The 71,031-nt window shown below is 46.2% G+C and overlaps 2 protein-coding genes across 7 annotated transcripts in view; one reads left to right on the top strand and one right to left on the bottom strand.

The window, feature by feature from the left end:
• Positions 1–7,073, bottom strand: part of Myo1e (myosin IE) — a 140,958-nt gene extending 133,885 nt beyond the window's left edge. Inside the window, exon 1 of the mRNA XM_069995289.1 lies at positions 6,940–7,073. Coding sequence (XP_069851390.1) covers positions 6,940–6,942 — 3 coding nt within the window. The 5' untranslated portion in view covers positions 6,943–7,073. The remainder of the gene's footprint in view (positions 1–6,939) is intronic.
• A 23,165-nt stretch (positions 7,074–30,238) lies between these two features.
• On the top strand, positions 30,239–69,838 carry Fam81a (family with sequence similarity 81 member A). 6 transcript variants are annotated; one of them, XM_069995283.1, is made up of 9 exons: positions 30,239–30,320; positions 46,560–46,627; positions 49,070–49,343; positions 58,421–58,539; positions 61,344–61,473; positions 63,756–63,862; positions 65,982–66,117; positions 66,683–66,878; positions 67,479–69,838. In XM_069995283.1, exons 2-9 carry the CDS (start codon positions 46,581–46,583, stop codon positions 67,601–67,603), a joined length of 1,134 nt encoding a protein of 377 aa, XP_069851384.1. In that variant the 5' UTR covers positions 30,239–30,320; positions 46,560–46,580; the 3' UTR covers positions 67,604–69,838. The 6 variants fall into 6 exon arrangements, with proteins under 6 accessions (XP_069851384.1, XP_069851388.1, XP_069851385.1 ...); XM_069995287.1 differs by having other exon boundaries at positions 30,304–30,320; positions 46,560–46,656; XM_069995284.1 differs by lacking the exon at positions 30,239–30,320 and adding an exon at positions 30,334–30,443.
• The last annotated feature ends 1,193 nt before the right edge of the window (positions 69,839–71,031 follow it).

Here is a 71,031-nt window from a genome sequence, read left to right as displayed (position 1 = left end):
CCTTGCACAAAAGAGCTCAAAGACAGCACCCAGGCCTTGAGTTCAAGTCCCAGGTATTACCAATGTGTATTAACACATACCAGATATGTCTCTTAAGTATGGCTGTCATAAAGATATATTTAAACACACACACACACACACACACACACACACACACACACACACACACACACACAAAATGGGCAATGGTGGCTCATGCCTGTAATCCTAGCTATTCAACAGACTGAGATCTGAGGATCATGATTCAAAGCCAACCCAGGCAGGAACATCCGTGAGACTCTTATCACCAATAAACCAACAGAAAACTGGAAGTGGCACTGTGGCTCAAGTGGTAGAATGCCAGCCTTGATCTGAAGAACTCAGGGATAGTACCCAGGCCCAGAGTTCAAGCCCCAAGACCTGGGGTTGGTGAGGTGGGGACCACCTTTGCTAGGATGCCCCAAAATCTTTTCTCTGCCAAAATAAATTCTGACATTGAAATTCAAAACACACTTTGCACACCATTACTATAGAATGTGCTTACAAAGCTGAGATGTTTATTTTTAATACTTTTGGCATTTAACCTTTAACCCCCATTTTGTTCTGAATATATCCAACACAAGCAAGGTTAAAAAAATTTTTAATTAGCAAGAGTTCAGGGACAGTGTCCAGGCCCTGATGAGTTCAAGCCGCACAACTGATAAATACATACATACATACATATTAGGGGCTGAAGATGACCTGAACAATAAAGTACTTGTGTAGCCTACATAATGCCTCCAGTCTGATCCTCAACACCACAAAATTAGATTAAAATTGCTGGATTCTGATGATTTACACCTGTAATCCTGGCTACTTAGAAGGCTGAGCTATGAGTACAGTTTGAAGCCAATCTGGGCAGGAAAGTCCATAAGACTCATCCCTAATTAACCACCCAAAACCCAAAAACCTGGAAGTAGAGCTGCGGCTCAAGTGGTAGAATGCCAGCCTTGAGTGGAAAAGCTAAGTGAGAACATAAGATCCAGAGTCCATGCAAAAGGTATACACACATACATACATACACACATATATACACATACACATACACACAAATAATGAGAGCAAACACTGTCCAAAAAGAATTGTACTCTTTACCTGACTTATATAACTGTAACCCCTCCGTACAACACGTACATATGAATAAAAAAATGCTTTTAAACTACCACTGAGAAACTTTGCATCACATCAAAGTAAAAAATACAAGTTGTTGCTTGTATTATAATTATATATGTAATATATACTATATAGTGAATACTATACATTATATAATATTAGTTATGTCACCTGTGATATATAATTATATATAGTACATTATAGATTATATCTTTTAATTATGTACTTTATTGATATCTAATATGTAGTATTTATTTTATTTTTGTCAGTCATGGGGCTTGAACTCTGGGCCTGGGTGTAGTCAGCTCTTCAGCTCATGGCTAGAGCTCTACCACTTGAGCCACAGCGCCCTTTCCATAATATGTAGCACATTGTATATTATATTTATTTAGTACATGACTCAGCTTAAAAATCATGGCTGTGCATATTTATACATTCCCCTATGAAATGCATAATACCTTGTAATTGTGTGAGGCTTCCAATATATTTCAGTATGTTAAGTGGATGCTGATGGCTGGGATTCCAACTGTAATCCCAGCTACTCAAGAGGCTGAGATCTGAGAATTGCCATTTGAAGCCAACCAGGCAGGCAAGTCCGTGAGACTCTCCAATTAACCACCAAAAAAAGCTAGTAAGTGGAACTGTGGCTCGAGTGGTAGAGTGTTAGCCTTGAGCATAAATGCTCAGGGTCAGAGCCTAGGCTTTGAGTTTAAGCCCCAGAACTGATACAAAACAATTTTTCTGAATGCTTTGTCTTTTTAAATTTTGTTTGGTTGGATTGTATTTGCTTTTGGCTAGGAGACTTCCTAGCAATGGGATAAGCAAATCAGGAGAAATGAACTAGGTTACCTTCTCAGAAAACATATTTGAAATGGATTTCCACACTCCCTAAATACATGCCAGCAATCACCTCCAAGGAACTTGCTTAGCTAGAATCAGCACTCCATCAGATTTCTATTTTTCCAAGCCTTTTGTGTGTGTGTGTGTGCATAATAACTGTAACTTATTCTCAGTAATACTCAAATAAGGACAAAAAAAATCTTAGATATGTTCTGAAGCAGTGGCCAGTATATATATATATATTTTTTTTTTTAATTTATTTATTTAGTCAGTGGTAGGGCTTGAACTCTGGACTTGGGCACTGTCCCTCAGCTCTTCAGCCCAAGGTGAGCACTCTACCACTTGAGCTACAGCACCACTTCCCTTTTTCTAGTGGTTTATTGGAGATAAAGAGTCTCATGGAGTTTCCTGCCCAGGGTGGTTTTGAACCATGATCCTCAGATCTCAGCCTCCTGAGTAGCTAGGATTACAGACGTGAGCCACCAGCACCCAGCACCAGCTCATATTTATTCAAATATTTCTACACATTTAACTCACAGAAACCAAATGAATTTGACTTTATTTCCGAGGCCAAAAGCATTCAGCAGAACTGCAGACATAAACTTTCTATCAGTCAAATCTCCACTGCTCATGCCCACAAAAAGTTCCTTTATGTGCTATTAAAAAAAAAAAAAAGCTGGCTAGGAAGGTGGCTCAGTGGTAGAGTGTTTGCCTTGCATGCATGAGGCCCTGGGTTCAATTCCTCAGCACCACATAAGCAGAAAAAGCCAGAAGCAGCACTGTGGCTCAAGGGGTAGAGCGCTAGCCTTGAGCTGAAGAGCTGAGGGACAGCGCCCAGGCCCAGAGTTCAAGCCCCACGACTGACCAAAAGAAGAAAAAAAAAAAGTCACAATCATCTGGGAACTGGTGGCTCACACCTATAATCCAAGCTACTCAGGAGGCTAAGATCTGAGGATGGCAGTTTGAAGCCAGCCAGTCAGGAAAGTCAGGGGGAGACACCTCTAATAAACTACGAAAAAGTCGGAAGTGGTGCTGTGGTTCAAATGGTAGAGCACTAGCAAAAAAAAAAAAAAAAAAAAAAAAGCTCCAGGGGACAGCATCTAGCCCTCCATTCAAGCCCCAGGACTGGCACCAAATAAAGAGGAAGAAATGAAGAAAATGATGCCAGTAACTACTGTCTGGCAGTGTTCTTGGGTTGACCAAGGTAGCCAGGACCCACAGTGAGTTTTCCAGGAGATAAGGAAAGAACTGGGAACTGGGCCTGGTGTTCATGAATCAGAATGTCTTCCTTATGAGTCACCACAGAACGACTTTCGGCAGAGCCTTGGGCACAGGTGGAGAAGCTTTCTAATAGGCTACTAAGCTTCCTAAAATGTGTGTGTATGTGTGTGTGAGAGAGGGGGGGGGGCGGAGTGAGGGAGGAGAGAGAGGACAATACAATACAGGTGCTCCACTAAGGGCCTGTTTGTTCTCCACGCTAATTTCTGGCCACACCCACTGACCTAATGTCCCTTCCCTTCCGGTTCTAAGTTAGGCAGCTGAGGACATTTACCAGCTAGGCAGGCCCAGACAACCACTGGAAAAACAAATGAAGCTACCTGTGGCTTGACTTCATCTTAAAGAAACATCATATTCTAACAGGGACTGCTAATCACTGATGATACTGTCTTTTAAAGGCAATGTCACATTATTCTAATGAACAATCTTAAACTTTTTTTTCCCCTCCAAATCAGGGACAAAATGATTCATTTCACTTGGGCCAAATGACTCTATGGATATCCAGGAGACTCACCAATGGTACTTCTCCCATTTCAGGCCACCTAGCTGTTTCCTTTTTTTTTTTCTCCCACCAGTGAATAGTGGCTTCAGAAAGTATATCCGATACACAGCACACACATGCCCATCTGCACTGATGGCTGGGAGCCCAGACACAGGTAAGTCACACCCTGCCCCGTCATCTTCCCACAATGCTTCCTTTACATACACTTTACCAATCATCACTCTACCTCAACAGCAATCAACCAAACTAAACCAAGGTATTCCCAGATCTCAATTTAAAAAATGAGGGAGGGAGGGGGGAGGCGAGGTACTGGTGGAGGACTCTTTTAATCCTAGCTACTCTGGAGGCTGAGATCTGAAGATCTATTCAAAGCCAGCCTGGCAGGAAAGTCTGAGAGAAACTTATCTTTAATTAAACACCCAAAGGCTGGAAGTGGAGCCATGGTTTAAGTGGTAGAACTCTAGCCTTGAGTTAAAAAAAAAAAAATCTCAGAGACAGAGCCCAGGCCCTGAGTTCAAGGCCCAGAACCTGCATCAAAAACAAAAGTAAGAAGCCAGGCACTGGTGCCTCATGCCTGTAATCCTAGCTACTCAGGAGGCTGAGATCTGAGGATCTCAGTTCAAAGCCAGCCCGGGCAGGAAAGGCCGGGAGACTCTTATCTCCAATTAACCACCAGAAAACCTGAGCTGTGGCTCAAGTGGTAGAGCACTAGCCTTGAGCTGAGGAGCTGAGGGACAGCGCCCAGGCCCAGAGTTCAAGCCTCACAACCGACAAAAAAAAAAATAAAAGGGAGGGGGAAATGTAGGACCACTTTGTCTGTCCTGAAAAAAGACTTCAATGAGAGAAATTTGGTCTTGTCATGGTTATTATCTAAGTAATAAATTCTGTAAGATTCTTTAAGCTCTTCACATAAGCACATTGATTTTTATTTATTTATTTTAGAAATATCGAGCTATGGAAAATAATTACAACCCTTCTAAAGTGCCAGAAGCATCACGAATCACATTGCTCAAGTTTAAGTGGTCAGATGCCCAATTTAGTAAGTTCCACCCAAATGCATGCTTGGTATAAATGATTTTCTTCTTTTTGGTAGGGATTCCAAAAATACTAGATGGCAGTCTGACTTTTTAACCACCGGAGGTGGAAGTTTATTTATAGTTCAAGTATTCTCTTAGGGGCAAAGGTGACACATTTGGACTTTGTAAAATATGTAAAAGCTTCAGTCAAAGATACCATTTAAAGATTTTGTTGTTGTTGAAGCTTGATATATACATTTTATCTCATCTTTAAGTACTAGTACAAAGGATTTTTTTTTTCTCGGTCTTTGAGCTTGAACTCTGGGCCTAGGCACTGTCCCTCAGCTCTTCAGCTCAAGGCTAGCACTCTACCACTTGAGCCACAGTGCCACTTCCAGCTTTTTCTTTTTCTTTTTTCAATTGTGAAAATACAGAGGCATTACAATTACATGGGCAAGGTAATGAATACATTTCTTATCAAGCATTGTTGCCTCCTCCTTTGTTTCCCCTTCCCATCCCTTTCCCATCTCCCCCCCCACCTCCAAGCTTTTTCTGTTTATGTGGTGCTGAGGACTCGAACCCAGGACCTCATGCATGCAAGGCAAGTGCTCTACCACTGAGCCACCTTCCCAGCCCTGGATTTTTTTAATCACTCTTTTGAATTAACAGAAGGGAGGTCAGGGGCTGCATGTGAACACTGTGGATCTTTCCAGCATGTGAGGCTGGAGAATTTTTTTATATAATTGCTGGGGGAGGGGGGGGTAAGGGAGGGAAGTGTCACTGTGACTTAGTTTCCCCCTTAAAACCATTAAACCACAAGGAATCAGAGGATGCCCCATCATATAATAATAATAATCAGGATTCCTTTTTAAGGAAGGAAGTGTGCAAAGTACAAAATCTTGTAGAACTTTTTTCTATCTTTCTGCGAGACTGCAACTCTCGCAAAAATAGCATCCTTACTTTCAGAAGGAAAGCTACACCGCGGCACCAAAGCCCAAGGGATGGAAAGAAGGTTATTGAGGAGGCAGGCGGCCAGCTCCATAGATTCCCAAAGTGCCAGAGTTAAAAGAGCAACGGGCCCGTGGGGGCTCGTCCTAACTACTCAGGAGGCTGAGATCTGAGGATCAACGTTCAAAGCTGGACTAGACAGGAAAGTCTACAAGAGTTATCTCCAACGAACCCTCAAAAAGCCAGAAGTGGAGCTGGAGCTCAAGAGGTAGAGAAGGAGAGAGAGAGAAAGAGAGGAGGGAGAAGGGGAGAGAAAGAAAACTCAGGGACAGCTCGTGGTCCTGAGTTCAAGTTCCAGGATTGGCACACACACAACACCCATCCCAGCAACAACAACATCTTGAGTCCTTCTCGCATACAATCCAGAGTGGTGGCAATCACCTCGCCAGGCCGGGGCGGTTCCAGGCTGCACCCAGGTCACTTGCTCGCTGCCCGCCACCAGATCCTCGCCCTACCTGCCTCCCTGCCTGGCCTTTGTGCGGCTGCGCATGGCTCCGAGGCAGGGCGATGCCAGGAGGAGCAGCTGAGGCCTCTGCCCGGCCTCCGACCCCGGACAGGGCAGGGAGGCCATGCCAAGCGCTAGGAGTGGGGGGGGGGCCAGCCTGACCAGGCTGGGCCTTCCCAGCCCGGGTGTGTGTGGGGGGGCAGCCGGGGGCTAAGGGGGGGACCACACAGCGGGCCCCCTGCCCCCTCAAACTTCCCAGCAGGAGTAAAGGTTCCCCCTGGCAGGGCTGTACCCCCCCCCCTGCAAACACATGTGCCCACACTGGGGCTCCCCGCGGCTGGCAGCCATAGCAACCCGGCCACAAAAAGTTAAGCGACTTGAAAAAGTTTTCCTTGCCTCCTCCCTCTCCTTCCCCTCTTCCCCTCCCCGCCACACACACACACATGCACCCCCCCAACTCCCCCAAAACTGCCTTCCTCCCCCCCACACCCCTTCATTGAAGACCAGCAGCAGGCAATGAGAGCCCAAAGACGTGCAGACTCCCGCGTCCACCGTTCTCCACCCCTGGCCTGGGCAGCGTGCCCAAGGTGGGTGCCCCCCGCCCCCCCAACACTGGGGCTTCCTGTCCCCCCCCCCACACACACACACACTCCCTTTCCCGATTCTCGTTCCCCGGCTGGGATCAGGCGTCCCGGGACGCGGCGGCGCGGCCAACTCACCATGGTGACTCGCGGGGCCGGGCCCGGCTGGCTGGGAGCTGGCACTGGAACGCAGACTCCGGGGTGAACTTCCAAAGTTGGTTCCCAGGGTCAAAAAATTAAAAAAAAAATCCAAAACACCCCCCCCCCCAAGAAAAAACAACCCACTCGCACCGGGCTCCGGACAGCCAAGCGCTCACAGGAGCCAATGGGAGCCGAGGGGTGACTCCATCCAGGCGGGATCCGCCGCCGCCCCGCGCGCTAGGTGAGGGCGAAGCCCAGGGCGCTGCGGCCGGCGGAGCGCGCTCGGTGCGCGCGCGGGGAACTGGAGACCGCCCGGGGATCTGCTAGGATCGCAGGATCGAGGGATCGTCTAGAAGCGACCGGTTCCCCAGGTGCTCGGGATCGGCCCCGAGCCCTCGCTTCTAAACGCTTTTGCACAAGCTACTGAAGTTAACTCGGTGAAGTCCGCTCAGGCTCAGCCTGCGCTCGGGCCGGGCAATCTGTCCATAAATGGAGAATTCAGCTCCGGCCTGGCCAATCAGGATCTGTGTTCGCAGCGTCACTCCTGGGGGAAACCGCGGCTGGCCAACCAGACGGCTGCGGGGGGGAGTTTCCAAAGGCCTCTGGATCCTGTAGTCCGGCCTGCCGGCCTCGCCCACCCGCTGCTCGGGAGGCCGGACCTGAGCCGGGCGCCCCTAGACTCACAGGTGAGGCCGGGTCACCTCCATCCACCACTTCGTTGGTGGAAACGAATAGATCCAAGCGGAGCGCTGGTGACTTACGCCTGTCATCGTCCTGGATCGCGGTTCGAAGTCAGCCCGGGCAAGGAAGTCCAAGAGACTCTTATCTCCAATGACCACCACAAAGAAAAAGCCAGAAGTAGACGTGTGGCTCCAGTGGTAGAGGCCAGCTTTGGGGGTGGGGGGAGGGGGGAGATCTAGCTTCGAAGCTGAAGTCCCATGATTTTCCTAGAAGGTTAAAAAAAAAGGGGGGGGTATTTTATCAGCATAGATCAGAGTGGTGGCAAGCACCCAAAGGAAATCCTTTTTCTTTCCTATGTCTGGATTGTAAGGAAAGTCAAAAAATGTCAATGTCCTTCCCCCTTTACCTGATTTCCTTTAGAAAAACAAAGGGAAACTTTTTTTCCCTGCTAGGAGCTAGGTGCATTGAGTACCAGAGGGGAGGGAGGAGGGAGGAGGAAGGAGGAAAGAGAAGAGAGTGGGGAGTGGAGGGAGGGAGGTGAGGAGGGAGGAGAGAAGAGAGGAAAGCAAAAAATGGAGGGAGCAAAAGCCTGGAGCTGGCGGCTAGCCTGAAATGCGAGCTGAGATCTGAAGATCAAGGTTCCAAGCCAGTAAGAAAAATCCGTGAAACTCTGCTCTCCAGAAAACCAGAAGTGGGCCAGGCGCAGGTGGCTCATGCTTGTAATCCTAGCTACTCAGGAGGCTGAGATCTGAGGATCAGCCGTTCAAATCAGCCCGGCTTTGAAAACCAGAAGTGGTGCTGTGGCTCAGATTGGTTGACTGTTAGCCTTCAACAGAAAAAAGCTCAGAGGCAGCCTTCAGGCCCTGAGTTCAAACTCCTTGACACAAACGAGGAGAAAAAGAAGGGAGAAGAGGAGGGAGGGGGGGGAAGGGAGGGGAGAGGAGGGAGGCTAGGAGGAAAATGTGTGGGAAGACTCTCCAGCCTCGGGCCACACACCTGTGGAAAGCAATCAGGAGTGCAGGCAGAGCTGTGAATGGACTGATTTCTGCTTTCTGGAACTCAAGTGGGGAAAGGGGAAGGGAGAGAGAAGAAGAAGGGAGAGGGAGATGAAAGGGAAGGAAAGGGGGAGATTAGTTTAGGGACCCTAATCATCTAGGGGGCTGAAGGAGATCACTCCAGGATCTCTGCAGGTGAGATCTGAACATAGCACTTCAAAAGACTTGCAAGCATTTACTTGAAATTCTGCAGGATGGGCTGTGAATAGGGGTCATAGTTAAGAAGGATGTTCAATCTCAACTAGAAAAGGGGGTTCAGTGGTGAAGTTTTACAATCATCAAAATACATTATATGAATATGATGCATATGCACATATGATGAAACCCAATGAATTTGTGTGGATAAAATGTGGTATTGGTTTTTTTAAAAAGATGAACCACAACAACAAAAAAATGCTCCAGCCAAGCACCGGTGGCTCACACCTATAATCCTAGCTACTCAGGAGGCTGAGATCTGAGGATCTCGGTTCAAAGCCAGCCCAGGCAGGAAAGTCCATGAGACTCTTATCTCCAATTAACCACCAGAAAACTGAAGTGACATTGTGGCTCAAGTGGTAGAGCCTTGAGCTGAAGAGCTGAGGGACAGTGCCCAGGCTCAGAGTTCAGACCCCATGACCGGACCCCCCCCAAAAAAAGCTCCAGACATGCTTAGTTTCTTTGCCCAAAGAGGTTGCCAAAGGAAAGCTGAGTGCTGGTGGCTCAAACTTGTTAATCTGAGCTACTCAGAAGGGTCCAGATCCAGAGGATCACAGTGCAAAGCCAAACCCAGCAGAAAAGCCCATGAGATGCCAGCTCTAATTAACCAGCAAAAAAAAAAAAAGCAGTGTGGGGGAATGTGGCTTATTGGTAGAATGCTTGCCTAGCGTGCACGAAGTCCTGTGTGTGATTCCTTAGGACCACATAAATAGAAAAAGCCAGAAATGCTGTGTTTGGATCTCACCTGCAGAGATCCTGTAGCGATCTAGTTGTGACCCACCAATCTTATTTCCTTAGCTCCTGAGATGATAAGGGCCCCTAAACTAATCTCCCCTTTTCTCTCCCTTTCATCTTCCTCCCTCTCCTTCTTCTCTCTCCCTTCCCCTTTCCCCACTTGAGATCCTGAAATCAGAAATTGGTCTATTCACAGCCCTCACGTGGTAGAGCACTAGCCTTGAGCAAAAGAAGCTCAGGGACAGTGTCCAGGCCCTGAGTTCAAGCCCCAGGACTGGTAAATTTTAAAAAAGCAGAGCTGGAGTAGTTGTTCAAGAAGTGGAGCACCAGCCAGGCAAGCAAGCCAAGCACACAAGAAGCCCTGAATTCAAACCCCAATACTGCCACAAAGTAAGAGAATGACAGAGACAGAGATGGGGGAAGGATGTTTTGAAAGTGCATTGATATAGGAGCTTGTCCCTATTGGCTCCTGTTTCAGTTGCTAACATTTAGAAAACAGGTAAGTTCACCTTCAAAGCATTGTGGTACATGTACAAAGTGAAATATCACTCAACCATAAAAAGTAAGTACAACTCCATATATATGGAAGTCATAAGTAGGGTTGTCTATCTGGAAACCAAGCAGATTGGTGATGAGCAGAGAGACAGAGGCTGGAAATGCATTGTTTTTCTTTGAAGCGATGAAAACATTCTGCAATTAGAGTTGATGATTTAAAAACTGTATGAACACATTATAAAGCCACTGAGCCTGGCACCAGTGGCTCATACCTGTAATCCTAGCTGAGATCTGAGGACCCCAGTTCAAAGCCCAGGCAGAAGAGTCCCTATGAGACTCTTACTGCGAATAAATTACTCAAAGCCAGAAGTGGTGCTATGGTTCAAGTGGTAGAGTACTAGTCTTGATCACAAAGAGGCTCAGGGACAGCACCCAGGCCCTGAGTTCAAGCCCCAGGACCAGAGTGGGAGGGGGGAAGCACTGAGTTGGACAAATTAAAAGGGAGAATTATATTGTAATTTTATTTAATTAAAAGAAAACCATATTGTCCTGATTCTTATATACAGGGAAACAAATATAATTGAATACCTTCCTGAGGACATAGGTTAGACACTAGAAATGCAACTGTTTCCTGCCTTTGCTGGGGTTTTTTTGTTTGTTTTTTTTTGTTTTGTTTTGTTTTGTCAGTCATGGGGCTTATACTGACCACTGTCCCTGAGCTCTTCAGCTCAAGGTTAGCCCTCTACCACTTGAGCCACAGCGCCACTTCCAGTTTTCTGTTGGTTATTTGGAGATCAGAGTCTCACGGACATTCCTGCCTGGGCTGGAATTGAACTGCAATCCTCAGATCTCAGCCTCCTGAGTAGCTAGATTTACAGGCATGAGCCCAGCTTTGAGTTTAGGATTTTTTTTTTTTTTTTTTGTCATGGGGCCTGAACTCTTGGCCTGGGCACTGTCCCTCAGCTCTTCAGCTCAAGGCGAGTGCCCTACCACTTGAGCCACAGCACCACGTCCTGCATTTTCTGCTTATGTGGTGCTGAGGAATCGAACCCAGGGCCTCATGCATGCAAGGCAAGCACTCTACCACTGAGCTACTTTGTCAGCCCCGAGTTCATGTTTTTTTTAGTGCCAATATTATGGCTTGAATTTAGTCCTAGACATTGCCCTGAGCTTTTTTGCTCAAGGCTGGTGTTCTACCACTTGAACCACAGCTCCACTCCTGGTTTTCGTTGATTTTTTTTATGGTTAATTGGAAATATGACTGACTTTTCTGCCCAGGCTGGCTTTGAACCATGATCTTCTCTTCAGCCTTCACACTCCCCTCCTGAGTAGCTAAGATTACAGGCATGAGCCACTGGTGTCCCAGCAAGGGTTTATGATTTTAAAACTGGGGATACAGATGACAAAATTAAAAAGACAATAGCTGGGCATAGCAATGTGTCCCTGTAATCCAGCCTTCTCAGGAGGTGCCGGCAGGATAGTTTACTCCCAGGAATTCAAGGCCAACCTGGTCAATGGTAAAATCCCCAACAATTACAGCAAAGACATACAATGAGAAGCATCAGCAGTTTTGCACAAGGAACTACCCTCTCAGAGCTGCAGGTCAGATTAGAAAAGTCATCCAACCCAGTGCTGGTGGTGCTGGTGGCTCACACCTATAATCCTAGCTACTCAGGAGGCTGAGATCTGAGGGCTGTGGTCTGAAGCCTGCCTGGGCAGAAAAGTCCATGAGACTCTATCTCCAATGAATCACAGAAAAAATCTGGAAGTAGAGCTGTGGCTCAAGTGGTGGAGCACTAAAAGCTGAGAGTCATTGCCCAAGCTCTGAGTTCAAGCACCAGGACTGGTACCAAAAAAAAAAAAAAATCATACATAGAACATGTAAAAAGGACAGAGCTTGGGGCTGGGAAGGTGGCTCCATGGTAGAGTGCTTGCTTCGTATGCATGAGGCACTGGGTTCGATTCCTTAGCACCACATAAACAGAAAAGGCTGGAAGTAGCACTGTGGCTCAAGTGGTAGAGCACTCACCTTGAGCTGAAAAGCTGTGGGACAGCGCCCAGGCCCAGAGTTCAAGCCCCATGACCACCAAAAAGAAAAAGAAAAGGACAGAGCATCTCTATGCGGTGAGCACACATGGGTAACATTTTGTATGTTCTCACAAAAGCCTGGCCTTTCTCTTGCAGATATGCTAGCTTCAAAACAACAGGTTGGGGGCCGGGAAGGTGGCTCAGTGGTAGAGCGCTTGCCTTGCATACCTGAGGCCCTGGGTTCGATTCCTCAGTACCACATAAGCAAAAAGAAAAAAGCCAGAAGTGGTGCTGTGGCTCAAGTGGTAGAGCGCTAGCCTTGAGCTGAAGAGCTGAGGGACAGCACCCAGGCCCAGGGTTCAGGCCCCATGACCAGACCCAAAAAACAAAAAAACAGGTTGCTGTTGATTTGAAAAAATAAACAAAAAAGGGCACTGAAGAGAATTTCCATAGATGGATAATGAAATATGATTCTGCTTCTAATGGCTATAAATTTTCCCCTGATAATTATTTGATTGAAGTAAATGAACAGAAATTACTTCAATGTGTGCTTAAATTGTGTATTAAAAGCAGATCTCTACAGATCTGTTATTGTAGTCTTCTTACTTGAATCAATAGTTTCTTTTCTTTCATCTAGTTTAAATTTGATTTGACCTTTTTTTTAAGAATGAATTCTAAGGGGCTGGGAAGGTGGCTCAGTGGTAGAGCGCTTGCCTTGCATGCATGAGGCCCTGGGTTCGATTCCTCAGCACCACATAAGCAAAAAGAAAAAAGCCGGAAGTGGCGCTGTGGCTCAAGTGGTAGAGCGCTAGCCTTGAGCTGAAGAGCTGAGGGACAGTGCCCAGGCCCAGAGTTCAGGCCCCATGACCAGACCCTCCCCCCCCCAAAAAAAGAATGAATTCTAAGCCAGGTGCTGGTGGCCTGTAATCCTAGCTATTCAGGAGACTGAGATCTGAGCCTCGAGGTTGAGACCAGCCTGGGAAGAAAAGACTGTGAGACTCTTACATCCAATTAACCACCAAAATGGCAGAAATGGAGCTGTGGCTCATGCAGCAGAGCACAAGCCTTGACCAAAAAAAAACCCCTCAGGGATGGCACCCAAGACTGGCACCAAATAAATAAGTAAATAAATAAAAAACCTCACAATCAAAATAAAAACACAAAACAAAATGTTGTCATGCAGACTTTGCTTGCAAACTCAGGTCATACCATAGTAAATACACTAATTTCCTGCATAGGGTTGCATACAGAAGCCTGGCACCATCCAGTGAAGTAACTGGCGTTTTACTTTATTTATTTATTTTTATTTTTATTTTTTTTTTTGTCGGTCATGGGGCTTGAACTCTGGGCCTGGGCGCTGTCCCTCAGCTCTTCAGCTCAAGTTGAGCGCTCTACCACTTGAGCTACAGCGCCACTTCCGGTTTTCTGGTGGTTTATTGGAGATAGGAGTCTCACGGTCTCTCCTGCCCGGGCTGGCTTTGAACCGCGATCCTCAGATCTCAGCCTCCTGAGTAGCTAGGATTACAGGCGTGAGCCACCAGCACCCGGCTTGGCGTTTTACTTTATGTCCTGGGCTGCTTCACTGTTCCGTTCTCCTTTTCTTCTTCAGCTTTCTTTCTCTTTTTTTCCTAGCCCTCCATGGGCTGGGAATGTGGTTTAGTGGTAGAGTGCTTGCCTAGCATGCATGAAGCCCTGGGTTCCATTCCTCAGTACCACATACACAGAAAAAGCCAGAAGTGACTCAAGTGGTAGAGTGCTAGCCTTGAGCAAAAGAAGCTCAAGAACAGTACCCAGGCCCTGAGTTTGAGCCCCAGGACTGGTGAAAATAAATAAATAAATAACCTCCGTGGTTAGAGACTTTCTACCTATTTTCTCCTGTTCTTAAATTTAGTCTCTTACAGGAATAAAGAACAGAAAGTATACTGGGCATTGGTGGCTCATACCTAAAATCTTAGCTATACAGGAGGCTGAGATCTGAGGATTGTGGTTCAAAACTAGCCTAGGCAAGAAAGTCCATGAAACTGCTATCTCCAATTAATCACCAGAAAACCAGAAATGGAGCTATGACTCAGTGGTAGAGCTCTAGCTCAGGGATAGTGCCCAGGACCTGAGTTCAAGCCCCATGACTGACAGAAAGTATGTGGATTGCTTTGGGGAATATTTGGGGGGGGGCAGATGTTCACGGTGCTTGAACTTAGGGCTTGGGCACTGTCCATGAGTTCTTTTGCTCAGCTTTTGCTTTTTTTTTTGGTTGGTTGTGGGGCTTGAACTCAGGCCTGGGCACTGTCCCTCAGCTCCTCAGCTCAAAGCTACCACTCTACCACTTGGGCCACATTGCCACTTCCAGTTTTCTGGTGGTTTCTACTGGCTATAAAAGTCTCACAGAGTTTCCTGCCTGGGCTGGCTTTGAGCTGTGATCCTCAGATCTCAGCCTCCTGAGTAGCTAGGATTACAGACATGAGCAACCGGCAGCCGGCAAAGCGGCCTTCTTTTGTTTAAGTTCTAGAAAGATAAGGAGAGAGAGAATGAGAGAAAAATATGACTTGATTCTGCTCAACCTTTCAAATCACATCACCCAGGCCATAGGTCAGGAGCAAGCCCTCAAGGCTCTGCTTAGACCGGGTGTTATCCCGAAACATTCCAAGCAAATATTGTCAGAGAAATTGTGCCTAAAAGCCTAGGGTTCTATAAACAGTGATCAGAATCCAGGCTTGGAGGTACATGCCTATAATCCCAGATACTTGGGTAGGTAAGGCAGAAGGATTTTGAGATTGAAGTCAACCTGGGCAACATAGTGGAACTTTGTCTCAAATAAGTAAATAAATAAAGCCAGATGCCGGTGGATCATGCCTATAATCCTAGCTACTCTGAAGGCTAGGATCTGAGGATCATGGTTCAAAGCTAGCCCAGGCAGGTTAAGTCCATTATACTCTTATATCCAATAACTACCAGAAAACCAGAAGTGGAGCTTTGGCTTAAAGTGGTATAACACTTTTCTTTAGCAGAAAAGTTTGAGGATGGTGCCCAGGCCCTGAATTCAAGCCCCACAACCAACCAAAAAATAAAAATAAAAAAGGTAGAGGTGTTGGTGATTAGGGATGTAATTCAGAGGTAGAATGTTTGCCTAACATGCATGAAACCGTGGGTTCAAATCTCATTGCCTAAAACAGAAAAAAATGAAGGCACAAATTAAAAAAAAAATACCTGAATATAGAAATGACTGTAGCTACAGGAGAGGGTCTCTTTCTTTTACCAGGCTGAGATCCAATGATTGAGATTCAAAGCCAGCCCAGGAAGGATTGTTCATGAGACTCTTATCTCCAATTAACCACCAAAAAGCCAGAAGTGGAGGTGTGGCTCAAGTAGTAAAGTGCCAGTCTTCAGCAAAAAATGCTAAGGGACAGCACCCAGGCCAGTACTGGCACCCAAACAGAACAACAATAACACAACAAAAAACAACTGGGGGGTCAGGGGGAACAAGTTTTTTTAAAAGGCTCAAGTTTATTTTAGACATAAGTAATCATTTAATCATTTAAATGTGCTTGATTTTAAGGCCGGTTCTCACTATGAAGTCAAGGCTGGCCTCTAACTTGAGATACTTCTGCTTTATCTCCTGAATGCTGAGATTACAGATGTGTGCCACTCACCTACCGTCTTTCCATCCCTGACTTATACCTTATTACACTTTGCCCTGAGCATGGACCATAAGAAAAGCAGCTGTTAAACTGGGTGCCCGTGGCTCAGGCCTGTAATCCTAGCTACTAAGGAGGCTGAGATCTGAGGGTGGCCGTTCAAAGCCAGCCCAGGCTGAAAGTCCTTAGAACTCTTATCTCGAATAAACCACCAGAAAGCCAGAAGTGGTGCTGTGGCTCTAGTGGTAGAGTGGTAGCCTTGAGCTGAAGAGCTGAGGGACAGCGCCCGGGGCCCAGAGTTCAAACCTCATGACTGACAAAATTAAAAAACAAAAGAAAAGAAAAGCAGCTATTAGAGTTGGCTACTCCTGATGACAAGATTAAGGAAAACCAACTTTTTTTTTTACCAAATGAATGAAGTTGCTCAATAACACTAAGACAACTCATTTTAATATTTTTAAGTGACATTAACCCTGCTGCCTTGAAAACAGAGCTTTTGGGAAGACAACTAATTATCTTAAATCCCTCCCCCATACCTTTGTAAACAACAGACCAGCTTTGAAAGAAATAAAATATACTGCTAGGATTTGAACAAGACCCTAGACTTTCAACTTTTAGGTATTTTCTTTCAACTTTTTAGGTATTTTCTAAGTAGTACTTAGTGAACACCAAGATTTTTTGTTTTTAATCATAAAGACTAAAATTGAAGCCAGGCACTGGTGACTCAGTAATCCTAGCTAATCAAGAGGCTGAGGTCTGAGAATGAAGTTTGAAGACAGCTTGGGCAGGAAAATCTGTGAGACTCTTATCTCCAATTAAACACACACACACACACACACACACACACACACACACACACACACACACACACACACACACACACACACACACACACACACACACACACACACACACACACACACACACACACACACACACACACACACACACACACACACACACACACACACACACACACACACACACACACACACACACACACACACACACACACACACACACACACACAGCTGAAATTAGAGCTTGGGCTTAGTAGTAGGGTGCTAGCTTTTAGTGAAAAAGCTAAGGGACCATGAGTACTATCAACAAATAAATATATGAATATATGAATAATATCACCTTAACCCTTAGCCTTGGAAACAGCTTTAAGGAAGACAACTAATTACATTAAAATTTCTCTCTCTCCTTTGTCGTAAGCAGCAAACAAGCTTTGAAGAAAAGAATACAAATATTTACCTTTCTGGGCTTTAGGTGGTCAGACCCTAGAGAATTTCTTCTTTCAACTCCTTCAGCATTTTCCAAACGTTACCTAATGGACATCAAATATCTCGGATCATAAAGACTGAAAATACTCCTGTTTCAAAGTTTCATAGACCAAGAACCATGGTTGCAGTTGGAGTCTGGCCTAGCTCAGTTTGTAAGCAGTCCCAAAGCTTGCCCTGTTTGGGGAGATTTGAGCATTCACCCAGAAGTTTCTATCTTATCAACTCTAGGGAGGTAGAAAAAAAAATAAGGAGGGCCTCCAATTCCATTTAATTAGTTCAACTGAAAACACCTGGGCCCCCTGTAGCTGCGGCTATTACTCTAACATAACACTCTGCGTTTCAGAACTCCCTCCCTTCCCTGCCTTCTAAAACAAATCCAACTCCATAAGCCAGAGGACTGAGTTTTCTTTGTGGAAAGTTAGCCACAGTCCTCAAGGTGTAAAAGTGTTCTGAGAAAGAAAGAAAGAAAAGAAAGGAAGAAAGAAAGGAAGAAAGGAAGGAAGGAAGGAAGGAAGGAAGGAAGGAAGGAAGGAAGGAAGGAAGGAAGGAAGGAAGGAAGGAAGGAAAGAAGACCTACATAAAATGGGCATGGTGGCATACACCTGTAATCCCAGCACTCAAGAAATGAACACAGAAGAATCGTGATTTCAAGGCCAGCCTAGGCTGCATATGATGACCCTGTCTCAAACCACCCACCAACCTGCATATAGTTTACATTTTCTTTCAACTTTCTCTGTTCCTAGCACTTACTTCCTGCCTTTCTCTCTCCTCCAAAATCATCTCCCAGGGCCTCTTGAGCCTGACCTGGCTCCCTTCTTTCCTCCCCTGGCTCACACCAACATTCGCAAAAACAAAGTCTGCTTGCAAAGCTAGATCTCAATCTCCACTTGCTCTTTCAGCAAGTTCTATAAAGCCCATTGCTCAACCAAGTTCAGTGCTGTGGTTTTGCTGAGGGCTGGGTAAATTCTGGTATGTAGACATGGTAACTCGACTGCATATTACTGTAAGGCTGAGTCCTTCACACTGCTCAGGGACTCAGTACTCCTCTGAGTCCCCAGAGGATCCAAAACAGGGCAGAGGGGAGTGAGGTGACACTGTGCACCCAAGAGGTGTCACCTGGACACTGAGTCAAGTAGGCAAAAATGTAGGCAGACGAGACATTAGCCTGCAAGGTAAAAGCTGGGTGTGGAAGTGTACACCTGTAATCCCCACTCTCAAGGTGTGCGGGTAGGATAGGGAGTTCAAGAGGAACTTTGGCACACACACACACACACACACACCACCACCAACAACAACAAAAATCAACCCAAGAGTGCAAACAAAAGCTTACAAACCTGGGGTTTCTTCCTTTTGTGCAGGTATTGGAGCTTGAATTTAGGACATTGCACTCCTGCTTGGCTTTTTCCTCTCAAAGCCAGGGCAATACCAGTGGAGCCACACTGCCACATGAGCCACACCTCCGCTTCTGGCTTTTTGCTGGTTCATTGGAGATAAAGAGTCTGGAAGATTTTTTTCTATCAGGGCTGGCTTTGAACACAGGTTCTCAGACTTCAGACTCCTGAATACTTAATATTACAGGCAGGAAGCCACAGGCACACAGCTTCAAACCTGATTTCTAAATGTTTTAAAGTTCTAAACTGAGCTAACAAATCATTGCATCAAATAGGTTCTGCTGGTGGAGCTTGTTCTGGGATTAATTTGTTCTAGCTGCCGGTGAATTTCTTCTCTTACCATCAAGATTATAAATGGGCCAAGTGCCAGTGGCTCACACCTATAATCCTAGCTACTCAGGAGGCTGAGATCTGAGGATCCTTTTTCGAAGCCAGCCTGGGCAGGAAAGTCCATGACTCTTTTCTTCAATAAACTACTCAAAAAAAGCCAGAAGTGGTGCTGTGCTCCAAGGGTAGAGCTCTAACCTTGAACAAAAGAAGCTCAGGGACAGAGCCTAGGCCCTGAGTTCAAGCCTCTCCCCACCTTAAAAAAAAAAAAAGATTAAAAATGGCAGGGCTGATGAGTTAGTAAGGCTCAGTCAGTAGAGACTGTCAGCTGACAATTCAGTCATGCCGGAGACTGGAAATAAGCCACCCCAGCTTCATCTACAGGAAGAAAAGTATCAGAGACAGATGAGGCCAGAAAAGGAGGGGTGGGGGTGGGGAGCAGCTTGAGTAAGGAGGATGCATGTCTTAAATGTCCAGCCTTTGGGCTTGCTAAGTCCACAGGAACATTTGGTACAGGATCATTATGGTGGGATACACACTCCTCCTCTCCCTCCCTTTCCTCCTCCTCCTCCTCTCTGTCTCTCTCTGTCTCTCATGTTGGTACTGGGGCTTGAACTCAGGGCCTCACATTCTTACTTGGCTTTTTTGCTTAAGGCTAGTGCTTTATCACTTGAGCCACAGCTCCACTTGTGATTTTGTGGTGGTTGGTTGGAGAGATGAATCTCATGGGTTTTTCCTGCATAGGCTGGCTTTGAACCTCGAGCCTCAGTTTTTAACCTCCTGAGTATCTAGGCTGATAGGTCTGAGCCACAGAGGCCTGGCTAACATGTTTCTGGAATGCTTCTTGTCAGCTCCCTGCAGCCCTCTGCTGGTATCAATCATTTTGTATAGCTCACACTAGATATTCCCAATAGCCAAATGGTCCTCAGTGGAAAAGATTCCCCATTTGCTGGGCACTGGTGGCTCACACCTGTAATCCTAGCTACTTAAGAGGCTGAGATCTGAGGCTCAGGCAGGAAAGTCCATGAGACTCTTATCTCTAAGCATTTCAACAGCCAGAAGTGGAGGTGTGGCTCAAGTGGTAGAGTACTAGCCTTGAGCAAAAGCAGCTCAGGGACAGTGCTAAGGCCCTGAGTTCAAGCCCCAGGACTGCACACGTACACTCACACACTCATGCATGTGCATATGCACACACACACACACACACACACACACACACACACAGAGTCATTCCTATAAAATGAGATATGATGCTCTACCACTTGAGCCACAGCTCTACTTCCAGCTTTTTACTGGTTAGTTGGAGATAAGAGTCTCACAGACTTTCCCACCCGGGCTGGCTTTGAACTGCAATCCTCAGATCTCAGCCTCCTGAATAGCTGGGATTACAGGTGTGAGCCACTGGCATTGGCTTGGTGGCAGGAATCCTTTGTTCCCTGATTCAAATCTTTCCTAATCTGGAGGCTAGGCATAGGCAAAGGAGTTTGAGAGAAGGGAGTGAAATGAAGACCAAGAGCTTGGAGAAAGACCATCCATCCATTCATCCATGTATCCATTCATCTATCCATTCATCCATCCATCTATCCATCCATTCATTCTTTTTTTTTGGGGGGGGGTCTGGTTGTGGGGCCTGAACTCTGGGTATAGGCACTGTCGCTCAGCTTTTTCAGCTCAAGGCGACCACTCTACCACTTGAGCCACAGCACCACTTCTGGCTTTTTTTTCTTTTTGCTTATGTGGTGCTGGGGAATCGAACCCAGGGCCTCATGCATGCAAGGCAAGCACTCTACCACTGAGCCACCTTCCCAGCCCCTCCATCCATTCATTCTATCTCTGCTCCTGTGGTTTGTGTGCAGCCTGTGGTTTTGGGAACCAAAACCCAGGATTCAGGCCCAATCAGGAACAGCAAAGCCTGCAGGAGAGCTGGAGAGCTGAGGGTGATGTCTTGGGAGTACCCCTGCTTCAGTATCTCCCGTTATCCTATCTTGGGACTGGAGGGACGTAGGTGTGTTCCAAAACCAGGGGAATCATCACACCTTCTCCCAGCTTTCAGCTCCAGCCTGGGGTAAATTCACTGCCCTAGCACACTGAGAAGCACACACACACACACACACACACACACACACACACACACACACACACACACGCTGCCTGGCCTCAAGGCCTAACATGTTTGGGAGTGAGGCAGATGGAGAATTCCCACCCCCACCCCCACCCCCCCCACCCCCCCACCCCCCGCGGCTGAGGTCAGAGCCCCAGATCCCACCCAGAGACACGGAGACACAGAAACGGTGGTTTGGTTTTGAGTGAAAGGTCATTCATTTGAGACCGGCATTTTTATTTCACAAGGAGAAACCATGGGAAAGGCCATTATTGGAATTTGGAAAGGGAAATGTTAGGGGCTGGCTAAAATAAAGCCCTGGAGGCCAGGTGTGCTGGTTCTTGTGCTGTCACCCCAGGGCTGTAGAGAGCAGGCCTGCAAGGTTCCCATGGGTGATGAAACTATCATAGGCCAAGGAAAGGGTTCAAGGTGTCAGGGCTGGAGGTTAATGAGCAGAATTCCAGCATGGTGAACAGGACAGGACATGGTGAATAGGAACCTGGATGAATATAGCCCTGCAATTCTTGAATTCCAGGCCTGGGCACTATCCTTGAGCGCTTTTGCTCAAGGCTAGCTCTCTACCACTTTGAGCCATAACTCCACTTCTGATTTTCTGGTGGTTTATTGGAGATAAGAGTCTCACTGACTTTTCTGCCCAGGCTGTCTTGGAACTGTAATCCTCAGATCTCAGCCTCCTGGGTAGCTAGGATTACAGGTGTGAACCATCAGCAGCCAGCTTCAAGCAAACATTTTAAAAGAAAAGTGGAGAATCTCGTATCACAACAGGCTTTTCTAATTTGATAGACTTTGGTGCTTTACTCTCTCAGCATATAATTGGCCTGTATCAGAACACTTGTTTTGACTGCCAATCAACGTGGAACGTTCTTGACACCAGTAGAGAATGACACCCACTCAATGAACTGCATAGTGTTCGATGTGTTCTATATTGTCTCCTCTTTCCATCCTTCTTGTATTCTTGAACATAGTGATTTCTTACTCTTCAAAACAGAGATAAAGAAATTTGAGGCTCATAAATGTTAGGTAGCAGGTTCCAGATGAAAGGGTTTATTTTAACTTTATTTCAGATTTCTAGGATATTTTTTAGGTTACACGTCTCTACCTCTTGGGTATTTTCAGTGTGTGTGTGTGTGTGTGTGTGTGTGTGTGTGTGTGTTGTACAGATACTGGGGCATGAACTCAGGGCCTGGAGGCTGTCCATTAGTATTATTTTCTTGCACAAGGCTAGTGCTCTACCACTTGAGCCATACCTCCACTTGTGGCTTTTTGCTGATTAATCAGAGATAAGGCTTTCTTGGCTTCAAATCATGATCCTCAGATCCCAGCCTCCTGAGAAGCTAAAATTACAAGCCTGAGCCACCAGTACCTGGCTATTACTACGTTTTGCTTATATTGATTTTCCTTGGTGCCTTCATCCATTACAGAAAGCCAACAAAAGCAGAGACCTTTGCTGTAAAGTTGTGAATCACCATCACACAGGATCATACCTCTGGTAGGCTATGGGAGAAATGTGAATACATTGGCCTGGACTCACTGCTAAATCCCGCTGCAGGGCAGGGCTCGCAGAGCTTCAAGTGAGCTGATTCCCCAGTGCTCCTTGGATCCCCCTGTAACTCGTCCTGACCATCTGTTTCTGCAGCTAATGATGGAGACACAAATATGGGGCTATCACGATTTTCCAGATTGCTTTCAATATTCCAAATGCCAAACCATCAGAATGTTAAAAATTACTTTTTGAGCCATAGATGTCAATTGGAAGACATGAAGGGTGTGTGTGTGTGTGTGTGTGTGTGTTTGCTTTGCTATTTGTTGTGGGTTTATTGGTGGTATTAACTGATGATTCAGTCGGGGAGAAATGGCACTAGAGGAGAAATGGATGCAATTCTCATCATAAGAGCACCAGAGACTAGAAATCTGCCTTTAGGAGAGACACTGGGTATGGTTTCATGGCATTGCTTTTGGATAACTGGGAGAGCTTTCCTGGGCTTGGTGTGAATTAATTTTTGCTTCATAGAAGCCAAGGCAAGCCAGGTGCTGGTGTCTCATACCTGTAATCTTGGATAATCAGGAAGCTGAGATCTGAGAAGTGAGGTTCAAAACTAGCCCTAGTAGGAAAATCTATGAGGCTCTTATGTCCAATTAACCAGAAAAAGACAGAAGTGAGCCGAGCACCGGAGGCTCACACCTGAAATCCTAGCTACTCAGGAGGCTGAGATCTGAGGATCATGGTTCAAAGCCAGCCCGGGCAGGAAAGTCCATGAAACTCTTATCTCTAATAAGCCACCAGAAAACCAGAAGTAGCACTGTGGCTCAAGTGGTAGAGCGCTAGCCTTGAACTGAAGAGCTGAGGGACAGCACCCAGGCCCAGAGTCCAAGCCCCACAACCAACAACAACAAATAAAAGACAGAAGTGGAGCTGTGGCACAACTGATAGAGCATTCGTCTTGGTCAAAAAAGGCAAAGGACAGCACCCAGGCCCTGAGTTCAAGCCTTAATACCAGCATAAACAGCACGCATATACACATGTATACACACATGCACATACACACATACACACACACACCCCCACCACCACCACTAAAAAACACACAGAACAACTCCAACAAAAACCTCTGTCTATTCTGACAAGAAATCTCTCAAGATGAGAGACTACAGTTTAAATGTATTTAAATATATTTTGACTCTCATTCCCCAGGCCTTTTCCCTTTTATCCTCCATAGCCCAGGGCTGACTCAGATCACCCAGTGCCTTGGGTAACGTGATTGATCCATGGAGGATTTACCTGAAATGATGTTTGAGAAAATCCACTGCAGGATGAAAATGGAGAAGCAATCCTTATGGAGTACTGCAACAAGAAAGAAGGAAAGAAAGAGAGAGAAAAAAGAAAGAAAGAAAGAAAGAAAGAAAGAAAGAAAGAAAGAAAGAAAGAAAGAAAGAAAGAAAGAAAGAAAGAAAGAAGGTAAGAAAGAAAGAAAGAGAGGAAGAAAGAAAGAAGGAAAGAAAGAAAGAAAGAGAGGAAGAAAGAAAGAGAGGAAGAAAGAAAGAGATGAAGGAAGGAAGGAAGAGAGAGAGAGGAAGGAAGGAAGAAAGAGAGAAAGAAAGAAAGAAGAAGGAAGGATAGAAAGAAAGAAACAGAAAGAATACACACACACACACACACACACACACACACACACACACACACACAAAACCAGGGCAAAAAAACATTCCTGCTGGGAAATGGCTAGGCAAAAAGCAAACACAAGGGGCTGGGAAGGTGGCTCAGTGGTAGAGTGCTTGCCTTGCATGCCTGAGGCCCTGGGTTCAATTCCTCAGCACCACATAAGCAAAAAGAAAAAAGCCGGAAGTGGCACTGTGGCTCAAGTGGTAGAGCACTAGCCTTGAGCTGAAGAGCTGAGGGACAGCGCCCAGGCCCAGAGTTCAGGCCCCACAACCGGACCCCCCCCCCCAAAAAAAAGCAAACACAAGCAAGAAACACATCACCATGTGCAACCTTCTTATTTTGTTTGTTTGTGCCAATACTGAGGCTGGAAATCAGGGCCTTGTATTCTTTGTTTGGCTTTTTTCATGCAATGCTAGTGCTCTACCACTTGAATCACACCTCCACTTCTGGCTTTTTTTTTTTTTTGTCAGTCATGGGGCTTGAACTCTGGGCCTGAGCACTGTCTCTCAGCTCTTCAACTCAAGGCTAACACTCTACCACTTGAGCTACAGCACCACTTCCGGTTTTTCCTGGTGATTTATTGGAGGTAAGAGTTTCACGCACTTTCCTGTCGGGGCTGGCTTTGAACTGCAATCCTCAGATCTCAGCCTCCTGAGTAGCTAGGATTACAGGCGTGAGCCACCGGTGCCTGGCTTCACTTCTGGCTTTTTGATGATTCATTGGAGATAAGAGTCTCACAGACGGGGCTGGGAAAGTGGCTCAGTGGTAGAGTGCTTGCCTTGCATGCATGAGGCCCTGGGTTCGATTCCTCAGCACCACATAAGCAGAAAAAGCTGGAAGTGGCGCTGTGGCTCAAGTGGTAGAGCACTATCCTTGAGCTGAAGAGCTGAGGGACAGTGCCTAGGCCCAGAGTTCAGGCCCCATGACTGGCAAAAAAAAAAAAAAAAAAGAGTCTCACAGACTTCCTTGCCTGGGCTGACTTCAAACTGGGATCCTCAGATCTCAACTTTCTGGCTCTTTCCTCTTCCCCTCCTCTTCTTCCTCCTCAGCCTCCTTCTTCCCCTCTACTTCCTTCTTCTCTTTGTTCTTTATTTCTTCCTCTTCCTCTTCCTGTACTTTTTCCTTCTCCCTCCCACCTCTTCCTCCTTCCTTCCTTCCTTCCTTCCTTCCTTCCTTCCTGCTCATTCTCTTCCTCCCTGGATTTACTTTACCCAGAATAAACAGGGAGATATGGCAAGAACACAAGATGAATTTCACCTCCTGCCTGTACTCAGGGATAGGAGACACATTCCAAAATGGTGGCCTCCAGGTGTGTGTGTGTGGTGTGTGTGTGTGTGTGTGTGTGTGTGTGTGTGTGTGTGTGTGTGTGTGTGCGCGCGCGCGCGCACGCGCGTGGGGCAATACAGGCAGTCATATCATCCAGGACCTCCTTGATGTTCTTTCTGGATGGCTAAGGTTGGGACCGTCCTTTATCCAAAAACATGGAGGAGTGAGCTAGGCCTTGATGACTGCGTGTGAGTTAGGCCTCGGCCAATACTTTTGCTTTTTGTTCAAATGCAGCTCCAGATCCTGTAGCTCTGGAGTGAAAGTCCTGCTTCTTCCTTCCTAATCCAGCAGTGGGGCCCAAGCTCAGGATGCGAGACCACACCTCAGGGGTCATTATGAACTCCATGGAACTGGAGCTCAGTGAAACAACATAGAGTCCCCCAGAGTGCAAGTGAACCTGCGTGGGGCCCAGCACAGGAAGCCACAGAGGCTCTGAAGTCTCCTGGGTGCCGCTTGCGAAGGCAGGACACACCGGCAAAGAAGCCATAAGGAGGATGGAGCTGGCTGGCTGGGAACTCTCCTTGGTACTGCTTCCGCTTCTGCCATCTCTATGTCTGTCTTCCTCATAGGAGCTTCTCCTGAGTTTCTATTCTATTTTCTTTCTTTCTTTCAGTTCAAGGCGAGCACTCTATCACTTGAGTCATAGCACCACTTCCAGTTTTCTGGTGGTTTATTGGAGATAAGAGTCTCACAGACTTTCCCACCCAGGCTGGCTTTGAACCATGATCCTCAGATCTCAGCCTCCTGAGTCTATTTTCTTTTAATGCCAGTCTGGTGACTTGAACTCAGGGCCTGGGCACTGTTCCTGAGCTTTATTTGGCTCAAGGCTAATTAATGCTCTACCACTTGAGCCACAGCTCTCCTTCTGGCTTTTTGGTAGTTAACTGGAGATAAGAGCCTCCCTGACTTTCCTGCCCAGGGTTGACTTTGAACTGAACTCAGATCTCAGTCTTGTGAGTAGCTAAGATTACAGATGTGAGCCACTGGCACACAGCTTGGAATTTAGGTTTTGAGATAAGAACCCACAGGGAGGTTTAAGCAGATGCTTGGGTTTTAAACTTCCAACCAATTTTTAGCAATAACTTAGAATATGTCACCAATACCTCTTCAAAAGAGCATGCTCTGACTTTTAGGTACTAAATTCCACAAATTCAGTTTCTACGCATACAGTAAAGTCATTGAGCTAGGCTTCATTAGGCTCTAACTCTTCTGATTGAATTTAGAAAAAAAAAATAGGATAGGAAAAGCTAAACTTGAACTTGTGATGTAAGATGTTTGGGCAGAAGTCCTTGGCCAGGACCTGGTCCACCTCTGAGGCTGAGAATAGGGTAGGCAGGTGGAAGGGAGATCTTAGCGGTTGATGCAGGAATGAGGGTGCAGCACAGTGATGAAGCATTTGCCTATTGCATACAAGATCCCTGATCGAATCCCCTGCACATCACAGAAATAAAATAAGGAAAAAGAACTGGGGAGGGGCTGGGAAGGTGGCTTAGTGGTAGAGTGCTTGCCTAGCATGCATGAAGCCCTAGGCTTGATTCCTCAATACCACATAGACAGAAAAAGCTGGAAGTGGTACAGTGGCTCAAGTGGCAGAGTGCTAGCCTTGAGCAAAAGAAACTTAGGGACAGTGCCCAGGCCCTGAGTTCAAATCTCAGGACTGGCAAACACACACACACACACACACACACACACACACACACACACACACACACACACACACACACACCCCACCAGCCAAACTACTGACATCAAGGACTAAGTGTACCAGTCTGGTGGTAGCAAACACTGATTCCACAGCCAGTGCTGGTGACATTCATCCTCAATGATGGGCACTAGGAAGATGACCACTTCATTCCACAGTGGAAGTAGGGAGGCTGGAACCCAGATGCACCTAGTACATAATTACTGTGGCCTCTCTCCCCTCCCTCCCTCCCTCCCTCCCTCCCTCCCTCCCTTCCTTCCTTCTTGTGTGTGAGTGCTAGGGCTTGAATTCATAGCCCTAGGCATGTCCTTTAGCATTTTTACTTAAGCTTGGCATTTGACCAATTGAACCACAGCTCCACTTCCAGTTGTTAATTGGAGATAGTCTCACAGACTTTTCTGACCAGTCTGACTTCCAACTGTGATCCTCAGATCTTAGCCTCCTGAGTAGCTAGGATTACATGTGTGATCCTTAGATTACAGATGTGAGCCACTGGTTCCTGGGGCAGTTGCTTTTCTGGGGCCTAGTTAGCTAGGCTGACTCAAGTGGGCTGGGCAGGAGGATTCAGATAGACAATACAGAAACTGTACTGCCACAAAGCCCAGCATTGTTCTTTGAGAAGATAGAAGAGGTTATTTAGATTAGGTGCTGCTAAATTGATCCAAGTTAAGAGTTCCTAGGACAGCATGCAGGGGAAGAGCTGGAAGTTAGCTGGGTGGGGGGGACAGGAGAAGAGTAGTTGGATGTGGTCCAAGGCAAGCAGTACCAGTAAGAAGGTGAGGAGTTGAGGCAAATTCTATCTCCACAGGTAATAAGATAGTTAGGTCAGTATTAATGAGATCTTCATACTTCTGACTAGATTTTACAGAAGAGTGGTTAGTAATAATAAAAATGTTATATTAGCTACAGTAAGTAATATTATATAATAAAAACTAAGATAGTATTCTAAGGGTTTTGTTGCTGTTGTTGTTTTGTGCCAGTACTGGGGCTTGAACTCAGGGCCTGGATTCTAGCCCTTGGTTCTTTTTCACTCAAGGCTATTGTTCTACCACTTAAACCACAGCTCTACTTTCTGCTTTTTTTGGAGTGTGTGTGTGTGTGTGTGTGTGTGTGTGTGTGTGTGTGTGTGCCTAGCACTCAACCACTTGAGCCACAGCACCACTTCTGGCCTTTTCTGAGCAGTTTATTGGAGATGAGAATCTCACAGACTTTCCTGCCCTGGCTGGCTTTGAACCAAGATCCTCAGCCTCCTGAGAGTACCTAGGATTACAGGCATGAGCCACCAGCATCCCACTTACTTTCTGCTTTTTTTGGGGGGGGGGGATAGGCTAACTGGAGATATGTAATTAAATTTGTCTCCAATTGGAGATAAAATTTCATGGACTTTACTGCCTTGCTGCCTTTGAACCTTTGATCCTTAAATCTTAGTTTCCCAAGTAGCTAGGATGATAGGCGTGACCCATTGGTGCCTAGGTATAATTGTTTAGAAAGGAAATAAATATTGGCTTAAGTAGAGGGGTGTATGCATGTGATCAGAGCCACTCATCTTCCAGGTCTTCCTCTTCCTTACCTGTGAGTAGGAAGGAATCTGTGGTAAATAAAATATCCAACCTGCCAGATACTGGTGGCTCATGCCTGTCATCCTAGTTACTCAGGATGCGGGGATCTGAAGATCATGCTTCCAAACCTGGCAGCCAGGGCAGTAAAGTTCGTAAGTCTTTTTATTTTTTATTTTTTGGTTGGTCATGGGGCTTGAACGGGCCTGAGCGCCATCCCTCAACTCTTCAGCTCAAGGCTAGCGCTCTACTACTGGAGCTACAGCGCCACTTCCAATATTCTGGTAGTTTATTGGAGATATGAGTTTCCTGCCTGGGCTGGCTTTGAACTGCGATCCTCAGATCTCAGCCTCCTGAGTAGCTAGGATTACAAGCATGAGCCACTGGCGCCCGGCTAAGTTTGTGAGTCTTATAACCAATGAAACACCAAAATGCCCAAAGCAGAGCCAGAGTACAGAAACCTGCACTCACACACTAAAAGTATCCAAGCTACACTTTAGGGGTGATCCGAACTGGGAGAGAGAGGAACAGAAAGAGCTCCTGTCACCTTGTTATGAAGCCAAGAGTGCATGTGGTGTCATGATGGAGCAGGTTTAGGGAGAGTGGAGTAGGAAGGAGAGAGGGAGGAATAAGACAGGTGTGCAACGTCTTACTTCTTCATCTCTCCTTCCTATTCCACTCTCCCTCATCCTGGTAGGCACAATCCTACCTGAAAACAGGAAATAACCATTTGAACCTTTCACTGAACTCTGCATGATGGGCCAATGTTCGGAATGAGTCCTTTCTGCTTACCTACAAGCTCCCAGACATTGCTTATACTTCAAGTATTTTCTGAGTGGCAGAAAGTCACTGAGAAATTCAGTGAGCCTGTCATTACTGAGACAGAAAATTCAATTGAGTATATTGCAGAGCACAGATTATGTGTCAAGCCTTGGAAATCTAATGGAGAATTGGGGGGAAAAAACCCAATCATGGAGGGAAGAGGGATTTGTCAGATCAGATCTCCAGATCGCAGGATGTAAACGCTTTTGACTCTTGGTCACAGCAGGTGGTAGGATGTGCTTTTGTGGTTATTTGATTAACAAATGTCCCGTTGTAAGCTCCTGGGGAGAAGAGTGGTTTTTGGTTTGTTTGTTTGTGCTGATCCTAGGGCTGGAACTCAGGGCCTGGGATCTGTCCAGAGATTTTTTCACTCAAGGCTGGTGCTCTACTTTGTGAGCCACGTCTAGCTTCATTGAAGGTAAAGAATCTCACAGACGTTCCTGCCCATGCTGGCTTCGAACTGTGATCCTCAGATCTCAAACTCCTGAATAACTAGGATTATGGGTTTTTTGAGCTACCAGTGCTCGGGTGGTTGTTGTTGCGTTGTTTTTTGTTTTGTTTTCATTGTGTCTGAGAGCTAATCACTTGGCGCAGGCATTAAGATAGATACATACAGATACACACAGTGGACATACGCATTCGCCCTTTGTGGGAGGGGATATTATTTTAGGGTACACTTGGGGAACCGCTGCGGAACACTGCACACAGATGATGGCTGGGGTGAGGATTCCAACTCTGACTTCATTACCCCCCCCAATCCCCCCCCTCCCCGCCTTCTTACCGCGTCACGCTCCTTTCCCTGGGTTGGAGGAACTCAGGCAGTTTTTGGAGCCAGACTGCAACCTGTCCTGCACCGGATTATGAGGTATGAACCAGATCCAGGAGGCGGGCAAAAGTGGGGTTCCTTCCCGAACTCCCCTTAAATCCCGCCCACCCCACGGAGAGGAAGCAAAATTCGAAAGTGACTCCCAACACGGCGGAGAGCCAGGTGGGAAGGGGAAACACAAGACTCCCGGGGAGGCGGGAGGGGAGCGGGAAGGGCTGGGGAAGAAATGGGGGTGAGCATCCTTCCTGGGCACTCAAGACCCCATCCCCGGGGTGGGGGGAGAGAAGAGGGCCGCGGGGCCAGGGCTGATGGGAGAGAAGGTGCTTGGTGCCCTTCACCTGCACAGGTGTGGGGCGTCTGCAAAGATGCGGCGGGGGAGGGGCGGTGGTTTAGTAAATTGGGGGGTGCAGGGGACCTGGGAGAGAGGTAAAGGGCGACCCCCCCCAGCCCCGGGTGATGACCCTTCCCAGGCGTCCTCGCCACCCCTATACCTCTGCCATCACGACAGGATTTATTTTTCCAATAGAAGCGAAATCCCCGCCCACCAACTCCGGGGTTCAGGGAGGAGGAGGAGGAGGAAGGAGGAGGGAGGGGGGGAGGCGAGCTCTGCGGGGAACCAGCCGCCGCCGCCGCCGCCGCCGAGAGGCTATTTTTGGGGTGTTGGGAACGCGGTGGAGGATGGGGCGGCGCCGGGCCGCGCGCTGGTGCGCGGGGAAAGCCTCGGGCTCCGCTGCCACGGCAACGGCGTCCAGGCAACGCGCCCGGAAGACGGGCGGCCCGAGACCCCCCCCTCCAGCCTCCCTCCTCCCCCCTCCCTCCCTCCCCGCCTCCCTCCTCCCCCTCCCTCCCTCCCCCCCAGCCTCCTCTTTCCCCTTGCCTCCCCTCCCCCCTCTCCCCTCCCTCCTTCCCCTTTCCTTGACTCCCCTCCTCCCCCTCTCTCTCCTCCTCCCCTTCTCCTTCCCCTCCCTCCTTCCCACCCCTGGCCTCCCTCTCCCTCTTCCCCTCCCTCCTCCCCGTCTCCCTCCTCCCCAGCCCTCTTCCCTCCTCCCTTCCCGCCCGAGCCGGGAACCCAGGCGCGCGCTGATTGGACGGCGCTTCCCCGCGGCGCGGGCACCGCACCCGGGTGCCCCGCACAGCCCGCCCCGCCCGCGCCAGCAGCCCGGCCACCGCACCCGGACCCGCGGGCCGAGGACATGGGTACCCCAAGGGCGCCCACCCCTGGGGCCGGTGAGTGCTGCGCCCCGCGCCCCTCGGCGGGGCGTCCTGCCTGCCGGTCGCCGGTGACCTTGGAGCCGCCCCTCTGTGGATAGATGGGCACGGGGCGGCGTGGGGAGGGGGGCCGGGAGCACACGGGGCTCCCCGAGTTCCGCGTGAGCCCCGCTGCCCGCCGGAGGGTTAAGCGCATGCTGACGCCGAGGGGTGAAGTTGGGCACGGAGCGCACCCGGCAGTGGCTGCGTTGCATGCGAGCAGAAGCGGGGAGGCCCCGGGGCCGCTTCGGGGTGCGGAGAAGGGGGGAGTCAGCCTGGGCACCCACAACCCCTTGACCTTGGGCAGGTGAACCGTTCCGCTCCTTCGCCTCTTCCTTTTCATCTCTGCAAGGAGGCGTTTGCGTTCTGTGCATTTGCTTCTCTCTGTCTCTGTTTCTGTCTGTCTGTCTCTCTTGCAAGTACCGTTCTGCGGGCAGTGGAGATATGGAAGATCTACCCATGTTTATTTATTCTACAAGGGGTTTCCATTAACTGGCTTCCAAAGTAGCAAGAGACGTTTCTCTTTGGGGGGAAGTTACGGTCAGTGAGTGGTCACCGTGGCCTCGGAAGAGGCACACGTTTGGTGCCTTGAAGTCGGGAAGAAAATCAGGGCCACTGTTCCTTAAGTTCTTCTTTCCTGCAGTTGATCTAATAGGAAACTTTGTGTCTGAACAGGTAAAATCAAAACCCAGTAGTGGCAGGCAGCAGCAAATTAAGTGAGTCATTTCTTCAATGCGCCTGAGGTTGTGTGTGTGTGTGTGTGTGTGTGTGTATGCATATGTGTGCACGCATGCGCACTTTCAGTTTAAAGTCTGCATGCAAGGGCTAGAAATTATTTCATAGGCGTAATCTAAAATAATACTAGACACTGAATCCCTAGGAGCTCTCTTCTAAGCAGCTTGCTCTTTTAAGTAAGAGGTTTTTAGCCCAAGGCTGGTGGCTCATGCCTGTTACCCTGGCTTTTCAAGAGGTTGAGATCTGAGGATTGTGGTTTGAAGCCATCCTGGGCAGGAAAGTCCATGAGACACTTATCTCCAATTAACCAGCAAAAAGCCAGAAATGGAGCTGTGGCTCAAGTGGTAGAGCCTTACTTAGCCTTGGCATGCATGTGTGCATGCACACACGCGCACATGCGCGCGCACACACACATCAGGGTGGGGTTAGACCCTAGAAAAAAACTCATTTAAAAACCAAACCCTCAAAAGGAGAAATAGCAGAGGACACACACACACACACACACACACACACACACACACACACACACACACATTTTCTTTTTTTGTCAGTGTTGGTGTTTAAGCTCAGGGCCTCATACTTGCTCAGCTTGCTTGGCTGGTGCCTTACTCTTTGACCCAGGCTTCTAACCTGTTTTAATCGGCGATGGGAATCTTACAGGGTTTTTTTTGCCTGGAATTGCTTTGGATCTCCATCCTCCTGATCTCAGCTTCCTGAGTATGTAGGATTATAGGTGTCGGCACTGGTGCCCAGCGCTTGCAGCTATTCTAATGCTTGCTTCTTGCTAGTGACATTGGACTCTCTTCATTCCCTGACCTTGAAATTGGCCAACATCCGCTCTGATGGCTCCATGTTCACTGTACTTCAACCATGAAAATCTCCCACAAGCTCCATGTGGGGCCAGGATTTTTCTTCTCTTGAGATCTGGAGCTTGGACTTCTGCCTGTTTGGCTGAGTCTTTCCACCTGCTGTGGCTGAGTGCCTTACCCACGGAGCCCTTCTCCGCTCCCTGTCTGTACTTGGAGTGTATCAAATCTGGAATCCTTTGTTATAACACATTAGCTTCTCATGTTGCAGCCCTGTGGCCAGGCCCCCCTCACCCCACTCCCATTCCACGTTCTGCCCCCAACTGCTTGCCAAATTATCCAGGAGAAAGTCACCCAACACCTTCCCACTTTTTTACACTGCAAATTTATGCTGTCTTTAATTTCTCTGGGGGCTCTATGTGTGTGTGTGTGGGGGTGTCCTGGGGCTTGAACTCAGGATCTGGGCACTGTCCCTTAGCTTTTTCATTCATAGTTGGTGCCCTACTACTTGAGTCACAGCTCCACTTCTGGCTTTTTGCTGGTTCATTAGGGATGAAAGTCTCATAGATGTGTTTCTGCTTGGGCTGGGTTTGAACTGCGATCCTCAGATCTGTCTTCTGAGCAGCTAGAATTATAGATGTGAACCACTGGTGCTCAGCTTGAGGGCCAAGTCTTTTTATTGTTACTTAAGGTGAAGAGACTGTAGTTGAGGGAAATAAGAATAAATTAGGGGAGTTGTTGTTTGTAAGAGGCCAATCTGAGAAAGGACTCTGGCTGGCTACCTGACCTTGGAACTGGGCCTGGTTTGCTCAGCCTCCTCCTCACCTCCCCCCAGATTTTATTCAGTGTTTAACTGGGAATCCTAACTCCCTGTTCATCCAAGCTGTGTTCTTCCTTCCATCCTCCCTCCCTTTTTTTTGTGTGTTGGTTGTGGGGCTTGAACTCTGGGCTTAGGTACTGTCTCTCAGCTCTTCAGCTCAAGTCAAGCACTCTACCACTTGAGCCACAGTGCCACTTCCAGTTTTCTAGTGGTTTATTGGAGATAAGAGTCTCGTGGACTTTCCTGCCTGGGCTGGCTTTGAACTGTGATCCTCAGATCTCAGCCTCCTGAGTAGCTAGGATTACAGGTGTGAGCCAATGGCATCCGACTGTGTTCGCCATTCTTAACTATTGGCCCTGAAAGAGTTCAGATTTGCAGAAAAGTTTTAGGAATAACTTGAATAATTCTGATATACATTTCAATTTAATGCTCTAAATAATTAACTTTTAACTACTCTGGCTTTTATCTTTCCTACTATCTAGCAATGTGGGAAGAAGAATATATGGTACATACACAGATGTCAATGTGTGTACATATATATAGTAATTTTATTTATTTTTTGCCAGTCCTGGGGCTTGAACTCAAGGCCTGGGCACTGTTCCTGAGCTTCTTTTGCTCAAGGCTAGCACTCTACCACTTGAGTCTGGCTTTTTCTGTTTATGTGGTACTGAGGAATCGAACCCAGGGCTTCCTGCCTGCTAGGCAAGCATTCTACCACTAAGCCAACTTCCCAGCCTATACAGTAATTTTTCCTGAACCATTTTAGAATAATGTAGATGTAATATACTTTTACTTTTCTAAATGCTCCAGTATACATTTCCTTCCTTAAAAGGACTGTTTTTGTACAATAGATGCAAAATCATGAAATTAACACTGAATTAGTGCTATTATAGAATCTACAGCCTTTATTCAGGTGTCACCAGTTGTCCTAATAACATCCTTTATATGTTAAAAAAAAAAGCTGTTAAAAAACAAAACATGACTTTTTTGGGGGTACAGGTTTCAATATTGCTTTAGCTTCTGTGTCCCTTTTCCTCCCTCCCTCCCTCCCTCCCTTCCTTCCTTCCTTCCTTCCTTCCATTTGTTTGTTGGTGCTGGTCCTGGGGCTTGAACTCAGGGCTTGAGCATTGTCCCTTAGCTTATTGTTCAAAGCTTTGTGCTCTCCACCACTTGAACCGCATCTCTTTTGAGCTTTTTGCTGGCTAATTGGAGATAAGACTCCCATGAACTTCATTGCCTGGGCTGACTTTGAATTGTGATCCTCAGATCTCAGCCTCCTGAGTAGCTAGGATTACAGGTGTGAGCCACCTGAATGCCTGGCTATGTATTTATTTTGAGATGGAGACTTACTGTGTAGCCCAAGCTGGCTCCAACTCCCATTCCTGCTTCAGCCTCCCATCTCACCCTTCTTCCATATCTATTCATCCCGGGCAGCTCCCTCTCTGTTCTGTCTCTTGAGTGGAATGTTGTGGAAGGCTGCCCTCTGACTGGGCTGGCTGGCATGTTGTCCCCCGCAGGGCAGTTCGGGGTTCTGGGCTGTCACTCCGGGCTCAGCCCACGCTTCCACACTGTGGGTTGTACTGACAGTACTCCTCACACACCCACGTCCCTTGGTCAGCTGAGTGCTGAGGCTCTTCATGCAAGGTCTCCTTCAGTGTCTTCCTTCTTTCCTGTGCCTGCTGCTTCTTGCTTTTTCGTTCTATGTTTCAGTATTGAGGATGCAACTTGGGGCCTTGTACCTGCTACGCCAGTGCCCTATTCTCCATCTTCTTCCTCTGTTTATTGGTTTTGGTCTGTCATGGGGCTTGAACACTGTCCCTGAGCTCTTTTGCTCAAAGCTAGTGCTCTACCACTCTGAGCCACAGCTCCACTTCCACTTTTCTGGTGGTTCACTAGAGTCTCACAGACCTTCCTGCCCAGGCTGGTTTTGAACTGCGATCCTCAGATTGCCTCCTGGGTAGCTAGGATTACAGGCGTGAGCCACAGCACCTGACTGTGCTGGCTCCATGTCACTTGTTCTGCTTCCTCTCCCCTTTCATCTTTCCTCATGCTGCTCTGGATTCACTTAGTCCACATTCTGGCATATTCATACCCTCCAGGCCTGGTTCTTTCCCAGCCCCTCCGCTCCCGCACACGGTGGCTGGCTGATGTTGTTTGTTGATGAAGCTGGATCTCCTGTGGTGCGGGGGCTGTGGCTTGCTCAGCGCTCACTCCAGAGACTCACTGGATTCAAGCGTTTGGTTCAATCATTCAGCCAGGGTACAGGCTGACCCGGAGCGCAGGATGACCCGGAGTAGGCTGCAAGCTTCCGGTCTGGTGTGAGACCCAGACCTTCCATGATCAGGTGGGTGTTGGCTCAAAATAGCACCTTTCACTAAAGTGGTGGATAATGTTGAAAAAGGCATTTCCCTGTTGTAAGGGCAAGAAATGATTTTCCCTAATGGTATCTTAATTTTGCATAGCTATCCAGACCTCCCCAAAATGAACTTATTTAATTGAAAAAAAAATAGAGTGAGCCAGGCATCAATGGCTCACGCCTGGCATCCTAAATACTCAGGAGGTTGAGATGGGAGACTCTTGGTTCAAAGCCACACCTGGGCATGAAAGGCTGTGAGACTCTTAGCTCCAATAAACAAACCCCGCAAAAGCTGGAAATTACTTGAGCTGTGGCTCAAGTAATAGGGCACCAGCCTTGAGCAAAGGAAGCTTAGGAACAGAGCCCAGGCCCTGAGTTCAAGCCTCAGTACTGGTGCGCGCGCGCGCACACACACACACACACACACACACACACACACACACACACACACACAGATAGAATAGGGAAGGCCTAACATAGCATATTAAAATGGCCCGTCTAGCTCTTCACACCCCAAGTGAGCAGCTGAATGTGAGAAAAGTCTTCTTGCAAGCTCACTTTTTCCTGCACAGCCCCCTGCCACCTGTTCTATTTGTTGTCTGCTCTCTTTCTCTGGGCTGTGCCATATTGCCTTCCCTTCTTCCACCTACCACCTGCTGGCCTGCTGGTATTCCCCTCTACCTGCTGATCCTGCCTCTTATTTTTTTCCCCTTAATGTTTTATTGTTATTATAAAGGTGATGTACAGAGGGGCTACAGTTCAATAAGTCAGATAAAGAGTACATCTGTTTTTGGACCATGTCACCTCTTTTCTCTCTCTCTCTCTCTCTCTCTCTCTCTCTCTCTTCTCCCCCCCCCAGTTGGTCCTGCCTCTTAATCATTCTTCTTTTCACTAGGTTGGTTTACCATTCAAGATGTCAGTCTATGAGGACAATGCAACTTGATCATTGTTACCCATTCCATTGTTCTCCCCCATTTCTTCTACCCACCCCCCACTAATAGTCTCTTTCTTTCTATTTTATTTATCTATTTGTTTATTGTCAATTGTGGGGCTTGAATTCTGGACCTGGGTGCTGTCTCTGAGTTTTTGTTTTTTGTTTTTGTTTTTGTTGTTGTTGGTTATGGGGCTTGAACTTTTTAAATATAAAAACAAGTAATGGGGGCTGGGAAGGTGGCTCAGTGGTAGAGCGCTTGTCTTGCATGCATGAGATCCTGGGTTGGATTCCTCAGCACCACATAAGCAAAAAGAAAAAAGCCGGAAATGGCATTGTGGCTCAAGTGGTAGAGCGCTAGCCTTGAGCTGAAGAGCTGAGGGACAGCGTCCAGGTCCAGAGTTCAGGCCCCATGACCAGACCCCCCCCCCCCCCCACACACAAAAAAAAACCAATAATCATTACTGAGGAAATGCTATCACTTTTTAATTTTTATTTACTTCATTTTTGTATTGGTACTGAACTCAGGGCATGGCGCTATCCCTGAGCTTTTATGCTCAAGTTTAGCACTCTAGCACTTGAGCCCACAGCTCTACTTCCCACTTTCTGGTGGTTAATAGGAGAAAAGAATCTTATGACCTTTTCTGTCTGGTCTGGCTTTGAACCACAACTCAGCCTCCTGAGTGGGGGTTATTGGCACACATGGCTTTTCAGTTGCTTTTTAACACTGGTCTTGATTTTTTCCCCTCATGGCTCAGTAGTTCTTGACATATTATTTTATCTTACTTTGTAGTGCTAGGGATTGAACTCAGGGCTTCAAGCATGGGAAGCAAGTCCCCTAACACTGAACTCTACCTCCAGCTAGCTGGTATTTTTTTTTTTTAAATGTAGTTATTCACGATAACAAAATGATTCATGGGATATAATGACCTTTTTGTGTGTGTGTGTATCTGCTCATGTGCATGGACACAGGTACTAGAGATTGAACTCATGGCCTGGGCTCTGTCCTTTAGCCTGTTTCCTTCCTTCCTTCCTTCCTTCCTTCCTTCCTTCCTTCCTTTCCTCTCTCTCTCTCTCTTTCTTTTTTCAAGGTTGGTGTTCTACCACTTGATCCATAGCTGTGCTTGGGGCATTTTACTGGTTAATATGAGATAAGAGTCGCTCAGAGTTTCCAGCCCTAGGCTGGCTTTGAATATGGATCATTAGATCTCAGCCTCCTAAGTAGCTAGGATGACAGGCCTAAGCCACTGATGCTTGGCTCATCATAACAACTTCCTTCTGGAATAGCATACTGAAGGTCACTGAGAAAGTCCTGCTAGACAGGGTGTTCAGATGGCCCAGATTTCTTAGTCCTTTGCTCATCCAACATTGGTTCTTAAGTCACCACATCAGATCTTTGGGAGTTTCATTGAGATAGATGATCAGGACCTACCGGACATGTGTGCCCTTGCTGGCTAGCGGTCAGCTGTCTGCTCCTTGATGCTTTGGTAGAAATGATGTCTTCTCTGAGTGACGTCACTCCTGAAGGAGAGACAGGCTGCAGCTCTTGAGTGTGGCTTAAATGATGAGCGTGTTTGTGTGGGAGAGAATGTGTGGGGGTTGCATTCGCGTTATGGAATTCTTAAAATTGTTTAACCGGGAAGATGTTATTCACAAACCCCTGCTGCCTTTGGCTTGTTCTATTTGTTTATTTCAGATATCTTTCTTTTTTCTTTCGCTCTCATTTTTAATTATCTCTGGAAGGGCTCAAGAGTCCTCCCCTGATCTCTCTAAATAGTTATAAAATTAATGTGCTGAGCTCTCAAGTTGTTGCTCCAGATAAAAGAATCTCTCTGAGACTCCCAGGGTGGCCAGGGGAGTGTAGCCTTCCCTCTGTGTGTGGGGAAAAGGGCAACAGCTAGGGGCTGAGACTTTCCTCTGAGCCCTCGTTTTTTTAACTTCTTAATTGGACATACATCTGGGATATACCCTCCAAGTCTCACACCTAACATCCTGCCTGAAGAAGAAGAGAAAGGCATGCCTTTTTGTAAACCCTAAAAATATCTGGGGGGGTGTACCTAGAGTTTGCACCAGTTTTTGTTGTTGTTGTTTGTTTGTTTGTTTTGTGCCAGTCCTGAGGCTTGAACTCAGGGCCTGGGTGCTGACCCTGAGCATTTTTTTTTTTGCTCAAGGTTAGCACTCTACCACTTGAGCCACAGTTCCATTTCCAGCTTCTCTGATGGTTAATTAGAGATACATGTCATGAACTTTCCCACCCAAGTTGGCTTTAAACTGAGCTCCTCAGATCTCAGCCTTCTGAATAGCTAGAATTACATGCCTGAGCCTACATACATACACAATGACGTATATATACATACACACATATACATTTGTGGTTCTTCTGTTCTTGCCATTGCATTTGGTAGATTCACTTTTTAACATTTGGCAATTGTGCTTTCTCTCATGCTAGAAAGAGAAGTTGCCAAATATAGACATCAATAAAAGTAATATTAAGGCTGGGTGCCAGTGGCTCACGTCTATTATCCTAGCCACTCAGGAGTCTGAGATATGAAGGTCGAAATTCAAAGCCAGCCTGAGCAGGAAAGTCTTAGACTTTTATGTCTAATTAGCTAGCAAGAAGCCAGTAGAGCTGTGTCTCAAGTGGTAGAGTGCTAGCCTTGAGCACAAAAGTTCAGGGACAGCACCCAGGCCCTGAGTTCAAGCCTCAGGACTGGCACAAAGAAAAAAAAGTTATATTAAAACCCTTCTTTTCTGCTGTGGATGAAGGGATGTGTGAACATCAGGCCTGCTGGGTAGGGGTAACCTGGAATAATCTGTCAAGCTCAGAAGCCCGAGTGGCACTTTGAGCCACCCACCAGTATGTCATTGGTCAGAACAACTCGATTATTAAAGCAAGGAGATTTTACAAATTAGACAAATAAAGGGCAAATGAGCCTGGCTGGTGGCTCCACTACTCAGGAGGCTGAGATCTGAGGATCGCAGTTCAAAACCAGCCTCGACAGGAAAATCTGTGAGACTCTTATCTCCAGTGAACCACCAGACTATGGGAAGTGTTGCTAGAGCACTCACCTTGAGCCCAAACCAACCAAACAAGCAAACAACAACAATAACAACAACAAAAACTCTGAGAAGAGCCCTTGCCTTTTTATGGGAGACACAGGCTCATGTGGGATGTGATTCTTGCCAGCCACCCCAGAGCAGCTCAGCTGGGCAGACATCATCCCTCCAAAGTTCAAATAACAATAGGAGATTTAAATAGCATTTCCAACTAGCTGTTACTAATAGGCAGAGAAGGAAAACCGATCTGTTTTCCCAGGGGTTCTCCAAAAAGGCATGAACACTCCATGCTCTGGAGAAAGGGAGGTGGGGGGGGGCAGTAAGGGATATGAGCTATGAGTCCTTCAGCTCGGAGGGTTTGTTTGTGAATCTGTGCGGACCCAATAGAGGACAGGCATAAGATTGAAGAATGACAGGATCTTGTCAGACAGGCAGCAAAACCACTGCGCTGGTGGGTAGATGACTGGGCATGTTTGGAGCTTTCAGAAACTCATTTCTTAGGAATCAAACACAATCACCCCACCCATGGCTCCCCCGCCAGCCGTGAAGTTCCTGTGGTGAATGTAACAGGAGCAAAGGAAAAATGGGAGCCTTGCTACGTGGAATCAAGGCCACGGTCCCAAAGGGCCGAGTAGAGCCGAGACCCTGTGGAAGAATGTAAGGCATTACCTCTGTGCCCGTGGCACTGTATCTATGCCACCAGCCTGGTCCTTGGGGACAGGCAATTCAGGCCAGCGTCCTAGCTTTGAAGAACAGACAAGATCCAAGCCTCATTATGTGCCCACGGGGGAGGGGGGGGGGAGGGGGGAAATAGAAGGGAAGGTTAAAAATGGACAGCACATTGGTTTTAATTAAACCCAGGGGCAACATTGTTTCTTAGCCTTTTTCCCCCCCTTTGCTCAGTGGTGGGGCCTGAACTCTGGGCCTGGGCGCTGTCCCTCAGCTCTTCAGCTCAAGGCTAGTGCTCTACCACTTGAGCCACAGTGCTACTTCTGTTTTTTTCTGCTTATGTGGTGCTGAGGAATGGAACCCAGGGCCTCATGCATGCTAGGCAAGCACTCTACCACTGAGCCACCTTCCCAGCCATCTAGTTTTTTGTTTGTTTGTTTTTTCCTTTTGTGCCAGTCCTGGGGCTTGAACTCGAGGCCAAGGCACTGTCCCTGAGCTTTTTTTTTTTGTCCCTGAGCTTTTGTACTCAAGGCTAGAGCTCTGCCACTTAAGCCACATTTCCTCTTCTGGCTTTTGGGTGGTAAATTGGAGATGAGAGTCTAACAGACTTTCCTGTTCATGCTGGCTTTGAATTGTGATCCTCAGCTCTCAGCCTCCTGAATAGATAGGATTATAGGTATGAGCCACCAAGTCTGGCCTATTCTTTTACTGCATAAGTAAGTCAAAGTAGATTTATCATCCAGTTGTTTGTGATGAAGTCTATACCACCACCACCACCACCACCACCACCACCCCCCGCCGCCCCTGCCCCATACTTTTTGTGCTACTAATGACAATGCTACTTGAAATATTCTTGCAAATGTCACTTCATGAACACATTTGGAAAGATTTTTTTTTGAGTATTTCTTAGTGGTAGAATTATTGGGCGATAGGATCTGTACATCTTCTTTACTAGCTATCGAACATTGTTTTAAAAAGCATATCACCCCCCATTCATCTCCCTCTTTCTATTGATCATGTAAATTCTTTTTTCAGTCATGGGGCTTGAACTCTGGGCCTACGTACTGTCCCTGAGCTCTTCAGCTCAAGGCAAGTGCTATACCACTTGAACCACAGTGGCACTTCCGGTTTTTTGGTAGTTTATTGGAGGTAAGAGTCTCATGAACTTTTCCTGCCAGGCCTGGCTCTGAACTGTGATCCTCAGATTACAGAGTAGCCTCCAGAGTAGCTAGGATTACAGGTGTGAGCCACCGGCACCTGGATTAAATTCTTTGTTTTTGTGCTGGTCCTTGGATTTGAACTCTGGGCTTAGGCATTGTTCCTGTGCTTTTTTGCTTAAGGATAACTTCCTATCACTTGAGCCACAGCTCCACTTCTGGCTTTTTGGTAGTTCACTGGAGATGAGTTTTACAGATTTTTCTGCCAGGCTTGGCTTCGAACTGTGATCCTTCCAACTCAGCCTCCTAAGTGGCTAGGATGACAGGTGTGAGCCACCAGCACCCATCTTCTATGTGAATTCTTGTCAGTAGTTCATCTTACCAGATTTGAGTTATGCCAATCTGGTGGGATGAAATAGCATCTGATGATTTCTCCTGTGGCAAATTAGATTTGTTTTTTTTTTTTTTTATAATTTGCTTTTTCTGCCAGAACAGAGCCAATGAAGTGGGAAAAAAAAAAAAAAAAACAAGTGTTAAACTTCTGATTCTTTCTTCAATATTCTTTTGAGATATTTCTAAGCAAGACAACCATTTGGAAATTTATGAAATGACTTAGAACTTGGAATATAAAATAACCATTCTAAAAAAATCCACAACTATTCTAGCCAGGTGTTAGTGACTCATGCCAGGGATTCTAGCTATTCAGGAGGCTGAGATCTAAGGATTACAGTACAAAGCCAGCCCTTGCGGGAAATTTGTGAGACACATCTCCAATGAGCAACCAGAAGTAAACCTGTAGCTTGAGCAGAAAAGCTCAGGGACAGTGCCCAAGGACCAGCACAAAAACAACATCAACAAGAAAGGCTTTCGATTCCTCCTAAACAGAAGCATATTCTGTATGATTTGGCATCTGAAGCATAGCTGTCTATAGTTGACCTCAGAGCACAGGTGACTGTCACCTGCCCAGTCTCTGGTGTGTGCTCTGATGGTCACAAGGAAGCCACAGCCCACAGGGAGAGGGTGATGGGAAGAGTGAACACCATGAGGTGGTGGTCATATCTGTCTACCTTGTCAGGCGTGTATTGTAGTCACTGTATTGGGATCCCCTGTTAGGGGTCAGGTAGATGCTCAATGTTCAGACCTTGGAGTGCTCCCAGGAGCACTCCTCCTGCAGAGGATTTCCATGCAATGCTTTGATTCTGCCTCATAGACACTTGAGTAGGTATTACCCTTTGTTTGTTTGTGCCGGTCTTGGGGCTTGAACTAAGGACCTGGACACTGTCCCTGAGCTTCTTTTGTTCAAGGCTAGCACTCTATCACTTGAGCCACAGCACCACTTCCAGCTTTTTCTGTGTATGTGGTACTGAGGAGTTGAACCCAGGGCTTCAGGCATGCAAGGCAAGCACTCTACCACTAAGCTACCTTCCCAGCCAGAAGTTTTGTGGGGTTTGTTTTGTTTTGTTATTTTTTGTCAGCCATGGAGCTTGAACTCAGGGTCTGGGCATTGAGCTCTTTTGCTCAAGGTTGGCACTCTACCACAGTTCCACTTCCCTTTCTTTTCTTCTTTTTTTTGGGGGGGGGTCTGGTTGTGGGGCCTGAACTCTGGGCCTGGGCGCTGTCCCTCCGCTCTTCAGCTCAAGGCTAGTGCTCTACCACTTGAGCCACAGCGCCACTTCCGGCTTTTTTCTTTTTGCTTATGTGGTGCTGGGGAATCGAACCCAGGGCCTCATGCATTGCAAGGCAAGCGCTCTACCACTGACCCACCTTCCCAGCCCCTCCCTTTCTTTTCTTAAAAATAATCCAACAGGGGGCTGGGAAGGTGGCTCAGTGGTAGAGCACTTGCCTTGCATGCATGAGGCCCTGGGTTCCATTCCTCAGCACCACATAAGCAGAAAAAGCTGGAAGTGGGGCTGAGGCTCAAGTGGTAGAGCGCTAGTCTACAGCTGAAGAGCTGAGGAACAGGGCCCCAGGCCCAGAGTTCAGACTCCACGACTGACCAAAAAAATAAAATAAAAAATAATCCAACACTCAGTGTACTTATCAGACTTATATACTAACTGTGAATTGAAAAACATTTTTTCATGATCGATTCTTGGTTTTATTTAATAAAAACTGTCATCTTGATTGGTTGACATTATCTGTCATTTTACACTAGAATGATGCTGTAGGATTCATTCCTACTCAGTGTCGCATGACTTATAAAATATACACCTTGGTACTGTCTCCATTTGTCATTAAAGTATTAAAATATTTGTATGTGTCTATTTGTTTCTGTCTTCCCTGTCGGATTCCTGAAAATTGTTATGTATTTATTTATTTGGTGCCAGTCCTAGGGCTTGAACTCAGAGCCTGGACACTGTCCCTGTGCTTTTTGGCTCAAGGCTAGTGGTCTACCACTTGAGCCACAGCTTCACTTAGTGCTTTTGTGTTTTGGTAGTTTATTGGAGTCTTACAGAGTTTTCTGCCTGGGCTGGCCAGCTTTGAACCACGATCCTCACATCTCTACCTCCTGAGCGGCCAGGATTACAAGAATGAACCACTGGTAGCCCATGTACTACAACTCTTTTTTTTTTTTTTTTTTTGGTCAGTTGTGGGGCTTGAACTCTGGGCCTGGGCACTATCCCTCAGCTCTTCAGCTCAAGGCGAGCGCTCTACCACTTGAGCCACAGCACCACTTCTGGTTTTCTAGTGGTTTATTAGAGATAAGAGTCTCACGGACTTTCCTTCCTGGGTTGGCTTTGAACCTCGATCCTCAGATCTCAGCCTCCTGAGTAGCTAGGATTACAAGCGTGAGCCACCTGCATCCGGCTTAACTACAATTCTTAAAGTCAGAAGCATCTGTGGTTCAAATAGCATTTTCCACATTTGGGTTAATTTTATTTAGTGTCACTGGTAGAAATTTTTTGACACTTAAATCTACTTTGGGCATTGTAGTTTGTTTGGCATGAATGATTATTATTTTTTCTTTTTCTTAAATGTAATTTGTTTAAATCTTGGAGTTCTTTTGTCTAGGAAAGTGAAATGTTCACATTTTGCAACTCTAAAAATAAAACACCAGAGAGACAATGATGCCAAAACAATGGTGTCAATCAGAAAGGTGGGTGAAATCAGTAAGGAATGGAGAGCTAATTACTGAGCGCAATCACCGTTTCTAGGCTTTTATTGTTGCAAGCCTGTTAGCTGCTGGATTGAGAAACTAAGTCATGAAATCTTTAAAAAATTCCCCAGTTTTCAAATGAGTTAGGGGAATTGAATGGCACTCTTCACACAAAAGAGACAATACAAATGATTATATCATACAATAAAGTATTGTATCTTTAGGGGGCAGGGAAGGGTCTTGAATTCATCTCATAAGCGAGCAATATTAGGTGTGTGTGCCTCAAATATCTATAGCCAGTCAGTAAATGCAGATATTAATGCAAAGTAAATGAAGAAATAGTTACAAAGTATTGAGATGCAAAGTACATACACTAGATAGATACAAAGTGCATCCATAAATAGATAAAAAGTATCAAGATACAAAGTATATATTTACTCAGTATAAATAGATACAAGGAATTTGCTTTGGAAATGGAGGAAATGTGATGCTTTCTAGTTCTTAGTGTCTCTCTTTTGCTCTTTTGAACTCAGGACCACCAGTGCTGTCTCTGAGCTTTTATGCTCAAGGCCAGCTCTTTACCATTTGAGCCACTGTGCCAGTTCCAGCTTTTTGGTAGTTAGAAATAAGCATCTCATGGACTTTTCTGCGTAGGCTGGCTTTGAACCTGGATCCTCAGATCTCAGCCTCTTGTGTAGTTAGAATTACAGATGTGAGCTACCAGCACCCAGCCCATAATGAAGTGTTCAGGAAGAAAGCGATTCTCATAGATACATTCTGCCAGATCAGATCTTGTTGATCATATGTTATGTTTATTTTAGATTAATTGTTCTTAATTGTCATGGAAGTCATTGAGATCCAATTTACTAATATATTTTCCTGAAAATTTCTACAAAGAGCACAAGATTGAAAAAAAAATCTACTCTAGAGACTGCTTTGGCCTCTGACAGTATATAGCTCAGTGGTAGAACACTTGCCTAGCCTGTTCAAGGCCCTAGGTTCGATTCCAGGACCAAGGATAAAAAGGGAGGGGGAGGAAGAAGGAAGGGCAGGAGGGAGGAATGGAAAAAAGAGAGGGAAGGAAGGAAGGATGGAAGGAAGGAAATGTTGTTTGTGCAGAACGGATTCTCTTTTCAAGTGTGGTATGCAGATGTAGTATAAGGAAACTTCATTTCAGTATCCTTGTAGCATTCATTTCAGGAGCATTTGATTTCTGCTAGATTCTCTTCTTCTCTGGGTCCATGTGCTGTTTATTGCATAGGTAAGACACAAAGCATTTCCTAACCTACCTGATCTGTGTGTGATGGATGAACTGCTCCAGGAACACAACGAGAAGCTTGGGAGGTCATGAAGCTTGAGATGTGAACTGTTCCGCATTTTTAATGTTTGTGTTTTCCAACAGATGTGAATTCTTAAAAAGAAAATGGCCAGACGGAACACTGCGCTTCCTACTCGAGTCACTGAGGAAAGGTAGAATATTTGGAAAATATGCATCTAAGGTATAGTCCTACCTCCCAGCAACCCCAGAGGGCTCACAGCGGGTGTGGTACCCACGGGAGAGGAAACCTGGTGGCTGCCATATCTACCAAGAAGTGTGTGTGTGTGTGTGTGTGTGTGTGTGTGTGTGTGTGTGTGTGTGTGTGTGTGTGTGTGTGTGTGCTGGGGCTTGAACTCATGGCCTGGGCACTATCCCTGAGCTTTTATGCTTGAGGCTAGTGCTCTACCATTCAAGTCACAGTTCCACTTCTGGCTTTTTAGTGTTTCATTGGAGATAAAGTCTCATGGACTTTCCTGCCTGGGGCTGGCTTCAAACTGTGATCCGAGATCTCAGCCTCCTGAACAGCTAGGATTATAGGTGTGAGCTACCAGCATCTGGTTAAATGGTCAACTTTCAAAAGTGAGATGACTTCAATTACAAGTCTCTAAATCTTCCCTTCCTTGTCCTTCCTTCCTTCCTTCCTTCCTTCCTTCCTTCCTTCCTTCCTTCCTTCCTTCCTTCCTTCCTTCCTTTTCCTTCCTTCTTTCTTTCTCTCCCTCTTTCTTTCTAATTGTGAGATGATGTGACCATTTAAGACTGAATTTCCAGATGGCCATTCACAGGCCAGGCATCATTGTAACTCCCTTTAGCTGGGGAATGTCCCTTCCATTTTCCCCAAGTCCCCACCGCTCCCTATGGCTTTGCGCATGGAGGACTTCGACCGCTCCTGGCCCCTGCCTCATCCCTGTAGGCATTTCTGTTTGTAAATATGCAGCGGGAAGGAAGAGGAGCAGTCAGCTCGATCTTGATAAGACAGCTTCTCCTGGGGAGACATCTCCGTGTGCCCCATTGTGCCAGCCTCTGGTTCATAGAGATCATGGACTCCTGTCAAGTCCATGGGTACAATTATCTGCATATCCTCTCAGGCTCACAAAAATTATATTAAGTGAAGTAAGCCAGGCCCAAAGAAACATAGGTCCCATGGTTTCCCTTATTTGCAATATCTAGTATATGTATGAGTCAAGCGGAAAAGGTCAGATAATGTGATGTCAGGAAAATGAACCCTTAGATATGTATTTTAATGTTTTTTCTTTCATGCATGTGTTTCTAATGCATCTATAAGATTATCTCTTTGTTGCTTTGTATGTCCCTCCCCCACAGTATAACCCCTGCTTTCACTATATTTGATGTCAGTATAACTTGTGGAGGAGATGGGGAAAAACCAGTTGTTTAAGGATACAGGTGGACCTGTTGCAACAATGAGAAGTACAAGTTGTCATGTCCAAAACGAGCTTTACAACGTCGATGCGGGGGGGGGGGGGGGGGGGGAGGGGGAAGGAGAAGGATGGGGATTGGGGGGGGAGGGAGGAGGCTGGGAAGTGATGTGATGTGAAGGGTAAACAAAGGAGGAGGCTGCAGTGCTTGGTAAGAAATGTACGCGTTATCCTGCCCATGCAATTGTAAACCCTCTGTACAGTATGTTCACAAATAAAATAAAATAAAATAAAATTAAAAAAAAAAGGGGCCAGGAACACTGGGATAGATAACTTGTATTTCCTTCTCTGGGAACTCTGTGTGTGTGTGTGTGTGTGTGTGTGTGTGTGTGTGTGTGTGTGTGTGTGTGTGTGTGTGTGTGTGTGTGTGTGTGTGTGTGTGTGTGTGTGTGTGTGTGTGTGTGTATGTGTTGGGGCTTGAACTCAGGACCTAAATGTTGTCCATTAGCTTTTTTTTTCTCAAGGTTGGTGCTCTACCATTTGGGCCACACTCTACTTCCAGCTTTTTGCTGGTTCATTGGAGATGAGAGTCTTATGGACTTTCCTGCCTGGACTGGCTGCAAACCATGATCCTCAGATCTCAGCTACCTCTACTTCTGGCTTTTTTTTGGGTGGTTAATTGGAGATCAGAATCTTCCAGCCTGCACCTGATGGCTCAGGCCAGTCATCCTAGCTACTCAGGAGGCTGAGATCTGAGGATTGCATTTCAAAGCCAGCCTGGGCAGGAAAGTCTGTGAGACTCTTATCTCCAATAAACCACTAGAAAACCAGAAGTGGCACTGTGGCTTAGTGGTAGAGTGCTTACCTAGCATGCATGAAACCCTGGGTTTGATTCCTCAGTACATATAAACAGAAAAAGGCAGCTGTGGCACTGTGGCTCAAGTGATAGAGTGCTAGCCTTGAGCAAAATTGCTGAGGGACAGCGCCCAGACCCTGAGTTCAAGCTCTAGAACTGGCAAGAAAAAGAAAAGAAAAGAATCTTCCAGACTTTTTTTTTTTTTTGCCTGCGCTGGTTTTGAACCATGATCCTCAGATCTCAGTCTCCTGAGTGGCTAGGATTACAGGTGTGAGCCACACTGCCCGCTGTCTGGGGAAAGTCTTCATTCTGGCTTGACCTGTGGCTTTTTTTCCCACAATGACCAGCCCTGTGTCCCCATGCAGGCGCGTGAGAACCATGCCGAGACACAGCCAGTCCCTCTCCATGGCTCCCTACCCGTCGGTGAGCCTGGTGGAGCAGCTGGAGGACCGGATCCTGTGCCACGAGAAGACCACGGCCGCCCTGGTGGAGCACGCCTTCCGGATTAAAGATGACATCGTCAGCAGCCTGCAGAAAATGCAGAACAAAGGTGGCGGCGACCGGCTGGCCAGACTCTTCTTGGAGGAGCACATCAGGAACATAACCGCCATCGTGAAGCAGCTCAACCGGGATATCGAGGTAAGGTGGTGCAGCTCACCAGACTGCGGTGAGCCCCCAAAAGTCTATGTCCAGGTCCCCTCACCATCTGATTCGTATGTGCCAGGCTTGAACTCAGGGCCTGGGTGCTGTCCCTTACTTTTTTTTTTTTTTTGCTCAAGGCTAATAATGCTCTTCCAGCCTTTTATCATTGGAGATTAGAGTCTCATAGATATTTCTGTCCAGGTTGGTTTTGAACCTTGATCCTCAGATCTCAGCCTCCTGAGTAGTTGGGATTATAGGAGTGAGCCACCATGCCTGGCTCCCCCTCCCCCCCCCCCCCCAGTCTAGGGCTTGAACTCAGGATCTGGGCACTGTCCCTGAGCTTCTTTTGCTCAAGGCTAGCACTCTACCACTTGAGCCACAACACCACTTCGTGTTTTTTTCTGTTTATGTACTACTGAGGAATCGAACCCAGGGCTTCATGCCTGCTAGGCAAGCACTCTACCACTAAGCCACATTCCCAGCCTCCATGCCTTGCTTTATCTGATCTATTTTTTTATTTTTTAATTTTGATTTTTTGTCCATCATGGGGTTTGAACTCTGGGCCTGGGCGCTGTCCCTCAGCTCTTCAGCTCAAGGCAAGCGCTCTACCACTTGAGCCACAGTACCACTTCTAGTTTTCTGATGGTTAACTGGAGATCAGAGTCTCGTGGACTTTCTTGCCAGGGCTGGCTCTGAACCATGATCCTCAGATCTCAGCCTCCTGAGTAGTTAGGATTACAGGCATGAGCCACCAGCGGCCAGCAACTTTATCCGATCTTAATGATCACCAAGGAAATGACTTTACTCTGGCAATGGAGAACAGTTCCTGTCCATTATATTTATGGATATTCCACATTTCCCCTGCTGATTAGGAGAGAGAGCTGGGCGCCGGTGGCTTACGCCTGTAATCCTAGCTACTCAAGAGGCTGAGATCTGAGGATTGTGGTTCAGAGCCAGCCTGGGCAGGAAACTCTGTGAGACTCGTATCTCCAATAAACCACTAGAAAACTGGAAGTGGCGCTGTGGCTCAAGTGGCAAGCACTCGCCTTGTGCTGAAGAGCACAGGGACAGCGCCCAAGCCCAGAGTTCAAGCCCCATGACCAATCAAAAAAAAAAAAAAAAAAGTAGATGAGAAAGTTTAATAGCTGTCCTCATGCTTGAAGACAGCCATTAAATGAATTACGAGGTTGGGGCTGGGAAGGTGGCTCAGTGGTAGAGCGCTTGCCTTGCATGCCTGAGGCCCTGGGTTCGATTCCTCAGCACCACATAAGCAAAAAGAAAAAAGCCAGAAGTGGTGCTGTGGCTCAACTAGTAGAGTGCTAGCCTTGAGCTGAAATGCTGAGGGACAGCGCCCAGGCCCAGAGTTCAGGCTCCACGACCGGACCCCCCAAAAAATAAATAAATAAAAATAAATGAATTACTAGGTCAGCCTTCACTGCTCTGGATGAGAAGTTTCTAGCCATAATTACTAGATACAATTATTAGATATTTTACAGTTTTGTTTCCAAATCACTTAGGTGTCGGACCTGTACCTCAAGTTCCTTTTCCTTGGTTTGTGCAGTGGTGCAGCACCTCTTTAGCATGAGTAAGGACAGGGGTTCAATTCCAGCCTTAGAAGGGGGAAGAGAAGGAAAAGGAAGAGGAGGGAAAGGAAGGGAAGAAAAGGCCCAAACTGTCTATACATTTGTTGTTTACTGTGACTTTTTTTGGAGCAATACATATTTGCTTGTTTGTTTGTTTAGAAATTTAATTTAGACAAGTGGTAGAGCGCTTGCCTTGAGCTGAAGAGCTGAGGGACAGTGCCCAGGCCCAGAGTTCAAGTCCCATGACCGACCAAAACAAAACAAAACAAAGAAATTTAATTTAGAGCTAGGTACTGGTGGCTCACACCTGTAATCCTAGCTACTCAGGAGGCTGAGATCTGAGGATCAAGGTGCAAGGCCAGCCCAGACAGGAAAGTCCATGTACTTATATTTTAAATTAACCACCAAAAAGCCAGAAATGGAGATGTGGTTCAAATGGTAAGATTCTCCAGTGTTGAGCTCAGGGACAGCAGCACCCAGGCCTTAAGTTCAAGCCCCAGTGCTGGCACCAAAAATAAGAAGACAGAAACAGACAGATGGCGGCAGGCAGCCAATGAGAACACATATCCATTGAATCATGTCTTCAGTGATTTCATAGGCGAAATGTCCCAGGTTCCCCAAATGCCAAAGACACAGCAAGAGCCCACAAGGCTCCGGGGGGAGTCCAAAGTACTTCTCCAAGTCTGCAGATCTGCATGCAAAGGGGCCATCCCCAACCACCACCAACTGCTCGCCAGGGCTGATCTTCTTGGGAGTAGTAATGACTTTAACTAGACACTGTGGATAATCCATAATTCATCATTGCCTGGATGACAGCTCTTCTAAATTTATAATGATGATGCTTTATGGAAAGTTTCTGAAGACTAAATAATTAATGATACATTCTACATCAAAAGGCAACTCCTAGCTGGGCTCCCGTGGCTCACACCTGTAGTCCAAGCTACTCAGGAGGCTGAGATCTGAGGATCACAGTTCGAAGGCTTCGAACTCAAGTCTGTGGTGACTTATCTCCAACTTACCACCAACAACCCAGAAGTAGGGTTGTAGCTCAAGTGGTAGAGTGCCAGCCTTGAGCAAAAGAAGCTCAGGGACAACACAGTGGCCAGGCCCCGAGTTCAAGCCTCAGGTCTAGAAAACAATAACAATAACAACAACAACAAAACTTAACACACATACACACAAGGTAAACATTCAAATATCCAAAGTAAGCACTTTTTGCCCCAATTAGATTTTACTCAGTTTTCTCTCTCTACAATAGAAACCATCTTTTCAGCTGCAAAATTTGCATACTCTAAAAATACAAGTAAATGCAAAGCAGTGCTGTCTGGACCAGCAAGAATAATCATTACATAAAATGCGTTTCGGATGTGGGAAAACCAACAAATCAGCAATTTAAAACTCACTGCATTGTAAACTGTTCAAAAAGTGTCTTTAAAAGGACTGGGGATTTGGCTCAAGTCGTAGAGCATTTGTCTAGCAAGCATGAGGTCCTGGGTTCAATCCCTAGTACTAAAAGCCAAAGAGAAAGCACCTTAAAGAAGTATGCTTGCTAGTCTGGGAATGTAGCTAAATGGCAGAGCACTTGCCTAGCATGCACAAGTCCCTGGGTTCAAACCCCCAGCACTGAAGAAAAGAAAGAAAGCCTGTGTGCCAAAGAGAGACGGTGAAAGGGAGGGGGAGCAGGCAAAATCATAAAATGATTGATAACTCTGGATTCCTAAGAATCCAATCACCCTAAGTATGAAAGTAGTTTGAGTGAAACTAAGAACTCAAGCTAGAATCACCTAGCTTCACATCACCTAGAATGGCCAGCAGGGGCAAAACTAGAGAATGGTTGCATAGCCCTGCCTCTCACATTGGTTATCTACGCTCAGGCTTCTGACAGAGCTCCCAAGAAGCAAAGTAGAGAAGGGAAAGTAAATGCAGTGGGGGCTGGGAATGTGGCTTAGTGGTAGCGTGTTTGCCTAGCATGTATGAAGCCCTGGGTTTGATTCTTCAGTACCACATAAACAGAAAAAGCCAAAAGTGGCGCCGTGGCTCAAGGGGTAACATATTAGCCTTAAGCAAAAGAAGCTCAGAGACAGTGCCCAGGCCCTGAGTTCAAGGACTGGCAAAAAAAGAAAGAAAGACAGGAAAAGAAAAAGAACTCTGGGCCTAGGCACTGTCCCTGAGCTCTTCAGTCCAAGGCTAGCACTCTATCACTTAAGCCGCAGCAGCACTTCCGGTTTTCTGGTAGTTAATTGGGGATAAGAGTCTCACAGATTTTCCTGCCCAGGCTGGGTTTGAACCATGATCCTCAGATGTCAGCCTCCTGAGTCGCTAGGATTGTAGGAGTCACTGGCTCCTGGCTTGAGATTCTTATCTCCAATAAACCACCAGGAAATGCAGAAATAGAGCTGTGGTTCAAGTGGTAGAACACCAGCTTTGAGCAAAAAAAAAAAAGTGCACAGGCCCTGAGAACCAACACACACACACACACACACACACACACACACACACACACACACACACACACACACACACACACACACAGACTCCTTGCATTCATCCAGCTTGCAGACTGACTTATAGTTACTGATCCTGTTGACTGCAAAGTTGTTGGGGGAAGGAAGCAGGGAGGCCTGGGCCATGGCCTAGTGGCAGAGCGCGGGGCTGGCATGCTCGAGTACCCGGGTTCCATCCCCGGCTCCTCAGAAACACGAAAGAGGAATGGATGCAGCATCACGAATTGGGGCTCCGGTGAAATTTAGGGAACTGTGAGAGTCAGGGGAGGAAGTGGGTGGATTTGGGGGTGTGGAGGAAAGGATGACTGGACTTCCTGTGTGTTGGAGGGCCACACTTCTATTTGGGGACTCGGCTCTGCAAACCCCAGGTGGGAATAAATGCCATCCATAAGGAGCTGTGGGGAACTTCCAGCTCCTGTGTGGAACTGGGGAGCAGGAGGGGGCCTCTACTCTATGAGGATCTGCACCCTGCAGGTGGACCTTCCGGTGGCCATATTGGAATCATCTCATTCCCCAATCCAGGAAGAACTGGAGAAGAAACAGAGCTCCTTCGTTCTCTGTTTCTGGATGATGACATCCTGTCTGGTGGCTTGGGGGTGGGGGGAGAGGGAGGGGGGAAGGAGGGAGGGGGGAAGGGGGAAGAGGGGGAGGACCCAGAGGTGAGACTCTCACCATGATGGCTGTCACGTGGTCTTCTTGTTAAGCCAGGTATGATGGCTCACGCCTATAATCTTAGCTCCTTAGGAGGCTGAGATCTGAGGATCATAGTTCAACACCAACCCCAGGCAGAAAAGTCTATGAGACTCTTATCTCTCATGTACCACCAAAATGCCTGAAGTGGAGTTGTGGATCAAATAGTAGAGCACCAGCTTTAAGCACAAAAGCTTAGGAACAGTGCACAGGCGCTGAGTTCAAGCCCCAGACTGATGTCTGCTTTTCAAGATGGCGGCCTCTTCTCTGTGCATGGGTGTGGTTGTGCACTTATCTACCTGTAGTTTCCCCTGCTGCAAATCAGTTTCCTACCCAGGGCTCTGTAGAGTAGGTGGGCAAAACACAGCTTCTACTACTGGCAATAATGGAGACTTAACCAGCTACTTATGGACATGCTAATTATCAAGTAAGTGTGTGAGGATGTTGGATTATTGTCCAATGACAAATTCAGGCACAGTCCTGACTTTATACAAGGATTACTTTTCTAATGCTTCATTTTAGAGTTACCTGAAATTTGAAGCTCTGTTTTTTTTTATGTCTTTTTCACTCTTGTGACTACTCTTTGAAGCCAGATTTAGTGCTTTTTGTTTTGTGATTGCATTTAATTTCTGTATGGTTCAAAGCATCTCTAATACAATATCTTGTTTTTCTGCATAAGAATTCTAAAAATCAAATGGGATTTTCTTGTTTCTAAGCATTAAAAAACCTTTCTTTTTTCCCCTGGTTATAAAAGAAATGTATGTTCTTTGTGGGAAATGCAAAAATGAGGAATCCAGCATAATTTCCCTCCAGAGAAAAGCAAAATGGGAACATTCTAGTACTTTGAAGGGTTCTTAACAGGTAGCTGGCATCACACAGTAGCTTTATTTCATGCCCTTTATGCTTAATAGAAAACTATGTATTCTTCCTTGGTGTGTGTGTGTGTGTGTGTGTGTGTGTGTGTGTGTGTGTGTGTGTGTGTGTGTGTGTGTGTGTGTGTGTGTGTGTGTGTGTGTGTGTGTGTATCCCGGGGCTTGAACTCAGGGCCTGGGTGCTGTCTCATGAGCTTTTTCTTGCTCAAGGCTGGTGCTTTGCCACTTGAGCCATAGCTCCACTTGTGGCTTTTGGTAGTTTAGTAGAGATAAGTGTTTCATAGAGGGCTGGGAATGTGGCTTAGTGGTAAGAGTCCTTGCCTAGCATGAATGATTCCTCAGTACCACATACACAGAAAAGGCTGGAAATGGTGCTGTGGCTCAAGGGATAGAGTGCTAGCCTTGAGCAAAGAGTAGCTCAGGGACAGTGCTCAGGCCCAGAGCTCAAGCCAAGACTGGCAAAATAAAAAGGGAGTCTCATGGACTTTCCTACCTACCCAGGCTGGCTTTGAACCATGATCCTCACGTCTCAGCCTCCTGAGTAGCTAGGAGGACAGGCATGAGCCACCAGCATGGAGCTGAGGGCCTCTGTTTTAGTGCCATATTATGGACAAATGTTCAAAGAGTTCCACAGGGAATGAATTAGTGTTGCCTGCTATAAACTGTAAGTCAGAGGTGTCACTTGCTATTAAGGGAGAGAGCTCGCTCACCAAGGCTGTCTAGCCAGTGGGAGAGTGCCAGAGAATTAGTCAGATCTGAAGTTCCCTTGCAGGAATGCGTTCAGATGACTAATGTTTTGTCATTCAGAGGTGATTGTAGCTCGTTTTTCATTCTTACTCCTTAAGCAAGTTCATTCAGAAAAAGTTGGGCATTGGAAATCCCCAAGTACTTGAAGTCTGGGAGAATTGAGGTTTGAGGCTAGCCCAGGCAAAAAATGTTATTGAGACGCCTCCTATCTCAGTTAATAAGCTGGCGCAGTGTCATACATTTGTGATCCTAGCTGTGGGAGGCTTGAGTAAGGAGGATGAAGGTCAGAGGCCAGCCAACACTGGGCAAAAAGAGCCATGCTATCTGGGGGAAAAAAAGTAGCTGGGTACGGAGGGTTCATGCCTGTAATCCTTGTAAAAGGCGAAAGATTTCTACGAACTGAAGAGAAACCTGAGTATGCTTGTAATCCTAGTTATTCAAGAGGCTGAGATCTGATGATCAAGATCTGAAGCCAACCTAGGCAGACAAATCTGAGAGCCTCTTATCTCCAATTCACTAGCAAAAAGCTAGAAGTGGAGGCATGGCTTAAGTGGTAGAGTGACAGACTTGAGCAAAAAACACTATGCAAGGAGAGACTGAGTTCAAGTCCAGCACACACACACACACACACACACACACACACACACACACACACACACACACACACACACACACACCTCCCTCACACAACAAGTTAAAAAAGGACTGACAGATATACAGAGCTCAAGCAATACAGCCCCTGCTTAGCAAGCCCAAAGTTCTGAGTTCAAACTCCAGGACCATCAAAACAAAAGTAAAAGCTTAAAAGAATAAGAAAGAACAGGTGCAGAATTCCAATTTTTTTTTTCATGCTAGTCCTGGAACTTGAACTCAGGGCCTGGGTACTGTCTCTTAGCTTTTTCACTCAAGGCTGGTGCTCTAACCACGAGCCACACCTGAGTGAGACATGTTTTTTTGTCGTGATCACTCTGTCCACAGCGGTCCCTATCAGAGCAGTTACCTTCACAATTTCTCCTTTTCACTAGGAAGTTTGCAAAATCTGAAAAATATACGTAAGTGCACTTTTTGTTTGTTTTTGCCAGTTTTGGGGCTTGAACTCAGGGCCTAGGCACTGTCCCTGAGCTGCTTTTGCTCAAAGCTAGCACTCTACCACTTGAGCCACAGTGTCACTTCTGGCTTTTTCTGTGTATGTGGTACTGAGGAATGGAACCCAGGGCTTCATGCATGCAAGGCAAGCACTCTACCACTAAGCCACCTTCCCAGCCCAAATGCACTTCTTAATTTTTAAGATGTGTGTGGCCATTGTGGGGCTTGAACTCAGGGCCTAGGTGCTGCCCCTGAGCTTTTGTGTTCAAGCCTGACACTCTACCACTTGAGCCTCAGCTCTACTTCCAGCTTTTTTGGGGTTTTTTGGTGGTTAAGTGGAGTTAAGCATCTCAGGGATTTTCCTGCCTGCGGTTAGCTTTGAACTGTGATCCTCAAATCTCAGTTTCTTCAGTAGCTAGGATTGCAGACGTGAGCCACTGGTACCTGGCTGTAAGTGTACTTTTTGTGAATGTATAGCAACCCCCCCCAAAAAAAAAAACAAATCAAAAGAAAATCATAAGTCATTAAAAACAGGAACACAAAACAATTTGATGTCCTCAAAATTGCATCACCTTGAGTTGGCTTCCTTGTTTGTTTGGAGAAGCATTACCAACCATGATTCCTAGAAATGCAGTCACATGCAGATAAGCAGAACATGCTCAGATAAACTCCTGCATGGGCTGGAGGTCAGCAAGATGGCGGGCTAGTCACCATGTCACTCCCGAATAAATGGTACAAGTTTTCACGTGCCAGCCGTCAGGGGCCCTCGGAGGGAGATTAATCTCCAATGAACCACCAGAAAACCAGATGTGGTGCTGTGGCTTAAAGTGGTAGAGAGCTAGCCTTAAGCAGAAAAGCTCAGGGATAGCACCCAAGCCCCAAGTTCAAGCCCCATGACTGACAAAAAATAATTAGGAAACCAGGTATCACAGTTCACACCTGTGATCTAGCTACTCAGGAGGCTGAGACCTGGCAGTTCACAGCCACCCGAATCACCTAGAGGAAAGCTAGGCATTCATTTGGTTCAACCATTCAGCTTGAACCCTGGCCCAGGTTATATATTCTTTTTCCCAAAGTGAAAAAAAAAAAAAAGAAGCTTTTGTGCCAATGCTGGTGGCTCACGCCTGTAATCCTAGCTACTCAGGAGGCTGAGATCTGAGGACCATGGTTCAAAACCTAGGGGTGAAAGTCAGTGAAACTCTTGAGCAAAAAAGCTAAGGAAGGGTTGGGAAGGTGGCTCAGTGGTAGAGTGTTTGCTTCGCATGCATGAGGCCCTAGGTTCAGTTCCTCAGCACCACATAAGTAGAAAAAGCCAGAAGTGGTGCTGTGGCTCAAGTGGTAGAGCGCTAGCCTTGAGCTGAAGAGCTGAGGGACAGTGCCCAGGCCCAGAGTTCAAGCCCCATGACTGACCAAAAAAAAAAAAAAAAGCTACGGGACAGCACTTGGGCCCTGAGTTCAAGCCCTAGGATGAGCACGTGTGTGTGCGTGCATGTGTACACATGCACACACACATATGGTATGTGTACACCATGCTTCTGTGGTTGTCTATGAATGCACAAAACAACCCCCTGTGTGGTTTTGCTGTTGCCCAGGTCCTCCAGGAACAGATCCGTGCCAGGGACAACATTAGCTATGGAACGAATTCTGCCTTAAAGACCCTGGAGCTGCGCCAGCTGTCGGGTTTGGGAGATCTCCGGGGAAGAGTGGCACGGTAGGACTCGGCGTTGGGCGCTTCGGCTTATTAAGATGTTTCTCAAGTTGGTACAAACCAGTCATCCTAGCACTGGGGGAACTAAGGCAGGAGGATCTCAAGTTCAATGCCAGCCTTGGGCTATAGAGAAGAACCTTGTCTTGAAAAACCTAAACGGCGACAACAACAATGAACAGCACTTTTGTTTCCTATAAACAACATTTTAGTGGGGAATACAATAATGACCCCTTAATCACGTACCCTACAGTCTTTCATTTTTCTTTTTTTTTGGGGGGGGGGTAGTAAAGTTTGAACTCAAGGCCTTGTACTTGCTCAGATTTTTGGTCACAGCTGGTACTCTACCCCCTGAGTCATGCCTCTAGCCGAGTTTTTTGCTGATTATTTGAAAATGGACTCTTAAAGGCTTTTCTACGCAGGCTGGCTGTGAACTGCCAGGTCTCAGCCTCCTGAGTAGCTAGATTACAGGTGTGAACTATGGTACCTGGGTTTTTGTCAGTCATGGGGTTTGGGTGCTATCCCTGAGCTTTTCTGCTCAAGGCTAGCTCTCTACCACTTTGAGCCACAGCACCACATCTGGTTTTCTGGTGGTTCATTGGAGATAAGAGTCTCACAGACTAAAAAGGTGGAAATGGAGCTATGGCTCAAGTGGTAGAGCACCAGCCTTGAGCAAAAAAGTTAAAAGGACAGAGCCAATTAACCTCCATTGCTGGTTAGTCAGAGATAAGAGTCTCACAGACTTTCCTGCCCAGGCTGACTTCAAACCAAGATCCTCAGATCTCAGCACCCTGGAGTAGCTAGGATGACAGGCGTGAGCCTGCAGCAGCCAGCTCCAAACTTCTTTTTGCTCTATCCATTCTCATTTCACCCATAAAGGCTGGTAGTAGAGTCTGACTTGGTGGTGGTTCTGCCACGATTTCTTGGGTTTCTGGAGCTGGCTCTGTCTTTGCTGGAGGAAAATGAGAGAAAGCTCCCTCCACTAGTGTGCCTTTTAGTAAGGTGATCGTATTTTACTGAATCAAACAATACAGAGGTGGACTTAAAAAAAAATTTATTTTGGATGCTAATGGAGCTTGAACTTAGGGTTTCTTCACAAACTACTTCCTGCACAAGGACAGTCCAGAGTTAATGATCTATGCCACGTATGGGCCTCTCCTGCCCCCTGCTGTTCCTCTGTGGCAAGTGCAGCCACACGTCCTTGTTTGTGGAGTGAATGGGCTCAAGAAATCAGCCTTTGATGACTCAAGAGTCCTTGCAAAGAGTCAGCGTGGAAGAAAGGAGAGGATGGGTTGAAGCAGGGTGTATCTGTGCAGACTCCAGGATTAGGGTCTTCAATGCTAGGTATATGTGACTAAAAGCGGGGTTTTCGTTATTGTTGGATTTGTGTGTATGTATGCTAGATCCTGGACTTGAACTCATGACCAGGGCTCTGCCCCTTAACTTTTTTGCTCAAGGCTAGTGCTCTACCACTTGAGCCATAGTTCCACTTCTGCTTTTTTAGATGGTTAATCAGAGAAAAGAGTTCTCACAGACTTTCCTACCCTGTTTGGCTTTGAATCAGGATCCTTAGATCTCAGCCTCCTTGAGTTGCTAGGATTACAGGCATGAGCCACCAGCTCCCAACTTCCAATTATTCTTATGACACTGGATCTAATACAAAGTAGAGAAACCAGCTTGAAATATGTTCAGGGATCGTACATTCTTCAGTTTTTCTGAAGTTGTCATTCTTTTCTTGTCAACTTGTTCCTTTCTGTAACAAATGTTATCCAAAACCCATCAAAAATGTTTATTATGAGCACCAGCTATGCTTTGCTTTGTTTTGTGGCTATATTTGTCTTTCCCTTGGAATCCTAATGAGACTTTGATGGTTGACATGAATATATGTGAAACAAAAAGTCTGGCAGAAGTTTGACTTTCTTGCATTGATTATATAATTGTTTTAAAGGAATATGAATTTTAAAAGTTTTTTCTTTTTGGTGCTGGTACTGGGGCTTGAACTTAGGGCATGGATGCTATCCTTTAGCTTTCTTTTTTCACCTCAAGGCTGGCACTCTACCACTTGAGCTATATAACAAAAACCAGGGCTGAAGGTGTGGCCTAAGTGGTAGAGCACCATCCCTGAGCAGGAAAGCCAAGAAAGAATGCTACGCAACTCTAAGGCCCTGAGTTCAAACTCTAGCACTTCTAGGGGATAGGAAGAGAAATGTGGGAATTTGTCAAATGCTTTTTCTCCATGTACTGAAGTGCTAACGGTGGCTTAGCCTATTTTGGCATATTAAATTATTGCTTTCCTGTTGTCAAAATGAACCCACACTCCTGGAATAATTTTCACTTGATTATGATATCGAATGGAGGGCAACTCTGTGAAAGCTCTCAAACCTTGTTAAAAAGCTTGATGGAAGCTAGATACCAGTGGCTCATGCCTGTAATCCTAGCTACTCAGGAGGTTGAGATCTGAGGATCACAGATAGAGTCTGTGAGACTCTTATCTCCAGCTAACCACCAGAAACCCTGAAGTGGGGCTATGGCTCAAGTGGTAGAGTGCTAGCCTTGAGTGCAAAAGCTAAGCAAGAGTACAAAGCCCTGAGTTCAAGTCCCTGGACTGCGCATGTGTGAACACACACACACACACACACACACACACACACACACACACACACACACACACACACACACACACACACTTACAAAATCTGAAGGACTGTACAGTTTGTCTGAATGGGGCTTTGCGCTTCCTAGTCTGTCAAGCAGCTTTTGTGCGTATGTTAACCCTTTCACAAGAAGCAGCTTCACTGTTTCCTGCACAGGTGTGATGCCAGCATAGCTAGACTTTCAGCCGAACACAAGACCACCTACGAAGGTCTCCAGCATTTGAACAAGGAGCAACAAGCTGCCAAACTGGTCTTGGAAACAAAAATCAAAGATGCCGAAGGACAGGTGAGGCCCGTTTCAGGTAGCTTTTAAAAGCGGGGAATTGAAGGCTGGGAAGGTGGCTTAGTGGTAGAGCACTTGCCTTGCATGCCTGAGGCCCTGGGTTCGATTCCTCAGCACCACATAAGCAAAAAGAAAAAAGCTGCAAGTGGCGCTGTGGCTCAAGTGGTAGAGTGCTAGCCTTGAGCTGAAGAGCTGAGGGACAGTGCCCAGGCCCAGAGTTCAGGCCCCATGACCGGACCCCCCCCCCAAAAAAAATGAATCAATGAAGATTTTTGGGCTGGGAAGGTGGCTCAGTGGTAGAGTGCTTGCCTTGCATGCTCAAGGCCCTGGGTTCGATTCCTCAGCACCACATAAGCAAAAAGAAAAAAGCCGGAAGTGGCCCTGTGGCTCAAGTGGTAGAGTGCTAGCCTTGAGCTGAAGAGCTGAGGGACAGCGCCCAGGCCCAGAGTTCAGGCCCCACAACCGGACCAAAAATAAAATAAAATAAAATAAAAGCGGGGAATTGATTGTCAGCTAAGAATATCGTGACATGGAATATTTCATGCAGGAGAAATGGGCTGAGGCCCCCAGCATGGGTTTATGCAAATCAAAACCCATAAACATCTCATTTCTCTTCTCCCTTTTCCTCTTTCTTTGGAGTTCCCTTCCTGAATCTGACAACCAAATTACCAAAAAAGTTTTTTCAGTGCAGTTCTAATTGTGAAGATTATTTCCCCCTGATTCCTACGACAATTATTATATCCCCCAAATTGTAAATTTCACCTCTAAAACCATCTCTTAGCTGGATGCCAGTGGCTCACGCCTATAATCCTAGCTACACAGGAGGCTGAGATGTGAGGATCACAGTGTGGAGCCAGCCCAGGCAGGAAAGCCTGAGAGTCTCTTATCTCCAATTAACCACCAAAAAGCCAGAAGTGGAGCTGTGGCTCAAGTGATAGAACACTATCCTTGAGCAAAAAAGCTCAGGGACAGCACCCAGACCGAGTTCAAACCCCAGGACAGAAAGATAGATAGATAGAGATAGATAGATAGATAGATAGATAGATAGATAGATAGATAGATAGATAGAAAAAGAGAGAAAGAAAGAAAGAAAGAAAGAAAGAAAGAAAGAAAGAAAGAAAGAAAGAAAGAAGGGAGGGAGGGAGGGAGGGAAGGAAGGAAGGAAAGGAAGGCAGGAAGGCAGGCAAGAAGGAAGGGAGGGAGGGAGGAAGGGAAGGAAAAAGGGAGGGAGGGAGGGAGGGAAGGATAAACTTATCTCTTAACTACCTCCAGTAAAGATTTGAAGCTACTGATATAAAAAACAAAACTAGATACTATAAAACTATGACGAAAAAATTAAAAGACAGGTCCCTTTTGTTTTTAACGAACAGGTAAGGCTACAATTATTATACCAGAAAATAAATGCAAGGAAATCTTGTTTGCCTGCAGCCCAGCCAAGTAAAATACAGAAAACCATCAGACACATGCTTTGTTTTTGTTCTGAATAGGATGAATGTCACAAGTCTGGACCATTGTAGTTCTTGTGGAAAATGTGAACACTTCACATGAGTTTTGGTCAAAAGCCAAGAGTAGGCAGTAGGAGAAAGGATCAGGAGGGGTACAGGGGTCTTCACTGCTGAATAGACTTGATATAGACTAAATCTGTCACCTGGATGGATGTGTGTGTGTGTGTGTGTGTGTGTGTGTGTGTGTGTGTGTGTGTGTGTGTCCTGGGGATTGAACTCAGGGCCTGGGTTCTGTCAATTAGCTTTTTTTGCTCAAGGCAAAGTGGTACTCTATCACTTGAGCCACAACTCCACTTTTTTGTTGTTGTTTTTGCTGGTTAACTAAAGATAAGAGTCTCACAGATTTTTCTTCCTGGGCTGGCTTCAAACCATGATCCTCAAATCTCTGCCTCCTGAGTAGCTAGGATTACAGGTGTGAGCCACAGGTACCCAGCTAGGATGGATTTTTGTAAGTGACTGAAATTGAACTCTTTGTGAGTTGTAGCCACGGCGATGGTAAAGATGACTTGGTTCATGCCAATTGATTGAAGAGCTGCTCCTGGGCAGCACTGTGGCCCCCTTGCTCGGGAAGTGTGAAGTTTAGGGCTGAGGGTGTGCAGTGTTTTGGCAGAGCGCCCAGCTTTGACTTTTCATGGGCGTTTAAATAGGAAAATGGAAGTGGAAACACGAGGTGAATTCATAATGAACTCACTGAGTTGGATCTTGCTGCCATCGGTTCACATAGAGCTTATGAGATGTTTTCCTGAGGTGTGATATTTACGAACAAACCTTCTCTTCCAGATTTCTCAGCTTTTGAACAGAGTGGATTTGTCGATCTCAGAGCAGAGCACCAAATTGAAGATGTCCCACCGAGACAGTAATCACCAGCTTCAGCTTTTGGATACTAAGTAAGGAATCTGTTCATTAAAAACAGTTGGCGATTGTATAAACTCTGACTTTATGCCACACTATAGGTTGTTTTTTTAAAAATTTCTCCCAACATCACGTGATCTGATGGAATGCACCCTATCTGAAATCACCTGAGATAATCTGATAGAACACACACACACACACACACACACACAGAGGGTATTTTTGCCAAAGGATAACTTGAATCAAATGATGGAGAAATTATTCAGATAAACATGGTTCCAAGGTTGTAAACTGACTGGGTGATATTATTTTAGGAACGAGATAGATCCATTGCTGTGACTGCAGTGTAACTCTAAGATCAGTGGTCCAAGGCAAGAAGCCAGGACAATGGCAGTGTGGTGTTCACTGATGCCCCAGCTCTAGCTGGATATAAGAATCAATCCATAGCTTTGGGGTTTTTTTTGTTTTGTTTTGTTTTTTGTTGGTTGTGGGGCTTGAACTCTGGGCCTAGGGGCTGTCCCTCAGCTCTTCAGCTCAAGGCTAGAGCTCTACCACTTGATCCACAGAGCCACTTTCAGTTTTCTGCATGGTTTATTGGAGATAAGAGTCTCAGGGGCTTTCCTGCCTGGGCTGGCTTTGAACCAAGATCCTCAGATCTCAGCCTACTGAGTAGCTAGGATTACAGGCATAAGCCACCAGCGCCTGACCATAGCTTTGTTTTAAAGGATGTGACTAGAAATGTGAACTTATGACATGGCATGTGTCACACCTAGCTGCAAGGGAGTCTGGTAAATGTAGTCTCTGCCTAGGCATTCTTGTACCTTATTGATCTTAGATAGCTGCTGCTTTTTTGAATGTGTGTGTGTGTGTGTGTGTGCCAGTTCTGAGGCTTGAATTCAGGGCCTGGGCACTGTCCCTGAGCTTCTTTTTCTCAAGGCTAAGGCTTTACCACTTGAGCCACATCTCTCTTTCTGGCTCTTTTGGGTGGTTAATTGGAGATAAGAGTCTCATGGATTTGGGTTGGGAAGTTGGCTCAGTGGTAGAGCGCTTGCCTTGCATGCATGAGGCCCTGGGTTCGATTCCTCAGCACCACATAAGCAAAAAGAAAAAAGCCGGAAGTGGCGCTGTGGCTCAAGTGGTAGAGTGCTAGCCTTGAGCTAAGAGCTGAGGGACTGCGCCCAGGCACAGAGTTCAGGCCCCACAACCGGACCCGAAAAAAAAAAAAAAAAAAAAGAGTCTCATGGACTTTCCTGCCCAGGCTGGCTTTGAACCATGATTTCCAGATCTCAGCCTCAAGTAGCTAGGATTACAGGTATAATCAACTGTTTCCCAGCCTTTTCTTTTCTTTTTCTGGTTCTGGGCCTTAAACTTTGGGTCCAAGCACTGACCCTAAGATCCTTTTGCTCAAGGCTAGTGTTCTATCACTATATAAGTGGTGTACCACTTCCAGCTCTCAACTTTGCTAGTTTCTTATAAAGAACAAGAAAACAGGTGTCACAAGACAGCTGCACTCCAGTGGGTGTTTGTTACCATTATGACTGAATCACATACCTATACTGTATATATATTATTCTATGCTTCCATTGTATATCATAATAAAAATAAGAAAAAATACTAAGACTTTGGAAAGGGAAAGGATTGGAGGAATAGAAGGTTAGAAGAATTCCTCCTATTTTCCTTCTTATTGATTGATGATGATATTGGGGCTTGAACTCCAGGCTTGGGCACTGTCTCTTGGCTTTTTCATTCAAGGCTGGTGCTCTACCACTTAAGCCATAGCACCACTTCTGGCGTTTTGGTACTTAATTGGAAATAAAAGTCTCACAAACTTCCTTGCTTGTCTGTCCTGGAACTGTGACATTCAGATCTCAGACTCTTGAGTCGCTAGGATTACAGGCATGAGCAACTAGTGCTCAAATCATCAAGTTCTTTTCTTTTTTATCCTCCTGGCCTCTGTACTTCCCAACTTAGTGCCAAGGGCAATCCTAGAAAACATAAATGTCATTTTTGGTGGGACAGGGTTTTATGCAGGTATATGTATTAGTCATCAAAAACCCAATAGACATATATTGAAGTTGTTCAATGTTACCTAAAATTCATTTAACAATCAACTTGTTTATCTGCTTCTCATTTTATTTTATCATCTTATTTTAGATTTAAAGGTACAGTTGAAGAACTCAGTAACCAGATTTTATCTGCACGGAGTTGGTTGCAACAGGAACAAGAACGGATAGAAAAAGAACTTTTACAGAAAATAGATCAGCTTTCTTTAGTTATAAAGGAAAACAGTGTAGGTATTGATGTTTGCCAATGATTTAGCAGTTATATCCAGTGGTGGGGGCGGCTACAAGATTGACCCATACCTAGCAACTGACCATTAATTTATTTGTAACCACCTAAATTAAGCAGGCAATTATTTCATGGCTCACATTTGTGTGTGTGTGTGTGTGTGTGTGTGTGTGTGTGTGTATGTGTGTGTGTATGTGTGTGTGTGTGTGAGTGTGTGTGTGTGTGTGTGTGTGTGTGTGTGTGTGTGTGTGTGTGTGTGCATGCCTGCTTGCCAGTTCTGGGACTTGAACTCAGGGCCTGGGTGTTATCCCTGAGCTTCTTTTCCTCAAGGTTAGTTAGTGCTTTGCCATTTGAGCCACAGCACCACTTCCAGCATTTTATTTTGGGTAGTTAATTGGAGATAAGAGTCTCATAGACTTTCCTGCCCAGGGCTGGCTTTGAACTGTGATCCTCAAGTCTCAACCTTCTGATTAGCTAAGATTATAGGTGTGAGCCACCAGTGCCTGGCAACATGTGTAGACTGTGTTTCTGCAATAACCAAGTCTAATTCTTTCTGGGCCCCTCAGGGAGCCAGTGAAAGGGACATGGAGAGGAAGCTCAGCCAGATGTCAGCCAGGCTTGACAAAATCGAAGAGAGTCAAAAGAAGAATATGGAAGGACACAGGACCAAGCAGGAGGAAGAGAAGGTACAGGGGCGGATCAGCAAGCTGGAGCTCCAGATGAATGAAGACATAAAGGAAATGAAAGCAGAAGTGAATGCCGGTAGGTCCCAAACAAAACACTTGCTTTATCTTCTTTGTTCTCATCCCTCCCTCCCTCCTTCCTTTTATTTTTTTGTTGGTTGCGGGGCCGGAACTCTGGGCCTGGGCGCTGCCCCTCAGCTCTTCAGCTCAAGGCTAGCACTCTACCATTTGAGCTATAGTGCCACTTCCGGCTTTTTCTGCTTATGTGGTGCTGAGGACTTGAACCCAGGGCCTCAGGCATGCAAGGCAAGCGCTCTACCACTGAGCCATCTTCCAAGCCCTCCCCTCCCCCACACACCATCTTTTACTTTATTTATTTATTTTTTAATTTTTGCTGGTCCTGGGGCTTGAACTCAGGGCCTGGATGCTGTCCCTGACCTTTTCTTTTTGCGTAAGGCTGGTATTCTGCAACTTGAGCCACAGCTCTCCTTCTGGCTTTTTGGTGGTTCCTTGGAGATAAGAGTCTCATGGACTTTCCTGCTCAGGCTGACTTCAAACCACGATCCTCAGATCTGAGCCTTCTGAGTAGCTAGGACTATATAGGCGTGAGCCACCAGTGCTGGGCTTAATGTATTCCGTTTCAAACACTAACTCTTGTGAAATTTCTGTTTTCTTGAAGGGTTTACAGCCATCTATGAAAGCATAGGATCCCTCAGGCAAGTTCTCGAGGCCAGGATGAAACTGGATAAGGACCAGCTACAGAAGCAGATTCAACAGATGCAGAAGCCGGACGCGCCCATGTGAACAAAGCTCAGCCAGGGACCGAAGAGATGGTTTTGCTAGTGAGGCTTGGACCCTGATCCCCTAGTAGCCAGGCCTCCTCTACATTCAGGACTGTCCCGTCCATGGCGTGCATGTGCCAAGAAATACGTTTTTATGGGTCTCAATGTTTACTTTGAGTCTTGGAAACACTTTTTTTCTGTATAAATATATGATATACAATTTTTACCACTTGATTTGACTTCTTTGAATTCAGTGGAGCTCCTTCATCCCTGTCAGATTTTTTTTTTTTGGTGTGTGTGTGTGTGTGTGTGTGTGTGTGTGTGCCGGACCTGGGACTTGAACTCAGGGCCTGGACACTGTCCCTGAGCTTTTTTTTTTTGCTCCAGGCTAGTGCTCTACCACTTGAACCACAGCTCCACTTCTGGCTTTTTGGTGGTTCATTGGAGATAAGAATCTCCCAGACTTTCCTGCCTGGGCTGGCTTCAAACTTCATCCTCAAATTTCAGCTTCCTGAGTAGCTGGGATTACAGGTGTGGGCCACCGGTGCCACCTGGCTCCCATCAGATTTTGAAAGGTTTTAATCTTATTTATTTTATGATCAAAAGACTTCATTGATTTTCAATGCCTGATGCTCTAGCCAAGACAATTTGCTATTTTGGAAAAAAAAAATGTTGTGGAGAATTTTTTTAAATGAAGAAACTAAAGGAGATGCCACAGCATTGTGTTGCTCCTTTCCCTAAATTAATAGAATATTCCCAAATAGAATTCAATTTTTGAGGCCATGTTTGGATTTTATTGCTGTTCTGTGTGTGTTTTGTATATTGATTATTTTCCTGTAAATCTTCTGTGTTTTGTAAAGAAGAGATTTAACACTTTAAACAAGAACAACAAGCCTACCATTTATGTAATGAAAATAGTTTAAAAAAATTGATGAGTGCCATGTAAACCAAACGGAAGCATAAGATCTAGATCATCTGAGGCACAATGTTTATCACCACCTAGCGATATACTGGGTTTTAATATTTAAAACTATTTTTGATTTATCTACAGCCTGTATAATGATAGCCATATATTTAATATTGGAGTCGTGCTGCACAATCAGTTTATTGTACAACCAGTGATTCCTCTATTATAACAGAATGGGAGAATTTTTCAGACTTTATGATGTCTCTAAATATTTCCAAAATTGGTGCAATGTGCTGGGGTTTCTAAATACTCCCTGTAACTATGTTCTTGTGCCTTGGTTTTATCATGCCAGAGCACCATACCTGATAAAAAGCTTTGCCAACAAAGTCAAAGGTGTGATAATGCATCCTAGTTACATAAAAGGGGGAACATACATATTGTGTGTGTGTATGTGTGTGTGTGTGTGTGTTGGTACTGGGGCTTGAACTCAGGGCCTGGGCGCTGTTCCTTAGCTTTTTTGCTCAAGGCTAGTGCTCTACCACTTGAGCCACAGCTCTCCTTCTGGCTTTTTTGGTGGTTCATTGGAGAGAAGAGTCTCACAGACTTTCCTGCCCCAGCTGGCCTCGAACCGTGATCCTCATTTCTCAGCCTTCAGGCTGAAATTACAGGAAGGATTACAGGTATGAGCCACCAGTGCCCAGCCTTGTTTTTTTTTTTTTTAAATGTCCTAGTGTTTGGATTAATGTTAAGATGCAAATCTTTCAGTATTACTAATGAACTAGAAATTCATACTTTTTGTATGGGCCATGAATCCAATGGATATTGCATTTTTAAAGACTATGTGCTGGTACTCGGGCTTGAACTAAGGGTCTTGCATTCTTGCTTGGCTTTTTCAGCTGAAGGCTGGCACTCTAGTACTTGAGTCACAGCTCCACTACTGGTATTTTGCTGGTGATTTGAGATAAAGAGTCTTATAGACTTTCCTGACCGGGCTGGTTTTGAACTGTGATCTTCAGATCTAAGCTTCCTCTAAGATCACAGGCATGAACCATTCGGCGCCCAGCATTTGCATTTCTATGTCTGTCAAAATGTTCACTCTGAGCAACTTAGTAGAGTGTGGCTGTTCCGTCAAACGCCATATTTAACAAGTCATGGAAAACTTGGCCTGTGATGTTGGTTCACGGTGGGGCACTGCGCGAGCACACCAGTATTTACAACACTGCTTTTCCTTTTTATGTTAAAATGAAACAAAAAAAAATCCCATTTTTGTCATTCTGTTTGTAAGGACTCAGGAAAATAAAAACATTTTCTATATTTCAGGACAAATTAAAAATGAAATATTGAACTGGCTCTTACTGTTGACTCCTATAAAATATGCTGGTAACATACAGAATATTTTATTTATTTATTGTTGTCTTTGTGCAGGTACTGGGGGACTTGAACTCAGGGCTTCTCACGCTCACTTGGCTTTTTCTGCTCAAGGCTGGAACTCTACCATTTGGGCCATAGCACTAGCTTGAGCTCTTTTGCTGGTTAGTTTGGAGATGGGAGTCTTGTGGACACTTCTGCCTACGATCCTCTAGATCTCTGCCTCCTGACTAGCTAGGATTACAGGTGTGAGCTGCCAGCTCCTGGGCTCTTTTATTCTTAATCACTTGATCTTTTTTTTTTTTTTTCTAATTTGGATTCAGAAGAAGTGATATATGGACCCTCCCTGTCATCCAGTATGGTTTACCATTCCTTGGCCCAAATCTTGTCATCTCTGTCTACTCCAAAGACAAAAGGTCAATACTTCTTTATGTCTATCTCTAGTAGAGATAGACAGAGGGCTGTTTCCACAATTCAGCATGAGCCACATCAGAGAGCCACGCCCCCTTCCCTTCTCTCTCCTCTGAGGTCTGTATGGAGGGAGGCTCAGCATATCAGATGCCTGCAGGAGGTGCATGGGGGGAGGGCAGGGTGGTCCAGGGGGTGATGTAAACAGGTGATTCGGTTGAATTTCTCAGGGTGCCCCCCCATTTTGCCAGCCCCATGTTATGGGCTGTTCCAGGAACTCCCCATCCAGAGCGATGGGGTGGGGGGTAAAAAGCTATTCATGCCCCGAAGCCCCCATCCCTCATCAAGTCAGAGTCTGTGGGGAGGGGGCGGGCATCAGTGTGTGTCAAGGCCCCCTGACCTTGTGGGGGCGGGGAGGGGTTATCCAGCTACAACCCGGAGATTACTCTGCTTCCCCAAGTTACAAGGACAATCAGCTTCCGTGTTCTTTCCTTTACCACAAATTTGCAATAAAAAAAAAAATAACATTTCCAACATGGATGTGGTCTGTGTGCTTTGTTAAATTTAGTCTGAGGTACAAGCTCAATTTTGGTAAATTACTTTAGGGAAGAGAGTTGGTACTGGGGCTTGAACTCAGGCCCTGGGCCCTGTCCCTTACCCTGAGAGCTCAAGGATGGCACTTTACCACTTGAGCCCCAGCTCCACTTTCAACCTTCTGCTGATTAGCTGGAGATAAAGAGTCTCACGAGCTGGGTTGCTGGTGGCTC

This window comes from Dipodomys merriami, unplaced genomic scaffold (assembly GCF_024711535.1).
Source record: "Dipodomys merriami isolate MVZ:Mamm:240054 unplaced genomic scaffold, mDipMer1.0.p SCAF_48, whole genome shotgun sequence".
Lineage (NCBI taxonomy): Eukaryota > Metazoa > Chordata > Mammalia > Rodentia > Heteromyidae > Dipodomys > Dipodomys merriami.
The sequence above is the reverse complement of the archived record's forward strand: the minus strand, read 5'-3'. Positions and strand labels throughout refer to the sequence as shown.

Excerpts from the sequence above, each read along its gene's own strand:
- Fam81a (XM_069995283.1), top strand. The coding sequence starts at position 46,581 with ATGGCCAGACGGAACACTGCGCTTCCTACTCGAGTCACTGAGGAAAG. Across the intron at positions 63,863-65,981 it reads CTTCAGCTTTTGGATACTAA|ATTTAAAGGTACAGTTGAAG; the intron begins GTAAGGAATCTG and ends ATCTTATTTTAG. Across the intron at positions 66,118-66,682 it reads TAGTTATAAAGGAAAACAGT|GGAGCCAGTGAAAGGGACAT; the intron begins GTAGGTATTGAT and ends TGGGCCCCTCAG.